At 65.8% G+C, this 56,342-nt stretch overlaps 2 protein-coding genes across 4 annotated transcripts; both read left to right on the top strand.

Moving 5' to 3' along the window:
• Positions 1 to 2,021: 2,021 nt before the first annotated feature.
• On the top strand, positions 2,022 to 9,022 carry NUDT14 (nudix hydrolase 14). Of its 2 annotated transcripts, XM_072762505.1 has the most exons (6): positions 2,022 to 2,192; positions 5,199 to 5,242; positions 5,829 to 5,893; positions 6,133 to 6,370; positions 6,479 to 6,678; positions 8,708 to 8,845. In XM_072762505.1, exons 1-5 carry the CDS (start codon positions 2,112 to 2,114, stop codon positions 6,654 to 6,656), a joined length of 606 nt encoding a protein of 201 aa, XP_072618606.1. In that variant the 5' UTR covers positions 2,022 to 2,111; the 3' UTR covers positions 6,657 to 6,678; positions 8,708 to 8,845. The 2 variants fall into 2 exon arrangements, with proteins under 2 accessions (XP_072618606.1, XP_072618607.1); XM_072762506.1 differs by lacking the exon at positions 6,479 to 6,678 and having other exon boundaries at positions 2,025 to 2,192; positions 8,708 to 9,022.
• A 4,942-nt stretch (positions 9,023 to 13,964) lies between these two features.
• On the top strand, positions 13,965 to 34,801 carry JAG2 (jagged canonical Notch ligand 2). 2 transcript variants are annotated; one of them, XM_072762504.1, is made up of 26 exons: positions 13,965 to 14,106; positions 14,229 to 14,594; positions 21,122 to 21,179; positions 22,195 to 22,446; positions 22,570 to 22,630; positions 25,749 to 25,879; positions 25,979 to 26,098; positions 26,308 to 26,421; positions 26,619 to 26,732; positions 26,875 to 26,988; positions 27,073 to 27,119; positions 27,247 to 27,417; positions 28,312 to 28,462; positions 28,557 to 28,715; positions 28,802 to 28,915; positions 29,107 to 29,220; positions 29,301 to 29,414; positions 29,563 to 29,679; positions 30,086 to 30,113; positions 30,199 to 30,284; positions 30,700 to 30,813; positions 30,922 to 31,037; positions 31,434 to 31,682; positions 32,161 to 32,292; positions 33,848 to 34,004; positions 34,177 to 34,801. In XM_072762504.1, the coding sequence occupies exons 1-26, from the start codon at positions 14,029 to 14,031 to the stop codon at positions 34,668 to 34,670; spliced, it is 3,771 nt and encodes a 1,256-aa protein (XP_072618605.1). In that variant the 5' UTR covers positions 13,965 to 14,028; the 3' UTR covers positions 34,671 to 34,801. The 2 variants fall into 2 exon arrangements, with proteins under 2 accessions (XP_072618605.1, XP_072618604.1); XM_072762503.1 differs by lacking the exon at positions 26,875 to 26,988 and having other exon boundaries at positions 13,966 to 14,106.
• The last annotated feature ends 21,541 nt before the right edge of the window (positions 34,802 to 56,342 follow it).

Here is a 56,342-nt window from a genome sequence, read left to right as displayed (position 1 = left end):
GGCTGGGTGGCCACGGTCAGCACGGAATGTTCTTGTATCTGAATTATCTGAATTCTGCTCCTTTTTATGGCCGGATGATGTTCTATCACATAGCTGGACCCCGGGGAGACCCGGTCCTTCCAGCTGCCATCAGCAGGGCTGCCAGTCCCAGGGTCAGCTGAGCCTGCTCTCGGGTCTCGGGTGTCCACCTAGGAGTGTACTTAGCGGGTCACACCACTCTACAGTTAGCTTTTTTGAGGAACTGGCAGGCGGGTTCCCAGAGGGGCAGCACCTTGCAGGTCTCCCGAGGGCCCTCTGCAGTCTACACGACCACCCCCCCCTGCTTGCGTGGAAAATGTGATATTCCGGGCAGCCTGGGTGGCTCAGCGGTTTAGTGCCGCCTTCGGCCCAGGGTGTGATCCTGGAGACCCGGGATCGAGTCCCGCGTCGGGCTCCCTGCATGGAGCCTGCTTCTCCCTCTGCCTGTGTCTCTGCCTCTCTCTCTGTGCATCTCTAATGAATAAATAAAACCTTTTTTAAAAAATGTGATTTTTCCCTCTGCTGTAAGGAACACAATGCTGGGGACAGAGGCTGCCTCTTCCCAGGTGCTCCTGGCTCTCTGTGGCTCCTCCTCTGCGGAACTGGGGCCACGCAAGCTCTGCCATGTGTCCCACATTCCAGGCAAGGAGGGCCCCTGGGCCCCACGTGTGTGGACGAGAGGCCCACCTGGCTGCCTCTGGGATGGGCCTGGTGTGCGTCCCTCTGGGCCCCAGCACACGAGGACGCAGGCGCAGGCGGGGAAGCACAGACCCTAGGTTTGCTGGGGGCGTGACAGCAGCCCCCGGAACTGTGCTTTCCAGAACTCCATGAAGCCTCCGCCCTCAGGCAGCCCCAGGACCTTCCTTCTGACCCAGGATGCTGCTTGACATCTGAGGGGGTCGTGGGAAGCCTGGCCTAGTGACCCTGTGCTGGGGGAGTGGCTGTCACGGGGGAAGCGCAGGGAAAGGACACACGCAGTGAGATGGCCAGCCAGCCTTGTCAGGTGCCAGACGCAGGGCAAGGAGCCATCCTGGGCACGCGAGGCCCCTGGGCCTCCTGAAGACTTCAGCCCCAGCCGCCCCCTATCACAACTGCAGAGAAACCCCAAGGGAGAGCGGCCCGGCCGAGCCAGGGCCTTGGGGCACTGAGAGTTGGTGACAAATGAGTGCTTCAAGCCACCACATTTGGGGGCACCTTGTCACATTACGCACAATAGCTAGAGGCAACAGCTCGCGAGCCTCGGCCCCAAGGGCACGCGCCAGCCCGCCGGGTATGCGCCCGGGCCCTAGTGCTCAGCTCCCCTGCCCCTCGGGTCCCAGCGGCCTTGGGGGCAGCCCCTGCACTCGGACGGGGCCCTCGGATCCTCACCCAAGGAAGGAGTCGGGCTCTCGGGCCTTTCCTCAGCTAGGGAGGGGGGCCTGCGGCTGGGGCACCCTGGGGCGGGGACAGGTGGAGGGGGGCAGCTCCAGGGGCTGGGAGAGGCCGCTCCTCCCGAGGGGGCCGGGGGCGGGCCCGGGAACCCCCTGCCCGGCCCGGCCCGCCCCGCCCCCAGCTCTAGGCCCCGCCTCCTCCCAGAGCTCGTCTTCCCGCCATCAGGCTCCCCGGAGGTGTCCCCACGGTCCTCCCCCGCCCGCGCGGGGCCGTCACGCAGCCGCCGACCGACCCGCTCCTCCCTCCCCCGGCGGCTCGCGGGCAGCTGGGCCGCCTCCCTGCCCCGGGCCCGCCCCCGCCCCCGCCCCGCCCCGCCCGCCTCATCGCAGGGCGCGCCCGCCAAGCCCCAAGGCCCCGGGCACCGGCGCTCGCGTCTCCGGGGGCTCCCCTCCAGCCACGCCGCGCGCGCCCGCCGCACACTGGGCCCAGCCTAGCCGCCCCCGGGCTCACTGGGCCGCGGACCCGGAGGGCCGCACCTGCGCGCGGCCCCGGCAGGTGAGGCGGGAGGCCCCGCCCCCGGCCCGCAGCCCCGCCCCGGCCCCGCCCCCGGCCCGCCGGCCCCGCCCCGCGCGCACTGGGCATGCCCAGAGCCGGGTCACGTGCCCTGCCGCCCGGGCCGACTCTGCCCGCGTCCGCCCGGCCCGGCTGCCCTGCGCGCTGCCATGGAGCGCATCGAGGGGGCGGCCGTGGGCCGCTGCGCAGCCTCGCCCTACCTGCGGCCGCTCACGCTGCACTACCGCCAGGTGAGCCCGCCCGCGCGCCGTCCGCGGCCCCCCCGCCCTCAGCCCCGGCCCCGCCCCCGCCCGCGGAGCCCCGGCCCCGCCCCCGCCCGCGCGCCGTCCGCGGCCCCCCCGCCCTCAGCCCCGGCCCCGCCCCCGCCCGCGGAGCCCCGCCCTCAGCCCCGGGCCCCGCCCCCGCCCGCGGAGCCCCGCCCTCAGCCCCGGGCCCCGTCCCGCCCGCGGAGCCCCGCCCCCGCCCGCGGGTCCCGCCCCTGTGCCTCGTGCGCGCCCCAGCTCAGCGTGCGGCCCGGTTCGGTCCCGGTGGAGACCCGACGGGCGCCCGGCGCGGGACACCTGGGGACGATCTCCTCCGCGGAGGCTCGGCGGGGCCCCTGCACTTTTAGCAGTGGGGCGTGGGGGGCGCCCCGGGGGTCGGGGGCAGCTCCCTGGAGGTGGCGGTCTGGGGTCTCCGTTGGGCCAGGAGGTAGGGGTGTGGAGTGAGGAGGCCGGAGAGGGGTCTGGCGCAGCTCTCGAGAGCCTCTCCTTCCGAGGCCACCTCCAGGGTCCCCCACCTGCCCCACACGCTGGCAGCGCTCTCCTGGGGCCCTGGCACCTGCCCCCTGTCACCAGCTGGAGCAGGACCGCGCACTCCCTGGGCGCCGTGTGCGTGGCAAGTCCACAGGGCACACTTGGGCGAGGGCGAACCCGCCGGTGGTTTGGGTCCTGCAGCTCCTGTCTGGCTGCTCCCCTGCCCCCAGCCCGTTGCCTGCTCTGAGTGCCCCGCGCCTTCCACACCTGGACAGGTGGGCCAGGTCTTTGGTGCTCCTCTTCCCTACCGGTCCCCCACTTGCAGCTCCCTGTCCCCCTGTCCCCTTCGCAGTCCTTCCTCTTGCGCAGCCTCCAGCCAAGGGAGGCCCCCGCACCCCTCACTTGCCCTGTCAACATCGACCTGTGGGCTCCGGGGGACACGGAAGTCCTGTCCTTGGGATGGGCCCACTTGGCAGTGCTGGGCTAGGACAGGAGCAGGGGGGTCCATTGAGGGTCAGGCCGTGGGGACACGGAGGTCACCGCCCTTCTCCTTGGCCTTGACTTGGGGTGGGGATGCCTAATTGTGGCTGCGCAGCCCCCAAGGGACCGGGGCTCCAGGGGGCAGTGGGAGGCGCAGGCAGTCCGGGCACGCGCCTGCTGCATCCCCTCCCCGAGCTGAAGCACAGGAGCCGGTCAGCGCGGCTCCACGGCGGGGGGCTGGTGGCCAGAGCGGAGCAGGTGCAGGCGGGAGGCAGCGGTGGGCACAGGCTAGGGTGCCAAGGCAGCGACCCTTCGGGGGCCGGGGGCTGTGGGGCTGGGCCATGCCTGCCAGCCAGGGGCATCTGCAGCCACACCTGGCCAGCAGAGACACGGGGGCCAGACGCACAGGCCGGGGGCAGCTGACCCCCTGAAGGTGAACCAGGCCTAGGACCCAACTAGCTGGTCTGTGGGTGCTGTGGGAGGGGCCGGCTGGGGATCACTGGGCCTCTGTGGCCCGTCCCGTGCATGGTGCCTTGGCTGGACCTAAGGGTTTGGCAGACATTTTAATCTGGAGCTGGGAGGGTCCCTGACTGCACAAGGTGACATTTCTCGTGAGGGAGGCAGGGGGCACAGCAGGCCCTTGGCAGACCTGGGGGGGGAGCAGGCCTCTGAGTGCATCCTGGGTGCGTGGCTGGCCCCAGGGCAGCCAGATTGCAGGCAGGCCCGGGCTTGCCTCGTGGGGGTAGTGCCTCCCGAGGCCTCCCAGGCAGCCCGACTGGCGAGCGGCGTAGCGCAGGGCATCCGCCCTCCCATCCCCTTGGCAACAAAGGCCCCTGCCACTCCTCCAGGGCACTTGTGCTCCAGCAGAGCCCGAACTAATTTTCCCAGCTCCCCTTGGACCAGCGTGTGGGCGTCTGCCTGGGAAGTCCCTCTCCTTGGAATGCCCTTCCCTCACTTTTGTGGGGCCTGGAGCAGTGTCACCTCCTCCAGGAAGTCCTCCCTCCTCTGCAGCCCTGGCTGCACTTGCTGTGCCTCTGGTGCTCAGGTCCGTGTCTGTTTCAAGGCCTGGCAGGGCCCGGGGTGGGGCTGCGCTCTCCAGGGTCCTAGAGCTGACCCAGTGGCTGAGGAGGGCAGACGGGCTGAGCACGCGCTGGTGGGGGTGGGCAGCCGCAGGGCAGGGCCCCGGGGTCCTAGGTCCAGCCGCGTGGGCAGAGACCCCTTGGGGACGAGGCAGGACCAGGTGGAATGGCTACCGTCCCCTCTAGCCCCAAGGAGGGGAGCCCGCCTTGCCCAGCGGTGTCCAGCTGGCAGGATCCTGGGCCCCTCAGACACCCTGCGTGTCGGCACCCCGTGAACGCCGATCGGGCTGCCCCCTGGCCCGCACTGCGGCCCTCACCCACTGATGGCTGCCTGGAGCCCTGGGAGCCCCTCGGGGTGTGGCGCGCAGGCTTGGGGAGCAGGATGATGAGGCAAGTGGCAGGACAGCAGGGCGACAGGATGCGCAAGAGACAGCCCGAGACAGAAGCCGGGCTGGGGGAGGGTCAGCCCTGGGCAGTCACCCTCAGCGCATCACATGCCCCCCGCAGCTGCCCCTGGGGCTGGTGTCCTCTCAGGAGGCTGGCCTGCCCTCCTGCCCTCCTGCCCTCCTGCCGCCTCTGCGCAGTGGCCCGAGGGACTTTCAGCACCGAGCACCTGATCTCCCTCCGCCACTGTCCCACCCCTCTCGCATGCCCCACGGTCCTTCCCGCACTTGGTGACAGCGTACATCTCTGCAGCTCCCAGGGGGCAGCCGGTGCCGGGGGGCGGGGGGCAGCTCGTGCTGTGCCTGGGATGCCTCGCACCCGTGCTCTGGTTTTCTGCCCCGGCCGCTGCGGCTCCCCGCTGCTGGAGGGCCCCGGCCTTGAGGGGACCCCGGGTAGGAGCTGGTGCCGAGGGTCTGTCTGGCCCGCTCGGCTTCCCGGAGCACTCACACACCTGCGGGCGGCTCTGTGGCCCCCCTGACCGCTGCCCTGCCCCTTTCAGAACGGCGCTCAGAAGTCCTGGGACTTCATGAAGACACATGACAGGTGAGAGCCCGGCCCGGCTGCAGGAAGCCCCCCACTGATGCCCACGGGACACGGGGCCCAGGCCCGGAAGCACCAGCCCTGCCCCTGCCTTGCTGCACCCCTCGGGGTCTCTGGGCGCCCCCTGGCTTCTGGCTCAGGCCGCCTGGACCTGGGAGAGGCCGTCGGGTGCCTTGCCCTCCGTGAGCACGAGGCGTGGGGGCTGGATGGCAGTGGGGCGCGAGGAGCGTGGCTGGCGGGCAGCTGGCCCGCGAGGAGCACACGTCCCGCCAGTCACCCGGCCTCAGCTGCTGCCACCCCGGCCTGCCCAGCTGCCCAGCATGTCCCCCCCGCCCCGCTCTGCCAGTCGGAATACAGTAGGCCTGAGTCCTAGCCTGACCTCGTGACCTGGCAAGCTCTGGCCCTGCCGGGGCCTCAGTCTGCCCGTCTGAGTAGGGGACCGGAATCCGCAGACTGATGGGGAAAGAAGGGGGAGGGGGCCTGGGCCTGGTGCAGCGGGGTGGGAGCCAGCCCCCCAGGCGAGGCGAGGGCAAGGCGAGGGTGAGGCCAGGGCGTTGCTTCTGTGCTCAGCTCTGTCCACCCCCCGCAGTGTGGCCATTCTCATGTTCAACTCTTCCCAGCAGAGCCTGGTGTTGGTGAAGCAGTTCCGGCCAGGTGAGGACCCCCAGAGTGGGCTGTGGGGGGACGGGGGGCTACCGGGTGGCCCTCAGGTCCCTGTGGTCCTCAGGTCAGGCACAGATGTGGGGAGCGGGCGCCGGGGGGGGGGGATTCTAAACCCAGTGATGGTCCGGCCTAGAGAGGCTCACACGGAGGCACATGCGCCATGGCCGTGACCGTGGCTGTGACCGTGGCCATGACCGTGGCCGTGACCGTGGCCGCCCTCCCCCACCCAGCTGTGTACGTGGGCGAGGTGGAACGGCGCTTCCCAGGGTCCCTGGCAGCTGTGGACCAGGACAGACCCCAGGAGCTGCAAGTGGCGCTGCCTGGCTCGGCGGGGGTGACCTACGAGCTGTGTGCAGGCCTCGTGGACCAGCCCGGGCTCTCGCTGGAGGAAGTGGCCTGCTCGGAGGCTTGGGAGGAGTGTGGCTACCGCCTGGCGCCCTCCGACCTGCGTCGGGTCGCCACCTACAAGTGAGTGTGGTTGGGCCACCGCCCAGGGGTTGGGACAGGCTGGGAGGCAGTGAGTGCCCCGTCTCCAGGGGCATGCAAGCAGGGCAGTTCCTCCTTGCTTTTCAACAGGGGGCCAGGGGGAAGGTGGAACAGACGGTACCTCAGATCGCGATCCGGGCCGGAACCCAGGCTCCTGGGGGCCGTTGTGCAGCGTGCCAGTGCCCCCACCCTTCGGCCCCTAGGCGCGTGGGGCCAGCTCTGGGTGGCAGCTGCTGCTGACAGATGCCTCTACTTCCTGTGGGATTAAGCACCGGGCGCTGGGGGTGGGGGTGAGTCACAGATCTGCTGTCACACGGTGGCTCAGGAATGAAGTGGGGGGCGGGGGCTCCAGCATTGCGGGGGGCGTGGCCTGGAGCCCAGACTTCAGGGCCTGTGCCCACCAACCGAAGGCGCCCCCCGCCGCCCTCCCCAGGGGCTGTCCTTGGGGGGAGTGAAATCTGGGGGCAGGAGGCGGGGCCGGCAGTGACACCCCCACGGCGCCGAGCTGGCCGAGGCAGCCTCTCCAGGGGCAGGGCCTGCTGGGGGGCGGGGAGCGCGGCCTCTCAGCCCGGGTGTTGGGCCCAGGCCTCTGGCTCCGGCGGGCGTCCCCCTGGCCTGGGGGCCAGGGCGCTGCAGCTGACCTCCGCCCGGGAAGGAGGGGACCCGGGTTGGAGTCACCACGTGAAGCAGCGTGGCGTCAGGGGGTCCAGCACCTCGGCCTGAGCGGCAGGCCTGCCACGTGCAGGGGTCCTCAGGTCCTGACCCGGGGCCGGGGTGACGGGCGGGAGGCCCCCTGGACGTGCGGGGCCTGGGTGACCTGAGCCTGGCGGAGGGGCGAGCGGGCGGGCCCCAGGGCTCCGGGCAGCTGGCGGCCGTGAGGACTTGCCTTAGCAAGCGGGGGTGGCCGTGGGGCGCAGGAGCCGAGGGGAGCCAGGCAGCCCCGGGCAGCCCCAGGAGCCCGCGGAGGACGCGGCCGCGCACATTCCTGCTGCGGGTCGGGGCCGCCGTGTTCCCGTCTTCCCCGCGAGCCGGCGGAAACTGGGACTGCAGAGCGCAGCCTGGCGCTCCCATCAAAGGACGGGCCGCGGCCGCCGCCGGAAACCGGCCGTCAGGGGGGCCTGCGGCAGATGAGGGGCTGGGGGTGCAGGAAGCAGCTGGCTGAGGCCCGGCTGGCTGGGGCTCCCGCTCCCGCCGCTGCGTGCTGCGCAGGTGTGCGAGGGCAGCGCCCGCCCTGCGGGTCTCCGGCTGGCCTGGCACCCCGTCCCCTGCACACTCACGCCGGACTCTTCCCCTCGGGTTCCGGGGTGCACACGGGCCCCTCCGCTGGCCCCCATCCCGGCTACGCGCTGTGGCCTCCCCCTGGTGCCAGTCGGGGCCACCCCCTCCTGGGGGGCCACCCGCCCCCTCTGGCCACCACCCACTGAGCTGGGGACTCCCTCACACCCTCAGCATGTGCTGTCCCCAGCCTGGAACGTGTCCCGTAGGTGCTGGTCTTGGGGGTCATCATGGGGTTGCCGGGTGGGTCCTTGCTGCCAGCTGGCCGGGAGCCCCGGGTGCGGGTGGGGTCTGTGCTGGGAAGGGAGGCCCTGGCTGAGGGGCCCACGTGAGCAGAGGGGCAGCAGCCTGCACGCGTGTGCGCACGGACACCGCGGCAGAGACCTAACGGTTTGTCTCCTGCGCGAACGACCTCGTGGCTGCTGTGGCTCCTGGCGACTGGGGCAGCGCTCAGGGTCTCGGGGCGCACACGGGGCGACGGCTGGGCGGCGGGCTCATCTGGGCTCGGCCCCCTTCCAGCCCACGCGGTTGTGGCAGCACCCAGGCCCTTGTGCTGTGTGGCCCACCCTGCTGCCAGGCCGGCTGCTGGCTGGGGGACCGGAGCCAGCCCCGCGAGGCCGCGTGCAGGCCTGGACCACGTGGCCCCCTGCAGGGCAGCTTGCTTTGTCTACAAGGCCCGCAGCACGGTGTCCCCCTGACTTCCTCCGTCTCTGACGTGTAGACCTTCACTGAGGAGCTCACCTAGTTAGGTCAGGCCCACCAGGATGCTCTCTCCGTGAACTAAGGCGACCCATCAAGGCCCTCGGTTACACCTGCAGAGTGCCCCCCACCAGAATCACGGGCGGGATACCCAACGTGTGGCCAGGTTTCTGCCACACTTGAGGGTGGTGGGACCCTGGCAGGGGAAGCAGGGTGCTGTTCCTGGAGTCCGGCCTGCCCGACCGGCCGGCCTGGCCCCGAGCGGATGGAACGAGGGCTGGAAGGGGCAGGGGCGGCCAGGAGGCCTGCGCGGGGGCTTCAGGACGTGCCGTCTCCACCCCGTAGGTCTGGTGTGGGACTGACTGGCTCCAGCCAGACTATGTTCTACGCAGAGGTGACAGACGGCCAGCGAGGCGGCCCCGGTGGGGGCCTGGCTGAGGAGGGCGAGCTCATCGAGGTCGTGCACCTGCCCCTGGATGGCGCCCAGGTCTTTGCGGATGATCCGGATGTCCCCAAGACCCTCGGTGTCATCTTTGGCATCTCATGGTTCTTCAGCTGCGTGGCCCCTGGCCTGGGCCCCCGGTGAGACCCAGCGGGTCCACCCCAAGGCTGGTTCTGGCCACTCGCCCTCCAGACCCAATAAAGGCTTGTGCAGCACTAGCCTGCGTCCGCTGGCTCCGAGCTGTGACCGGGGTGGGCTGCGGGAGGTGGAGGGACGGGGGGGTCTTTCCCAGATGGGCCCCGGGGGAGGGTGCGCTCCGCTGAGAAGCCTCTGGCTGTAGGCAGGCCCAGGACAGCGGTGGGCGGCTGGCAGAGCTAAGGTCAGGCCTTAGGTGGGGGCCCAGGGGGAGACAGGATGGTGCCAGGCCACCCCTTGGGGCAGGAGAGGTGGAGTTGGGGGCCCAGCCAGGCCAAGCACTCAGGGAGGACTGCGTGGTGGGCCACGGGGTGGCCGTGGGAGTGGTGGCTGAGCCAGCCCTCGGGAGGAGGAGGTGGGGACAGACCTGCCGGCTGTGCATTCTTGAGGGCACACGCCCCCAGTTCCGGGGTGGGCTAGAGCCCCTCTCCGGGAGCCCGAAGCCACAGCTGCTCTGGATCTAGGTCTAGTGCCCCAGCGGCCCCAGCACCCCCGGGCCATTGGGAGTGTGGGCTGAGATCTCACTCTGCCTGCCAGCCTGTGTGTGGCCACGGCCTGCAAGCTCGGAAGGACCCTGCCCTGCACGCTGGCCTGTCTTGCGGGTCAGAGACTATGGGAGCTGCCTCTGTGACCTTTAAACACTGGGGGGGGGGGGGGGGGGGTGACAGGTGGCTCGGTGCCCACTCAGCTACACACCCAGTAAGGCCTCCATCCATTATGGGTGGGCTGGAGCCCGTTGTGGAGAGTGTGTGCCAGTCACTGCCATCTGGGGCGTTTGTAGGATGGGGGCCCAGGCTGACCCTTCCCCTGAGCCCTCCCAAGTCCTCTGGCTAGCCCCATGGGCGATGCCGTGGGTGATGGGTCATGGGTGGCTTGGGGAGGGCAAGGCGTCCAGGGGCCGTTGCTGCCACAGGCAGGTGGGGACTGGAGTGACCAGGAGCTTTGCTGCAAACCTGACCATGCTCTGGGCCTCGGGCTGGTGTGGTGGGAAGATGCTCAGGAAGGACGTGCCTTTGCCTCTCACTGAGACCCCATTGTCAGGCGGGGGCACAGCACTTGGGCTGGGGTCCACCTCCCGCCCATAATCCCCCGCGCTGCCCCAGCTGCCCCCATGCAGGCAGGTGTTTTCTGAGCGTGCGTGGAGGTGGAGGGTCCCTCCCTCCCTGCTGGCCTGGGGAGTGCCGGGGCTCAGCTGCCTGGGACCAGCCAGTGTAGACAGCCCCGGGGCCTGCCATGGAGGCCGTGCCCAAGGGCCTACTCACGCAGCACCACCTGTATGCAAATGTGGCGGCGACCCAGGTGGGGCCTCTTGGGAGCCCGGCCAGGTGAGGGACACTGCTGCTGAGGAGGGGCCCGAGTGTGGGGTGTGCCCGTGGGGCGGGCGGGGCTGGGCTGCAGTGGGGTCCTGAGCACCCCGGCCCCACCCCAGCGGGGCTGCGCTGCCTCCGGAGGACAGGTCACGGGGCAGGGCCCCTGCCCAGCCTGGACCCAGCCCCCCGCCTCCCTCCCTTGGGCCTGCCTGGTGCCCACCCCTAGAGCTCCTGCAGGCATTGCCCACGGGCCTAGAGGGGCCTCTGGCAGGTATGGGTGGCGCCTGTGGCTCTCCGTGCGGTGGGGAGCAGGCCGAGGCTCCGAACTGGCAGGGTGGGGGGCGACGGACAGAGCCCCTGGGCGTGGGTGCCGTCCAGGTCCCCCGCGGCTCTGCAGCCTGGCGGGCAGGTCAGCAGGCACTGCGCCGGGCCTAATGGAGCTGGCATCAATTTCCCGGCACTGGGGGCTGGGGGGGCTGTAACCGGAAACTCCCCTCCCGGCCGCTATATTTAGCGCCGCAGAACACGGGCGGAAGCAAGGCTCGCTCCTGAGCCAAGCCGGCTCTGTCCAAACTCTGGGCAGCCTGCACCCCAGCCTGGCCCTGCAGACCCCGCCAGGTTGGGGGCGGCCACCCCATCTCTCAGGACCTGCCCGAGAGCCCCTCCTACTGGGGAGCTCGGGGAGGGAGCCCCCAGGCCGCGGGGCAGGTGGAGCTGGGAGAAGGCCCCAGAGCGGGGATGGGGTCTTCCTGGAAGAGGCAGGGCAGCCTGGCCCAGCGCGGGTGGAAGCCGGGGCCCCGGCCCCCCTCAGATCCCCAGCCCTTTGGCCCGAGGGCTGCAGAAGTCCCTGTGGGGGGACCCTAGAGGGGCGGACTTCCCCTCCCCCAGCAGCCTCCCAGGCCCAGCCCTTGCCTGAAGTGGCCGCCTCCCTGACCTGAAGCTCTCCGGGGCGTTAAGTCTGGGCTGTGCTCTGGGGGAACAGTGAGTGGGAGGAGGCTTGTGTGCCCTGCAGGGCGGCCCCCGAGCAGGGGAGCAAGGGGCTCCCGACAGGCCTCCCCGGTCGGCTGGCCCCTGCCCCTGCCCTGACGCTCACCCAGCTGCCCGGGGCCCGGAGGACCCACGCCCTCCTCCCAAGAGGCCATCGTCTCCCTAGCTTCCCAGGGCAGGTGGGGGCTCTCTGCACCCCCAAGGCAGGGCTGGCGGGCAGGAAGGGCCCCGGGGAGGCTGCATCCTTTGCATCTTGAGGTGGAGTGAGCGTCCATCCCCGGTGCCGCCAGCCCAGACAGCTCTGAGCAGGGAAAGAACCGCTACTGAACAGCGGCCTCTGGAAGTGGCACAGCGAGTCTCGGGGCGCGCGTCCCTCCCACGGTGGCGGCCCTGCAGGAAGCTTCGGCGGTGGCTGAGGGAGGGGCACGCCGGGGGATTGTTCTCTGGATTCCGCCCCTCCCTTACCTAGGAATTCCCCTTGCCGGCTCCCTCGGCCGGGCCTTGGCCTGGTCACCGGCCCCTCTCCGTGCGGCCCCGGGGCTCTGTGGTGCAGCCCAACCTGGCGCGTTCCTGTCTGACTTCCCCTTGGGCTCAGCGTGGAGGCCGTGGAGACACCCCGCGTAGCTGGGCTCTCACCGCACCAGCGGCCTCACCTGACCCCTCGGCCCCTCTGCCTCTGCCACTGTGTCTCCCTCACCGGCCTCCCCTGGGGTCAGGCTCCCTCAGCCCAGGGCCTTTGCACGGACCCTTCCCAGTGTCTCCCCCGGCGGACCCGGCCTGCCTTCGGGTCTTAGCAGGCCCCCTGCGCCCTTTGCCCTGCCTGCCTCACCCTTACAGTCTGTCATTCTAGCTCTGTTCACCCCTGGACCCAGGGCTCCCCAAGGGTTTACCACTTGGCTGAATGCTGGGCAGAGGCCCCCCTGGCCTTCCCTGGACAGGGGGATGGGGACATGGACTGGGCCCCTGGAGCCGTGTGTGTGTGTCGGGGGGTGCCTCCTCATGAGTCTTGGGGCCTGAAGTACGTGGGTGCCTGTGGCTGGGCCAGGGCAGAGGGAAGGGGGCACCCCCACAGTGGCCCTGGTGTAACAGGAGGGCTCCATGCAGCTTGCATGCCCTTATTTGGCGGGGGTCGCTGTGCGTGGTGGGCCTGGCTTGTGTCCTGCCCCCTCATCCCAGCAGACAGAGGGGCTCAGGTAGGGAGCGGGGGTGCTGGCAGCAGCGCTAGGCCCACCCCGTCAGGGGCTTCCAGCTGCTCCGCACGCCTGGATCCTGGAGGGGCTGCTTAGTGGCAGCGGCCCCTACACCCCATGTGGGGGTGTCACTCCCAGGACGGGGCCCCCGGGGCAGCTGGCTGCACACCCAGGTGACAGAGAGGGGGGTGTTTGCACTCTGGAGCCCCTTCAGCCAGGCTTGCCGCCCCAGCGCCTGGCCGCCTGCAAAGCTGCTTCTCCCAGGAAGCCCTCCGTGCCCCCCTCACCCAGTGCACCAGGCCGGGGCTGCTCCCAGCGCTCAGCACCCGGAGCCCTGCCCCCTGCCTGGGGCGCTCACGACAGCCTTGCGGGCAGCCAGGGCGGAGAAGACAGGCGGGTTAGGGTGGCGGCGAGGGGGCCGGACCCCTGCGGACCTGGGAGCAGCAGCCGCCCAGGCGCCCCCCGCCCCAGAGGGGACCCTGCAGGCCGGAGGGGAGCTGTGCTTGCAGACAAGGAGCCCTGGGCCTTGACCCTGGGGGGGGCGGCGAGGTTACCCGGCAGAGGGCAGCACGCGATGCCGGAGGGCGGGCCGCGGGGACCTGGTGACCAGGACAGCAGGAGGAGCCTGTGCGCAGCTCTCACCTCGCCCTGAGCGCGCGCCACCGCCTTTATTCCCGGGCCGTGCCCGCTGCCCGCCCGAGCCCCGTCTGCAGCGGCCCCGGGGCGGTGGGGGGGGCAGGGGCGGGGGGCGCAGGGCGCGGGGCGGGGGGCGGGGGGCCAGGGGCGCGGGGCAGCAGCGCCCCCTGCGGCCGCGCGGGGGGGCGCCCCACGGGGGGTCCCAGGCCGCGCGCGCGGGGCCGGGTCGGGGCCGGCCGCGGCTTCTCCCCCCGGGCGGCGGCGCCCCGTGGGGGGGGAGCGCGGCGGTGACCTCAGGGACCCCCACCCCCACCCCCGGCTCCCGGCGCCCGGCTCCCCGCTCCCCGCGCGGCCCGGCCCGGCCCGGCCCGAGGACCCCGCACGCCCGCGCCGGCGGAGGCGCGACGTTAGCGCCGCCCGGGGCCCCGCGAGGCGCGCGCCGAGAGCGGGCGCGGGCAGCAGCGCCCTCCGCCGCCTTTAAAGCCGAGCGCCCCCGGCCCGGCCCCTCCCCGCGGCGGGCCCCGCCCCCTCATGCATATGCAGGTGCGCGGGTGACGAATGGGCGAGCGAGCTGTCAGTCTCGGCCCGAACTTGTTGGCTGCGGGCGCCGGGAGCGCGGGCGCGCAGAGCCGAGGCCGGGACCCGCCGCCGCCGCCGCCGCCGCCGCCGCCGCCGCCGCCGCCAGCCGGGAGCCGCCGCCCGCCCGAGCTCCGCCGCCCGCGCTCCCGCCGCCGGGCCCGCGTCCAGGCCGCCGCCCGCAGCGCCGCCCCGACCCCGCCCGCCGCCGCCGCCGCCGCCGCCGCCGCCGCCTCTGCCGCCGCCGCCTCTGCCGCCCCTGCCGCCGGCGCTCGGAGGGCAGGCGGGCGGGCGCCGGGGCCGGCGCGGGCCGGGGCGGCGGGCGCGGCGATGCGGGCGCGGGGCGGGGGCCGGGGCCGGGGGCGCCTGCCCCGGCGGCTGCTGCTGCTGCTGGCGCTGTGCGTGCAGGTGAGCGGGGGCGCGGACGGGGCGCACGGGCCGCGGCGACGCCGGCGCCCCGCGCCCGACCCCGGCCCGACCCCGGCCCGCCCGCCCGCGCCTCCACGCGCCCGCGTCTGCCTTATTTTTAGGCGGCGCGGCCCATGGGCTATTTCGAGCTGCAGCTGAGCGCGCTGCGGAACGCGAACGGGGAGCTGCTGAGCGGCGCCTGCTGTGACGGCGACGGCCGGACGCCGCGCGCGGGGGGCTGCGGCCACGACGAGTGCGACACGTACGTGCGCGTGTGCCTCAAGGAGTACCAGGCCAAGGTGACGCCCACGGGGCCCTGCAGCTACGGCCACGGCGCCACGCCCGTGCTGGGCGGCAACTCCTTCCACCTGCCGCGCGCCGCCGCGGGGGACCGGGACCGGGACCGGGACCGGGCGCGGGCGCGGGCGCGGGCCGGCGGCGCCCAGGAGCCCGGCCGCGTCGTCATCCCCTTCCAGTTCGCCTGGCCGGTACGTGCCCCTCCCGCCGCCCTCCCGCCGCCCTCCCCGCCGCCCCGCCGGCACCTGCACGCGGCGCGCACCCGGACGGGGCGGGGCGGGGCGGGGCGGGGCCGGCAGGGGGCGCCGCGCGGCGGGCGGCGGGAGGGCGGCGGGGCGCGTGCTCCGGGGGGCTCGGTCCGCGCCGGCCACGTGGGCGCGCGGGGGTCGCGGCGGGGCGGGGGCGAGGCGCGGCGTGTGCCTGCGCCTCCCCGCGCGTGTCTGCCGGGGGGCGGGGGCGAGGCGCGGCGCGGCGCCCCGGCCCGGGCAGGCCGCGGAGGCATGTGCGCCGCGCGTGCTGGGGCTGGTCCGGGGCAGGCCCTGGCGGAGCCGCCCCGGGCCCGCGGCCAGCCCCCGCCCGCCCCGCCGCTTCCTGGATGCCCGCGGGAGGAGGCGGGGGCCGCGTCGGCGCACCCCGGCCGCTGCCCCCGCGCCCCGCGCCCCGCGCCCCCGCTGCTGCGACCTTCCATGCGCCGGGGGCGCCCGATTTTGTTTGTTCCGTCTTTGCGGGGGGCTGGGGGCTGCGGGCGGGCGGGCACCCGGGCCTGTGCGGCCCAGCCCTGTGCGCAGCCCGGGAGGGGGCCGAGCAGCCGAGGAGCGGGCAGGGCCTCCGCCTGATGCCCCAGGGGATGCACTTTCAGAAGCAGAGCGTGGTCCTCCCCGCCCCCACACCCAGGGGTGCAGGGCAGGCCTGGCTGGGCAGCAGCCAGGGCGGACCCCAGAGAGGTACCCCAGTGTGCAGGAACCGGCCGGGCCGGCTGCCGGGGGCTTGGGTGTGCAGGAAGGGGCTGGAAGAGCCTGCCAGGCTGATTGACGGCCCGACCTTCCGACCGGGGACTCCTGGCTGGACCGCGCGGTGGGGAGCCCCGGGAACGTGTCCACCTGGCACCGGGTCCTGGGAGCCCGGGAGCTGAAGCCCCCCCCCCCGCCGCCGGTGCCCTGAGCCTCACGCCCGCTGCCGCCCCTCCTAGGTTACCCTGCGCGGCCTTGCCCCCCGCCCCGTGTTGCTCCTCTCTGAGCTCCGGCCTGCTGGGAGGAGCCCCGGCGCTGCCCCTGCCTGCCTGGCCTCTGGGGTCTCCCTTGACCCCGGGGCCTGGGGGGGGCTGTGCCCCTGACGGGGAAGGCAGGGGCAGGCCTGGGAGGCCGCAGGCGCTTACGATAAGCTCGGCCCGCGCCCCCGCAGCGGCGCAGCAGGCAGGTCTGAGCAGAGCCCGCAGCCTGTCATCTGCGCTTGGGCCTGCGCCAGCGCGGTTCCAAATCGCTACCTGAGGATGTGTTTTCTGCTCGAGTTGGCAGCATCGGGGTGGGGGCGGGGAGGCCTGGCAGGAATGTGGCGGGGCCGACGCGCGTCCCTCACGGCTCCGGGCCCCACGGGCCGGCCCGGGGAGGAGCGGGCCAGGGCAGGCCCTCACCTTGCGGGGAGCCCCGACTCGGGGCGCCCTCTCTCGGGGCAGCTGACTCGGCTGCCGGGAGCTGCTCGGCGGCCTCAGGAGGGCCCGGTCTCGGGCAGCCCGGGCGCGGGGTAGCTGCGTGTCTGGGGGGCGGCGCTGGGTCCGCTCCCCGCCAGCAGCGCATCCCGGCTGGTGTGTGATGCCAGCGCCCTGGTATTTCCGCTCCCCGCGGCCACGCTGCCTCGGTTTGCTGCAAGTCCGGCTCCGTCCCGTGAGCTGGGCTCGTTGGAAGCCGCATTTGGGCTTCACTGGGGAGGGTGGGGGTGGGGGGCCAGCCTGCGCCCTCGGACACCCGGAGCAGGGGGTGCAAGGAGGGCCTCCGAAGTGGCTGGCGGCAGGAGGGTGGGCACCTGTGGGCGGTGTGGGAAGCGGCCCCTCCTGCGCCCTGCCCACGGCCCCCACACGTCCTCGTGTGGCCGCACGGGCCGTGCTGTGTGGCGTGGGGCTCCAGGTTGGGCGGGCCCAGGGGGGACACGGGGAGGTCAGGGTCGAGCTGCCAGGGGGCAGCCGGGTGTCTGCTGCTCCTCTCCTGACCCACCTCGCGGATGCCCCGTGCCTCCCCCGGCCCCCCCAGGAATTCAGTGATGCTTTGTTGGCCCAGGTGCCAGCCAGTAGCTGACAGGATGGAGACCGCGTCTGGTCCCGCGTGAAGGCGTGCATGCGTGTGTGTGCACGCTTGTGCTTCCCCCAGGTGTGGTAGGCAGCCACTGGAGGGTTTGGAGGGGCCGGCTGATGGGGTGGTGGGCAGCCGGGGCCCCGTCCTGAGAGGGGCCAGCAGGGGGCACACCCCTTCCTACACCCGGGACCCCAGGACACCACGCACAGGTGTCCTTTGTCGTGTGCATGCTGGGTTCTCGGAGGCGGCTGTGTGGGGCATGTGTGCACGCATTGGAGGGGTCCTGGCGCTGACGTGCGGCCCCCGGAGACCTTGGGCTGCAGCAGGTTCTGGGGCCCGGCTTCCCCGCCCGTGGAATGGGGCAACGACGTGATCCCGTGAAGGGGGCCGGGCTGCAGGCTCAGGCTGGCTCCCTGGCCCACCTGGCCTCCTCTCCCCACTGATGCCCCGCCGGGGCCGTGGGTATGTGCTCAGGGGTGTGCGGGGGGCCTTTGGCCAGTCAGGGAGGACCCGGTGGGATGTGCACGCGGGGCCTGACTGCTGTGGCCAGCTGCCGCGGGAGCTTCCGTCCCGCCTGTGCTCTCGCCCCTCCCAAGGAGCCCAGGGCTGCTCTGTGCCCCCCCAACCCTCCCCTGGAGCCCCCTGGCGCCCAGTGCATGCATCCTGCCCACACCATCCCAGAGGGGCCGGGGCCCGCCCCAAGATGCGCAAAGGCCAGCCCCCAGGGCCCCGGGCACCCGAGGGCCCAGAAGCGGGCTCCGGCCCCTCTGGGATGGCACCGCCGCTCCGCACCTAGTCAGTCACTTGCTCCGCGTCCGGGGTCGTGTTTGAGGCTCGGGTGTGGGGACAGCAGGGCAGAGCTCTGCTCCCCAAGCGTAGACCCAGAGGCTTTGTCCTTGGGCTTTGAGAGTGCGGGTTGGGGAGCAGGTTGCGGTACGGGGGTGCTGGAGGGCGGGTGGCAGGGGCTTTGCGGGAGGGTCTCCCTCAGCTGTTCCGTGGGAATTTAGATGGGGGAGGGGGCACACTGGCCGGGCGAGGGGTTCTCAGGGGAGCCACGCTGGGTGGCCGACCTCTCCAGTCTCCAGGCCTGAGCTAGAGTCCTCATCCCAGCCCCTGGCTGAGCCACATCCCCATGCCCAGGACGGCGGCTGAGCTGGGGTCCCCGTCCCCAGGACCCCAGGTGAGGAAGTCTGACTCGTCTCAGCAGCCTGTGGGCTTTGCTGCAGGGACGCACAAGAGCCCTGTGACCACGCACGAGGAGACCCTGGGCGGAGGGTGGGCGGGGTGGGCGCACCAGGCAGGGCCCTGGCTGCTCTCCGGTGTGGAGTGCGGGTGTCTGGGTCCCTGTGGGGGGTGGACGAGGGATCCGTGCGTCCTGCCGAGCCGTGGGGGGAGGCGGCCCCCTCCCCCTCTCCTGGGGACAATGGCGGAGAGGCCTGGCTTCTCCGAGGCTCAGGTTTCAGGAAATGTATCTGTGCTCAGAGCTCCTGGCGCCGAGCGCCCTGCTCCTCGGGGGGCTGGGTGCTGATGCGGGGCGCTGCGGGAAGAAAGCGGGGTGGGGCCGTGGACTTGGGCAGGGCGCCCGGGGGCTGCGCTGGGCCTTCTGGGCCCTCGGGTGCCCGGGGCCCTGGGGGCTGGCCTTTGCGCATCTTGGGGCTGCTGCCCGTCATGAGGGTCGGATGCAGGCTGAGGACCTGGTCTTGGGGGCTGGGCTGGGGAGACGGTAGTCAGATGGTCAGGCTGGGGGTCCTCCTACAGGGTGCGGGTGGTCAGGGCAGTCTTCCCAGAAGAGGGGTGGCTGGGCCCCTCCGGGCCGGGCAGGCAGGTGGGGTTCTGACCTGGGCTCCTCTGACCCCTGCGGCCGCCCCAGCCACCGCCCCTCAGCTCTCATGGCCCCTGCCCCTGCCCCACGGGCCCTGCGGCCCAGGCCTCTTGCCTCTCCTGTTCTCTGGGGATTTGGGCTTGACAAAACCCCGTCCTGACCCCAGGCACGCGAGTCAGGAAGCCCCCGGTTGAGAGGTCGCCATTTGCGCAGGGGAAACTGAGTCTCAGAGCCGGCGCTGTGGGAGAAGAGGAGGCCGGGGCCCGGGCACTGGGGGAGGTGCCCCTGCCGGCTCAGGTTCTCTCTGGATGACTTCTGCTGTCTGCGTGCGGGGAGCCCAGCTGGCGGGCGCTGGGGCCCTTTTGGGTGGGCGGGCGGGTGCCCCTCCTGTGGGAGCAGGTAACTGGAGCCCCAGGCTCCGACGAAGGTGGCGGTAATCCTACCTGAGTGGCTGGCGTGGGGTTTCCCTGGAGCCCGGAGGAGCGTCCTGCTCACCTGGAGCCCAGGTGCTCGTGCCGCCGGCGGTGGTCGCAGGCCTAGCCTGTGCTCTCGTGCCCGGCCCCTGGGTCCCTGCTCCTGCCTGTGCCCACCCTCATGGCCTGCTCCGCACAGTGGCCGGAGCAGCTCCTGCAGCCCCGCCGGTCGGCCCCAGGCCTCAGTGGCTCCTCCAGCAGCCACTCCTGCTCAGTGTCGGTGCCAACGTCAGGAGAGGGGCCTGGGGCCGGGCGCAGTCTGACCCAGGTCCGTCCATCCTCACGGCCTCGCTCTCCCAGCCCCGTGGGCCTGCCGTGCGGTTCTTTCTGGGTTCTTTCTCAGTCTCCAGGTCTCCCTCCGTTCCAAGGCCTGCCCTGACCCCTCGATCCCCGCTGACTCATCCACTAGTAGCAGAGCCACGCCTGGTGCATGCTGGGCGAATGAGTGGATGAAGTGGGGCCTAGGAAGGAGCTGGGCACTCCAGCTGTCACCAGGAGTGGGAGTGGCCGGGGAAGCCTGGCCTGAGGGTGGCATTCTAGGCCGAGGGAGGGAACTGTGTGTGCAAAGGCCCTGGGGCAGGGTGGGCAGGCTGAGGTGGAGGCGGAGCGGGGGCTGGGTCTCTGGCAAGAGATGGGAACCCCAAGAGGGCTCCGAGCCCTGGGAAAGACACAGTCATAGCCCTGAGGGTCGTCGGGGCTCCTGCGGATGGGCGTGTGGAGGCCCCAGGGGCTGCGGGAAGCCGCCCGGTAGTGGGCGTGGGGAGTGTGTTTGAGGGAGCCTTGAGTAGGACTGGAGCCTGGTAACAGCCGACATGGACAGGGAGTGTTCTAGAAGGGAGGAGCATGGCCCCTGGATTCCAGTCTGTGCTCCTGAGGGCGTGTGAGGTCCTGTGGGTTATCCTGGGGCGTCTGGGGGGCTGTGCTCAGGGCCAGGTCAGCAGCAGGGAAGGCCACACGCAGCCGCGGGAGGGTCAGTGCATCCCGGGGCTGTCTCCCTGGAGGGATGGTTGCAGGCCTGGGGTGGGGACAGGGAGCGGGTCCCCAAGGGAGAGCTGCCAGAGGGTGGGAGTGGGGCCGGGGCCTGTCTGCGGCTGGCGCGTACCCGGGGCAGGACCCAGAGGCCTGGTTTGGGCATCAGCAGGCGGGCGGCTATGGGGCAGGGGGCGACCCTGGGCTGTGGAGCGCAGGCCCCACTGTGGGCGGGAGGTGGGGGCGGGGGAGTCGGGGGGTGCGGTGCCCCCGCAGGTGGAAGCCAGCCTGCCTGTGGGCCCCCGACTCGGGGCAGCCGGGGCTGGACGGACGGGCAGTCGGCACGTTCGTGGCTGGTCCGAAGGGGCCGAGCAGCGCGCGTGGGAGCCACGGAAGGGCCTGGCCAGGGCAGAGCCGGGCCTGCGCCTCCTGCCCGAGCTCGTGTCCGTGAATGACAAGGGCAGGGCCGCTCCGTGGCTCCGGTTACTCTCGTGGGGAGGGTGCGTCCTGAGGTTGCCTGGTGACATTACCCCATCACGTTGTCCCGGGAGGGAGGGGGGAGTGGCAAGCAGGGCTGTCCCTGGGCCTCGGTTTCCCCCTCTGTGCAGCCGGGGCCCTCCCTGCCCTTGTGCTCCTAGGAGGAGGCAGGTCTGTGGGGCAAGTGCCGTGCAACTGGAGCTCGGCCCGTGTGGGGCCTCAGGGTGGCCGTGCGCCCTGCCCTCCCCTCCGTGTGCCCCGGGTGGGGGTGCAGTGGGGGGTGCTGACAGGCCCTCGATCCCTGGGGTCTCTGCTTGCAGCAGGAGCTCACATTTTCCAGGTCCAGGGAGGTGGCCAGGGCTGCTCCCATAGGACGTCTTGCGGGGGGGGCCCTGGTCTGGGGGCGCGGCCCTGGGCTGTGCGGGCCCCAGTCCGCTGCTGTGCGGGGCCGTCCTGCCTCTGTCCGCCGCCTGCGCTAGCCGTGGCCACTGGGCTGCTGCGCCACGGGTGCCCGGAGCCTCTGACCCGGAGGCACGGCCTCCCTCCTCTGGGTCACCTTGGGGTCTGTGGGGACATGTGCGAGGCTGCCTGCAGAGCCCTCCCCACCCAGGGCAGGGCTGGGGGCCGGGGTGTGGGGGTGCGCCCCCCGTATGGAGGCGTCTGGTGCCTGACGGCTGCTCCCGTGTCTGCAGCGCTCCTTCACCCTCATCGTGGAGGCCTGGGACTGGGACAACGACACCACCCCAGATGGTGAGTTTGCCGGGGGCTGGGCGGCGGGGCGGTCGGCCGCCTGCAGGGCCCCCCAGGACCCCGGGAGGCTGACCCCCTGAGCCACAGCGATGCGCGGCCACATTCCTGGTCCTCTGCCTGCTGGGGACGAGGGCTCCCATCCCGGGGCTGCCCCTGGCCCAAGGATCTCGCGTGCTGTGGTCACGGGGCGGAGGGGCGTCTCCGTGGAAAGACCAGGAGGGGCAGGTGGGCATGCGTGGCGGGGGGCTGGCGGGTCGGCGAGGCCGAGGTCAGGTGGCGGGGGTTGCCCTGAGGATGCTGCCACGCCTGGTGGATGGGAGGCCACGGAGGCAGCCTGTGGGGCGGGTGGGGGCACATGGCTGCTGGCTACACGTCGGGGGTCAGAGAGGGCCCAAGGGGCAGGCGGGGCACGGAGGGGCTGCCGTGGGGATGGCTTAGGCCCAAGTCCCATGGGTCCGAGTCACGTGGAGACCCAGGCCCCACCGCCGCCAGGCCAGGAGGGGCCAGGCTGGGGGCACGGGTCGGCGGGAACCGGGGGGATGGCACCTCGGCCAGATGGGCTGGGGGGTGCGGGGTGAGAGGCGCCGGGGAGGGCCGGAGCGGCGTGGTCCCCAGGCTTGTGCTTGCTGCTGCAGGAGGGTGAGGTGCCCCGGATTCCTCAGCCTTTTCTCTGGGAAAATCCCGAATCCTTACGAAAGTGACGGGAAAGGTTTCACGACCCGGTGTGCCCACGGTGGTCAGTCCCCTCGCCCCCGGTGGCTTCATGGGAAGTGCGGCCCAGCCGTTAGATCGCGGGTCCTCCCCCGAGTCGGGGGCAAGAGGAGGCTGGTCAGAGGTGGCGGTAGCCATGCACTTGCTGCGGGGCGCGCCCCCGGCCCGACCCGTGTCCCCGCCGCCCTCCCTGGCCACGGCGGCCCTTCTCTGCAGGCCGGGCGCCCCGTCACCCCCGGGGCCCGGGCTGCCGCCCCCGTGGGAAGGGTGGCCTCGGCCGGGCTGACTGTGCCGCCCCCCCAAGAGGAGCTGCTGATCGAGCGGGTGTCGCACACGGGCATGATCAACCCCGAGGACCGCTGGAAGAGCCTGCACTTCAGCGGCCACGTGGCGCACATGGAGCTGCAGATCCGCGTGCGCTGCGACGACAACTACTACAGCGCCACCTGCAACAAGTTCTGCCGGCCGCGCAACGACTTCTTCGGCCACTACACCTGCGACCAGTACGGCAACAAGGCCTGCATGGACGGCTGGATGGGCAAGGAGTGCAAAGAGGGTGAGTGGCCGGCGGGCGGGGGGCGGGGGGCGTGTGCAGGCCGGGCCCGGGCACACCTCCTCCCCGGGGCTGCGGGGGAGCCGGGCGCAGCCTCACACGGAGCCCTGTGCCCTCTGTCCGCAGCCGTGTGCAAACAAGGATGTAGCCTGCTGCACGGGAGATGCACGGTGCCTGGGGAGTGCAAGTGAGTGCGCCCCTGCCCGTCCCGTGCGCCCGGGGCCTCGTGGCCAAGCAGGGTGGCAGGGACTCGGGCCCTGCTCGCGTGCCACTGGGGGTTACATGGGGCGGACGCTGGTCCTCGAGCCTGGGCTGTGCCAGACGCACATAGCTCCCTCGGGGTAGCATGGCGAGGGGCCGCCCCACCTGACCTCAGGCCGGGAGCCACCCGGAGTCGGGTGCCCGGAGCACAGGAGGCACGGAGGGCCCCAGGCTCATGCTCCTGGCGCGTGTGGGAGTGGGGCCTAGGAAAGAGAGGGGGTGCTGCAGGGGGTGTGGTGGGACGAAGCACCAGGGCAGCTGCTATGTGGGAGGAGCCACGTGGGGCTGGGAGGTGGTGGGCGATGACCAGCAGGAGATGGGGAGGTGGGCGAGTCCCGCAGGCATCCTGGCGTGGGTCTGAACGAGCGCTGGGAAGGAGAGCTGGGGGGCAGGGAGGACCCCGAGGCTTGCGGCCTGTGCCGCCAAACGGCAGAGCTGCCAGCGACTGAGGCCATGGCGTGACTGAGATTGGGGGGTCATGTCTCCTGTGTCCTGGGGGACGCCGCCAACGCAGAGGGATCGGTGTGGGGAGACCTGACCTGAGACACCCGTGGGGAGCCGGGGGCAGACAGGGAGGGGGTTTAAAGCTCCAGGGGGAGAGGAGAGGTCAGGGAGCCAACACACCGGCCAGGCTGGGGGTCGGGGCCCCAGGAGGGAGAGACCCTGGCTGTCTCCCGAGGCCGGGGAAGCGTTTGGAGACCTGGAGCAGGGCCTGGCAGGGCCAGGGTGGGAGGGAGCCCGGGTGAGCTGTGCTGGAGCAGGGGGTGGTGGGAGGGGCCGGGTGTGGAGCGGGTGAGGCTTAGAGCAGGGCCGCCGCGGCGTGGAGGCACCCGGGGCTCCGGGGGCGCACAGGGTGGCCCGGGAGCTGGGGGCCCAGGGGTGCTCTCCGGGAGCCCTCGGGGGCGGGGCGCAGGCTGTGGGAAGGCCGGTAGGGGCGAGGGCTGCCCTGCACCTGCCACAGGGCTCACTGACCCCAGGGCCTCACTCCCGGGGGTGGCTTGTGCACAGAGGAGAGGCCACTTGCCCAGAGTCCCCCAGGGCCGAGTTTGGGCAGGAGGGCAAGGTTGGGGAGCTGGCTGGCACGGGAGACAGGAAGGGGGGTGGTGGCCCCTCTGCTTGTCCTCTGGTGGCTTTGGCCTGGGAGGTGGCATGAAGAGCGGTGCCCCGGTCCCAGGGAGTGAGGTTGGAAAGGGGGTCCCCGGCCCCGTCACTGTGCTGCCGGATTTCTGAGCTTCAGACAAGTCAAGGGGGCCTTTGGGCAAGTGGAGGAGCACAGCAGGGGAGAGGGTAGCCGGGGGGGGGGGGGGGGGGGGGGTGCGGCCCAGGGTGGGTTCACATCTTGGGGTCAGGCAGCGCCAGGAGCCACATCCCAGGAGGCAGAGGTGGCCACCCTCCGGGCCCTGCCCTCTGATCCGTGTGATGGGGGGGCCTGAGGACCCTGGCAGACCAGTCCGTGGGCATGAGCGCCGTGGGGCAGGGTCTCAGCCCCCTGCGTCCTGGCCGGCCCCCTAGGGCCATGCACGACCTTGGCGCTGTGCCCATGGCCAGGGCGGGAGGAAGGTGGGAGAGGAGTGGACGCCCCCGCCCCCCAGCCCTCCCCTGCTGGCGTGGGCCATGGGAGCCATAGGTGCGCCCCCACCCACCACTGTGGGTGAGGCCCAGCTGCCCGTGGTGGCTCGTGGTGGCTCAGGGCTCAGGTTTCACTGCAGGACACCCCCACCACCCCCACCGGATGCTGCGGAGATGGCCGTGCCTTCCTGCCGCCTCCTCCCTGGGCTTCTGGAGCTGCAGGCCGGGGCGCTGGGGAGGTGGGGCCTGCGGAGGCGGCCCCACCCAGGGCTGGGAGCACATCCCGGGAAGCCGGGGTCCGGGCGCTGTGCTTGGCCTCGTGGCTTCCTGGTGGGTGACCCAAGGCGTGTCACGGTCTCCTCGCGTCACCTGGAGGGAGGATTCCCGGTGGGGATGCGCAGCTCGTGTGTGCGTGGGCCCTGCTGGCACGCGTGGGGCTGGGCGGAGGAGCGCCGTGCTGCAGCCTGGGTTTCTCTGTGGCCCGCCTCGGAGCCTGTCACCTTGGCTGCGGGGCTCGGGGGCAGCCCAGGAAGGGCCACGGCTCCTCCCTTTACAAAAATAAACTTGCGTGGCAGGTGCCAGCCTGGAAGGGACAGTGCCTAGATGACAGTCCTAGATGACAGGCCCGTTCCTCGGGACTTTCCAGTTCTAGAAAGGGGCCCCCGGGGGCCTGCCCAGGGCCTGGAGGGCAGCCTGCTGGTCCCGGGACGTCCACTGCGGGACGACGGGCCCTTTGTCCTGGGCCCTGGGGCCGCTGGCTGCCCCGGGAATGGGGCCGCCCTCCGTGGCCCGGGTGCCCTTTCTGCCCCAGCCGCCTGCTTCTCCTGAAGGACTCCAGAGAGACTCCTGGCCCACAGCTGGAGGCAGGGCCAGGCCTCGGGGTCGTGGCCTTGGTGCCAAGAGGCCTCTCTAGGCCGTTTGCCAGGGAGCAGGTGACTCTTCCTGGGTCAGGAGCCGCCCTGCGTCTGGCCTGTCGCAGCCCGTGGGCCTTGGTGTCTCGGTCTGCGGGGCGGGCCCCGGTAGGGCTCCCGCCGGGAGAGAGGGTGTCGTCCTGGGGTTCCAGGTGAGGTCGCCGGGGCTGGGCCCGGAGCCCTGTGCGGGTGCCCCGTCAGCCCGCGCAGCCCTGGGCGCTGCCCAACCCAGGAGGCACCGGCGAGCTGGGGCTGGCACCCTCGTTCCTGGGGTCCCGGCAGGGCCTTCCTTTCTCGGCGCTTGCTCTTGGGGCCCTGCTCAGGGGTGAGTCCCAAAATAGCTCAGGGAGGAGTGGCTGGGCAGCTGCAGCCGGCCATCCGAGGCCAGCGGCCGGGAAGTGCCCGTGAGGCTGCGGGCTGGCCGCAGGGCCCTAACCCCCGCCCGGCCCTGCTTCAAAGGGCGGAGGCCGCCAGCCCCGGGGGGGCCCACGTGACTCTGCGCCGCGGCCCGGCCACCCGAGTGCACCCTCCCCCAGCGGGCCTCCTGCCCCTCGGCCCCTGCAGGTGCAGCTACGGCTGGCAGGGACGCTTCTGCGACGAGTGCGTCCCGTACCCTGGCTGCGTGCACGGCACCTGCGTGGACCCCTGGCAGTGTAACTGTGAGACCAACTGGGGCGGCCTGCTTTGCAACAAAGGTAGCCGGGGGCGGCGGGCGGCCCGAGGGACGCCCTCTGGGGACAGCGGGGGGCTGGGGGGCGCTGGGGGCGGGCATCTGAGCACCCTCTTGTCCTCAGACCTGAACTACTGTGGCACCCACCACCCTTGCACCAACGGGGGCACGTGCATCAACGCCGAGCCTGACCAGTACCACTGCGTCTGCCCCGACGGCTACTCGGGCAAGAACTGTGAGCGGGGTACGTCGGCGGCCGGCGGCCGTGGGCTGGTGCCCCCGGGAGCCTGGCGGGGCCCCGTCCCTCCGGCCTCTGTGTGCAGCAAGCCGTGTACTCTGCCCTGACCCCTGCCCTGGGGCCCTGGGGGCTGAGGGAGGAGTGCCGCTGCAAAGGTGGGGAGCCCCCGCTCCACGCCCCCCAACCCCCGCCCCCGCGTCTGGTTCCCAATGCAGCTGAGCACGCCTGTGCCTCCAACCCATGCGCCAACGGGGGCTCTTGTTACGAGGTGCCCTCCGGCTTCGAGTGCCACTGCCCGTCAGGCTGGAGCGGGTCCACCTGTGCGCTTGGTGAGTGCTCACCCACACCTGGGGGGCCTGGTGTCTGACGGGGTCTAGGAGTGGGGATGGGGCAGCGGGGTCCCCCAAATGTAGCTGTGGGCCTAGTCGCCGGGGGGAGTGACGGGCACATGGCCCTGCCTCCCCCACGGACCCCGCCTCCCCATATGGCGCCCGCCCGCCACGCCTCTCCCTCTGTGCCTCTGCAGACATCGATGAGTGCGCCTCCAACCCGTGCGCGGCCGGGGGCACCTGTGTGGACCAGGTGGATGGCTTCGAGTGCATCTGTCCCAAGCAGTGGGTGGGGACCACCTGCCAGCTGGGTAAGGGTCCCGAGGGGCACTCGTGTGCATGGACTGTGCTCTGTGCATGTGGCGGCTGCTGCTGGTGCTGCTGGTGCTGCGGGTGCCAGGCGTGGGGGCAGGTGGGGCTGAGCCCCGTCGCCCCCCCTTGTCTACTTCACAGACGCCAATGAATGTGAAGGGAAGCCGTGCGTTAATGCTTTTTCTTGCAAAAACCTGATTGGTGGCTATTACTGTCACTGCATCCCGGGCTGGAAGGGCGTCAACTGCCATATCAGTCAGTACGGGGGGGTGGGGGGGTGGCAGGTGGGTGGGGCTGGGAGCTTAAGGACCCGGCCGTGACCCTGCCCCTTGTCCCCAGACGTAAACGACTGTCATGGGCAGTGTCAGCATGGTGGCACCTGCAAGGTAAGAGCAGCCACCCTGCCCCTGCACACACGTGGGAGGGCCCTGGGGGCAGGAGCTGCCCCGGGGGGGAGGGCAACGGTGGCCCCTCCAGGCTCACACCACCCCTCCTTTCCTCCCCCTGCCCCAGGAGCTGACGACCGGCTACCAGTGTGTGTGCCCGTGGGGCTTCGGTGGCCGACACTGTGAGCTGCAGCTGCGGTCGTGTGCCAGCAACCCCTGCCATGGTGGCCTCTGCGAGGACCTGGTGGATGGCTTCCACTGCCACTGCCCCGAGGGCACCTCCGGGCCACTGTGTGAGGTGAGGCTCGGGCACTGCCCCGGAAGCCGCAGGGGCACACCATTGTCCCCAGGCCGCCCAAGTGAGCGGGACAGGCTGCGGTCAGGGTTGGCCCTACTCCCCCGGGCTCAGTTCTGGAGGGAGACCTGGCCTCAGAGCCCTGGGTGGGAGGGGCAGGGGGAGGGTCATAAGGTCGCTACTTGTCACGACAGGTGCCTCCTAATGGGCCAGGAGCCTGGGCAGGTCAGCTGGCTGCCCAGGTGCCCTGTCTGCCTCCCCCTGGGATCGGTATGGTCCTAATGGGGTAGAGCACGTGAGCGGCATGAAAGGGGCCCGGGGTGGGATGGGGTGCCCGAGGGTGTGGGGAGCCACACTGTCACGTGGTGTCTGAGTAGGGGTAGGTGATGTTCCCTGGCGCCTCATGACCCCACCCCCACCTTCCTCTGGCCTGCCCCGGCCTTTTGGGGTACAGAGGCACCAGGCACAGGGCTCCTGACCAGCAGGCTTCCGGGGCCCTTGGTAGTCGTCCTGCCTGGGGCTGTGAGCTGAGTGCTGACACTTTCGGGAAAGCCCCAGAGACTGGGCTCAGGGTGGCCGTGGGCGGCTGGGAAGGGGGTCAGGAGCTGGCCTTCCTGCCAGCAGGAGGGGCAAAGGCCGGATGCTGCCTGGTGAGGCAGAGGAAGCGGCCGCCAGGGAGCCGAGAGCGGCGGGAGGGGCCTGGTGGCCTGCAGGTGTTTCCGTCCAGCTGATGGGCCTGGCCCGTCTCCGACGGGCGTTCCTGCAGGCGGCCGCCGCGGCCCGGGCGTGCGGGCCCAGCGGGACCTGGGCCTCTGGGACCCCTTGTGGGGACACAGGGTGTGGCTGTCCCCAGTCCCGCCGGGGGCTCGGCGCTCACAGATGCTCCCCGCCCCGCAGGTAGACATGGACTTATGCGACCCCAGCCCCTGCCAGAACGGCGCCCGCTGCTACAACCTGCAGGGCGATTACTACTGCGCGTGCCCCGACGACATGGGCGGCAAGAACTGCTCTGTGCCCAGGGACCCGTGCCCGGGCGGGGCCTGCCGAGGTGGGCGGGGCTCGCCGAGGGGCGGGGCCTGCCGGGTGGGCGGGGCCTGCCGCTTCGGGGGCGGGGCATGCTGACCGCGCCCCGTCTGCTGCAGTGATTGACGGCTGCGGGTTCGAGGCGGGGACCAGGACCCCGGGCTCGGGCACGCCCCCCCCGGGCGTGTGTGGCCCCCACGGACACTGCGTCAGTCTGCCCGGGGGGAACTTCTCCTGCGTGTGCGATAGCGGCTTCACGGGCATCTACTGCCATGAGAGTGAGCAGCTGCAGGGCGTGCGGAGGGTGGGGGGCTGCCCGGGACCGCGCGCCCCCCGCGCCCCCTCTCACTGCCGCCTCCCGCAGACATCAACGACTGTCTGGGGCAGCCCTGCCGCAACGGGGGCACGTGCATCGACGAGGTGGACGCCTTCCGCTGCTACTGCCCCAGCGGCTGGGAGGGCGAGCTCTGCGACACCAGTGAGTGGGCCTGTGCTGCCCCTTCCGTCCCAGCGCCCACCGGGTCCCCAGCTCCGGGGGTTGGTGCTCAGAGGGATCTGGGCGGGGGTGGGGGATGCTCCACAGGTGTCTCTGCCCCGGCCCCCTGTCCCCCACCCCCAGCTCCCCCCTGAGCGCCGGCGACCCCCGCTGACCGGCGTCCTCGCCCCCAGATCTCAACGACTGCCTTCCCGATCCCTGCCACAGCCGCGGCCGCTGCCACGACCTGGTCAACGACTTCTACTGTGTGTGTGACGACGGCTGGAAGGGCAAGACCTGCCACTCGCGTGAGTGCTCCCCGGGCCCCTGCCGTGCCGGGGCCACCCGCCGCCGTGGGCGTGCGCACTGAGCGGCCGTGTGCCCACAGGCGAGTTCCAGTGTGACGCCTACACCTGCAGCAACGGCGGTACGTGCTATGACAGTGGGGACACCTTCCGCTGTGCCTGCCCCCCGGGCTGGAAGGGCAGTACCTGCAACATCGGTGAGTGACTCCGGGGGGGTGGGGCAGACACACCCCGCGCCCTCGCCGGCCCACCGCCTGCCCCCACCCCTGCCCCCTCTGCCCTGGTACCCTGCGCAGCCCGCCCAGGGCAGATGACAAGGACCTCTTCTCCCCTGCCCCTCCACAGCTAAGAACAGCAGCTGCCTGCCCAACCCCTGCGTGAACGGGGGTACGTGTGTGGGCAGCGGGGACTCGTTCTCCTGCATCTGCCGTGATGGTTGGGAAGGCCGCACCTGCACGCACAGTGAGCTTGTGGGTGGGGGGCGCAGGGGTGCTGTGGGCTGGAGAGGGGGCTGTAGGGAGTGGGCGGAGGCCTTGCACCTGTCCACCAAAGCGCAGTTGTACCCCAGTGACTTGCCATGTCACTTCCGCACCCCCCGGCCGGCTCCAGTCCCCAGCCCCGTAGCCTCCCCTCCACTCCCGGAGCGTCCTGGCCCGTATTGGTGTGCCAGGCGCTCACTCTGCAGCCAGGCACTATCCACGGCTTCTCCGAGATGGGCCTCCTGGAGCTAAGTCCCCCCAGCCCCACCATCCTCAGCCTCCCAGCCTGGTCTCCGTGGGCTGGCATAGCCGCTACCCCCCAGGCCCGGCACACGGGGTGCTGGGCGGGTGGATGCGGTGCCGATCTTCCTCTCTTTCCTCAAACACAGATACCAACGACTGCAACCCCCTGCCTTGGTGAGTGGCAGCCCTGGAGGCTGGCTGACCCAGGGGAGCTCGGCCTGCGGGGGGGCCTCCCTGAGACCTGCTCTCTGCCCTGCAGCTACAACGGTGGCGTCTGCATCGACGGCATCAACTGGTTCCGCTGCGAGTGTGCTCCTGGCTTCGCGGGTCCCGACTGCCGCATCAGTGAGGGGCCGGGGGTACCTGGGCGGGGAGGGGGTGTGCAGTGGGGCCCAGCCCTAGGGGCTCCTCCCAGCCCGGCCCGGGTGTGCAGCCTCGCCGGCAGTTCTCTGTGCTCAGCCCGCACCCCAGCAGCTGGGGGCTGCCCTGTGAGGGCGGGGGTCCCTGGAGGCTCTTGCCCATCTGGTGCAGAGGCTCATGGGGGAGGACGGGGCAGGTGCTCATCGATGCCCTCCACCGCTGGCAGAGCGGGTACCGGTCCAGCTCAGAGGACCACAGGGCACACCGAGGCCCTGGCTAGGGGGCTCCAGCAGTTCGCTCAGGATCCCCTCTCCTGGCCCAAGCTTGGGCGTCCCCCTGGGTGCTGTGTGTGGGCATCGGCACCCTTGCTGCCTCCTGAGCCGGGCCGCTTTGTCTGCAGACATCGACGAGTGCCAGTCCTCGCCGTGCGCCTATGGGGCCACGTGTGTGGATGAGATCAACGGTTATCACTGCAGCTGCCCGCCGGGCCGGGCTGGCCCCCGGTGCCAGGAAGGTAGGTGGGGGCGTCGTGCCCAGCCGGGGCCGAGCCGGTGTGGGGGTGTGGGGAGGACCTGGCCTCCAGAGCTGGCCTGCTGATGACCCCCACTCTTTCTCCCCACAGTGATTTTTTATGGGAGGCCCTGCTGGTCGCAGGGGTTGCCCTTCGCACACGGGAGCTCCTGGGTGGAGGATTGTAACAGCTGCCACTGCATGGACGGCCACCGGGACTGCAGCAAGGTACGGGGCCGCCTGAGAGCCTTCACGCTCAGCCCCGTGTCCTGGTGCCCCTGGTCGGGGGTGCCGAGACTTCATCACCCTGATGTTTGGCCTGTGAGGCCAGGAGGCTCCAGCTGCCACGTCCACTGCCTCTGCTGGGCCTCCTAGGGCTGAAGCAGGCCCTTCCTCTGCCCTAGGCAGGGAAATAGCCTGCTGAGGCTCCCCAGGCCGCCCCCAGGGGCCCTGCCCGGCCTTGTTCTTCAGCTACCCCTGCTCTGGCAGGGGTCCTTTAGGGGTCTGAGTCTGTCCCGGGAGGCCACAGTGGGCCTGGGCACCTGCGTCTTGCTGACCGTGACCGTGTCTTTCTCTCCTGCATGATGTCTGTGTCCCTTTGTCCTGAACGCGTGCCTGACCCAGGTGTGGTGTGGCCACAAGCCTTGCCTGCTGGCCGGCCGGCCCGACTCCCTGAGTACCCCGTGCCCACCGGGGCAGTGGTGCCAAGAGAAGGCCCCAGACCAGTGCCTGCAGCCGCCCTGTGCGGCCTGGGGGGAGTGCGGCGCCGAGGAGCCCTTGCTGCCGGAAACCCTGTGCTTGCCGCGCTCCAGCTACCTGGACAACAACTGTGCCCGCTTCACGTTGCACCTTGACCGTGACCAGGTGCCACAGGTACGTAGTCCCCATGGCCCCGAGACATGGGCACGCTGAGCGTCTGCGGAGCCCTGACGCCTCCGTCCTTCCTGGGCGCGGTCATTCAGATGGTCCGCGGCACCGCTCAGGGAGCCTGGCCTCGTGGGGTCAGCCGAGCGGAGGGAGGGTGGAGCTCAGTGAGCACTCGGTGGGGGTGCTCAGGGCTGGGGGGCTTCCCTCTGGGCTGCAGGTGGGGCCACTTGTGGCAGGAATGCGAGGCCAGGGCAGTGAGGGCTGGCACCTGCAGGCCCCGCCCACCCTGACGGGGGTCTGCCTCTTGGGGGGTGCAGGAGTGGGCGGGAAGTCCGCTCCCTCCTGGACCCCCTGCATCCTTGCCCTGATCCTCGCGCGGCTGTGAGGCGTCTCCTGCCACACGCCCCTGGGGCCAGCTGGAGGACGGGCAGCCTCGGGGCATGGCCTCCGGGGTCCCACTCATGTGCTGCTGGTCCCTGCCCAGGGCACCACTGTGGGCGCCATCTGCTCCGGGATCCGCGTCCTGCCGGTCACAAGGGCGGTGGCCCGGGACCGCCTGCTTTTGCTGCTCTGCGAGCGGCCGTCGTCAGGGGCCAGTGCAGTAGAGGTGGCCGTGGTGAGTCACTCTTGCCCACTTCCCCTTGTCCTACTCTGTCCCAGTTTGCCGGAGGTGCCGAGGACAGAGGCGCCCGGCCAGGCTTGTCCCCAGGTGCCTGGGGGGACAGGGTGACCCACAGACCCAGGACCTGGTCTTACACAGTTGTACGTTGGGGGACAGGGGCCGGTGGGGCCAGGCTGGACACGCGTGCAGCTCAGCAGGCCCAGCGTGTACGGAGGCCGGCAGGGGGAGGAGGGCAGAGGTGGAGGGCCGAGGGGGCGAGGACATCTGAGGCTGGGCAGGAGGGCCAGGAGGCTGCTCCGGGGGGCGGACGTGGTGATCGGCAGTTGGTGGGGTCTGCTTCTCGAGGCTCGGGAGCAAGGGTGTAGGGTCGGGTCACCTCTCTCACGAGCTGAAATGAAGGAAGGGTCTGGAGCAACCCGGTGGAGGCCAGAGGAAGCTTATGTGCGGGTGAGAGGTGGTGCCCACGGGCGTGCAGGGGGAGCGTGGGTGCAGGTGCCAGCAGGGGGAGGTCCCAGGAGGCCAGGCTCGCTCCAGAAACAGGTCACGTGAGCGGCCGGGGTGGGTATCGGGCACAGGGATTTCAGAGGCAGTGTTGCTGGAGTGGCGGCTGGGACATCGGGCTGGCTCCCATCCCTTCTCAGCCTGGTGTCTGAGGCCCTGAAGGCCAGGGCTCTGGGCAGGGGTCCCTGGAGCTGTGGGAGGCCCCCCGGTAGCAGCAGTGGAGGCCCAGAGGCACATGGGGAGGGAAGGCCGGTGTCCAGGGCCCAGGGTGGACCGCGATAGGGTGCAGCAGCGGGGCTCCTCCCAGACAGGGACGAGGGAGGCTGTGCGGCCCAGGGTTGGGGCCGTCTGGAACCCTGGCTCCGAGCCGTGGGGCTGAGTCAGAGTGGCGGGTCGGTGCCTGGCCAGGTGGGGTTATAGGTAGAGATGCCCATTCCTCACCTGGTCCCCCTGCTCCGCTGGTGCTGTGTCCCCCGACGTCTGGGCAGGAAGGCTGCCCCCAGCTCAGGCCACCCTGGGTCGTGTGGTCCAGGCCTGGCCTGTAGCCGAGCAGGTGTCCTCAGGGCCTTGCTCTGGGCCCCGGGCGGGCATCAGGTGTAAATGGAACCACGAGTGTCGCGAGGCTGTGCCCCAGGGAAGTGCGGGCAGAGAGAAGGGAGGAAAGGCGGGGTGCCGGCCGCTGGCCGCTGGCCGCGTCGGGGTGGCAGGGGCCACTGAGGCGGAGGAGGCCCTGGGGCGGTGATGCATTTGCAGGGCCCGAGGCCTGGGGCACGGCCAGCCGGGGCCACGTCTACCTGGGAAGGACGCGTGCTCGTTCCGGGTGCAGGGGGCGGGGGGCAGGGTGGGCCAGACCGGACCGGGCGCCCCGGAGCCGCAGCCGTGCGGTGGGACGTGCCTCCGCAGGCCTCTCCTCCACCGAGTCTCCCCGCAGAGGCCGTGGGGGGCCCAGCGTCCCCCTGGGCAGCTGGCCCGGAGCCCCGGTGTCCCCTGGGTCTGGGCGCAGGGCGGGCGGGCCGTGGCGGCCTCCCAGCGCCGTCCTCTGCCTCAGTCCTTCAGCCCCGCCAGGGACGTGCCCGACAGCAGCCTGATCCAGAGCACGGCCCACGCCATCGTGTCCGCCATCACCCAGCGGGTCAACAGCTCGGTGCTGCTGGCTGTCACTGAGGTCAAACTGGAGACGGTCGTCATGGGCAGCTCTTCCGTGGGTGAGCAGGGGCCCGGGGCCTCGGGGGAGTCATCCAGGCTCACGTGGGCGGATGGGGGTGGGGGGCACGTCCCCGGGCCGCCCCCGCGGGCTCCCTCCGCAGGGCCGGGGCATCCCAGGCCTGGGCCTGCGCCCGGCCCCCGCGCCCGGCCAGCCCCGTCGTGCCCCCCCAGGTCTGCTGGTGCCGGTGCTGTGCGGCGTGTTCAGCATGCTGTGTCTGGTGTGTGTGGCCATCTGCGTGTGGTGGACCCGCAAACGCAGGAAAGAGCGGGAGAGGAGCCGGCTGCCGCGGGAGGAGAGTGCCAACAACCAGTGGGCCCCTCTCAACCCCATCCGCAACCCCATCGAGCGGCTGGGGGGCGGCGGCCTGGGGGGCGGCCACAAGGACGTGCTGTACCCGTGCAAGAACTTCACGCCGCCGCCGCGCAGGGTGGGCGAGGTGCTGCCCGGGCCCGCGGGCCGCGGCGAAGGCGGGGAGGAGGAGGAGGAGGAGGAGCCTGGCCGTGGGGAGGGCGGCTGCCTGGAGGCCGAGAAGTTCCTCTCGCACAAATTCACCAAAGACCCCAGCGGCTCACCCGGGAGGCCGGCCTGCTGGGCCTCAGGCCCCAAGGTGGACAACCGCGCCGTCAGGAGCGTCAATGACTCGCGCCACGCCGGCAAGGAGTAGGGCAGGGGCCAGCAGTTGGGCCGGGACCCAGGACCCTTCACCGGGCACCGCACCACCCGCCAGACCGTAGGAGGCCGAGGCCGTGTGCATAGTTTCTTTATTTTGTGTAAAAAAAAAAAAAAAAAAAACCCACCGAAAACCAAAAACAAAGGTTTATTTTCTACGTTTCTTTAACCTTGTATAAATTATTCGACGACCGTCAGGCAGAAAACAATGGAGTATTCTCGGATAGTTGCTATTTTTGTAATGTTTCTGTGTGTCGCACTGGCTGTGTGGCAGGAGGGAGCGAAGGATGTCCGTGTCCTCACCAGGTTGTTTGTCTGTCCCCAGAGGTGGTGCACTGTTTACAGAATCTTCCTTATTATTCCTCATTTGGTGTTCAGTGGCTCCAGGCCAAAGAGCCAGCGGGACCGGGGCTGCCGGCGTGGCCCACGGCGTCGGCAGGCCCCGGCCGTCGGCGCGGCCCGAGGCTGTGGGTGGCACCTGTGGTGGTCAGTGGGGCTCGAGGTCCTCGCAGGGGCCGTGGGCGGACCCCCGGGCCGGCTCCCGCCGGAGCCCCCGCCGCAGAGATCTCTCAACTGTGTTTCCGGAAGTGCCCTTCCCGACTGCTCTGTTCCCCCCGACGGCCGGGGGCAGGATCGGAGCTCGCGACAAGTGCCTTCACGCAGACCCTCCCCTCGCGGCTGTCAGCGTTTGCCGTGGGCTCCGGGCCGCTGCCCACCTGCCGGCCCCGGCCCCTCCTCGTGAAAGTGCGTTTTTGTAAATATGTACATATTAAATGAATCACTCTGTATATTTGATTTAATAACTTAAACCTTCTGGCCTGCCTTGTTCTTTCCGGTGCTGGTCCTTGCTTCCCGCAGGCGGGCGGGCCGTGTGGCCGTCCTGGCCACGGGTAGGGAGGTGGCCAGTGTGCCCCAGGGCCCCCGGGGGTCAGGCCGCCAACGCGTTGCTGTCCTGTGGGGTTGACCCAGGCTCGGCCACCTTTCCGGGACGTGGCGGGGGGGAGGAGGTGCTCTGCGTTCCCTACGAAAAATTGCTAAAACAAAAAACCCAACTTCATGAAACAGCTTAAAGTTGCTCATTAGTTAAGAGCCATCAAGGGTTTAAGAAATGACCCAGTTGGGGCCCCCGGGTGGCTCCGTCGGCGAAGCGTCTGCCTGCAGCTCAGGCCATGATCCTGGGTCCTGGGATCGACCCCACGTTGGGCTCCCTGTGCAGCGGGGAGTCTGTTTCTCCCTCTCCCTGTGCCCCTGCTCTCTCTCTCTCTCTTTCTATCTCAAATAAATAAATAAAACGTTAAAAAAAAAAAAAAAAAGAAGAAGTGACCAAGTCAAACCTTCGGAGAATGACAACAGGAGGCTAAAAGCCACTGTGCACCTTGCTGGCGGGATGAACCGGGCCTGGCCCCGGTGGCCTCGGGGCTGCCTGTCCAAGGCTGACCCAGGAACCTGTGCACGAGCTGTTTGCTGTCCCTCGAGGGGGCAGCTGGTCACGGAGTCAGGGAGCAAAGCCGAGAATAATGCTCGTCAGAAACATGGAAAAAACCGCAGACGGCCTGGAAGTGGCTGTGAGCACCTGCGCCGTGGGTGTCCCGGGGGCTGCGGGTGGTTCCGGCGCCCGTCCTGCAGCCACCTCTGGTCGCCGGCCCTCCGGCCATGTGAGGAGCTGTCTCCTGAAGCCCGTGGGTCTGCGGGCGACCCTGCCCTCCAGACGGGGCAAGGCCCTCATCCCGCTTATCTCCAAGGGCTTGTCCCCGGCACATCCGGTGGGACGTCTGCCACTGAGAAGTCACGGTTTCGGCCAGACTTGTGCAAACACGCAAGTCAGGCCCCTGGGTGCCTGGTCAGAATAAATCTAGGCTTTGGTCCTAGGTCTCTAAATGCCTCGTAGGTGGGTTTTCCAGGTCAGGGACCAGAGCACGGCCGGAACCCAAGCACACGGGGCGCCGGGCACCGCGGGCAGAGCCTGGGGAACAGCCCGCCGGACGGCAGGTGCAGTGCAGCGCTCGCACCGGGGCACCGGGCCGTGACCCACGGGGGCTCCCTCGCTCCAACAGGACAGGCTGGCGATGCCGGCGGCTCAGCAGGAGCTTGAAAAGAACAGGATTTGGGAAGAGTCCAGAAGGAACAGCGGGCGGCCTGGGCCCGCGGGCCGGGCGTCGAAGGGAAGGAGATGTTGCCGTCTGGGGGGGCCGGGCCGGGAATGGGCCGCCCTGGGCCGAGGCGCTGGGCTCCCTCCCTGTTCCCTGTGACTCAGGTGGCTCCTGGGGGGAGCTGGGCACGTGTACAGCCCACGCACCGTGTGCACGACGCGCCGCGGCCTCTGCACCCCATGGGCCCCGCTGCGCTGCGGGCACCGGGGATGCAGGATGGCCTCTGGTCCCCCCAGCCCGCGTCTCCCGTCCACCTCGCCTCGGCGCCGGGCCAGGCCATGGAGGGTTGCAGCCCCTGCACGTGCCCCTGCCCCACCAGCCGGGGAGCCTGTACGGGTCAACCCAAGCCCTGAGCCCAGGCCGGGACATGTCGTCCTCCCTGCCCTCACAGCTCCCACCGCCTGATGCTGGCCTGACCGCGACGAGCCTCCTACTGCCAGCCCCCCCCCCCCCTGGGCTGCCACCCAGCCCTCACACTGCCCCTGCCGCACGACGCTCTGACGAGCGGCTGCAGGACACCTTCTGCATCAGTCTCTGAGGGCCTGGGGGTGGGGGAGACAAGCACCCACGCAAAACACTCAGAAACTCAGCCACGAATAAGTACTCAGACTTGCAGCGCCTGCTTCCCCCCTACTGCCTCACCTCGCAAGAAGGCGAGGCCTGGGCCCCTCTCTCCCGACTCTGGTTGGCTGGCACTGGGGTGGGCTCCTGGCTCCAGCCTTTGCCCATGGCACTGGGCCTCCCTATGTCCCACAGGGGTGCACGCCACCTCGGCCACCCTTCAGTCTGCTGGAGGGGCCCAGAGCATCTGGCCCTGGCCTTGGCGCCTCTGGGATCGGGGTGAGTGCCTGCGCCCACCTCCTTGTTGCTGTTTGTTGCTCTTGGCAGCTGCTGGCCAGGGGTGTCCCAACTCTGATCCAGGGTTCCTCGGATCTAGCAGCACTGGCCGGGAGGGCCAAGGCCTCGTGCTGATATTTAGCTCAGGGGCCAGCCTCCTGGGCACACAGGTCAATAAATACACTCTCAGTGTTAAAGAAAAGAAAAAGCCACCTAGGAGGGACGCCTGGGGGCTCAGCGCTCGAGCATCCACCTTCGGCTCAGGGCGTGACCCCAGGGTCCCAGGACCGAGTCCCACATCGGCCTCCCCGCGTGGAGCCTGCTTCTCCCTCTGCCTGTGTCTCTGCCTCTCTCTGTGTCTCTCATGAATAAATCAATAAAATCTTAAAAAAAAAAAGAAAAAGAAAAAGCCACCTAGGAGATCTGATACAGAACCAGGCGGAGCTTCTAGAAATGACAAGCAGCATCGTCAGGGAGCCAGGAGCTCCACAGCTGCCCTGAGCCCCTGCGGTAGACAGAACTCGTGAGCTAGAAGACAGGTCATAAGACTATGACCCAGGATGTGGTCCAGAGAGACCAAAGGAGGGAAGGGTGTCAGCGGCGGCGCAGGGCTGGCAGAAGGCCAGGAGGGCCGTCCTGAGGCTGCTCAGAGCCCAGTCGCAGGAGCTGGGGGCAGGTGGGTGATTCCAGCGGGAAGCCCTGGGGTCATGACCTGAGCTGAAGGCAGACGCTTCGCCGACGGAGCCACCCAGGCGCCCTGACTTGGTCATTTCTTAAACCCTTGATGACTTTTAATTAATAAGCGATTTTAAGCTGTTTTATAAAGTTAAGGGTCTTTGTTTTTACAGTTTTTAGTAGGGGTAGGCGTGGCCTGGGGTCTCCGGGGCTCACGGGACGCTGCGTGCACAGGAGTGAGTGGTGGTGCAGATGCCTCTGTGCCGCGGTGCCCGCATGTACGCACGACCCCCACAGCCAGGCCCTCCCCCGAGCCTGCCGCCCGAGTCCCGAGCCCACCTCAGGTCCTCGCCTTCGCTCCCCACTGGGCCCGGCCCGGGTGACCCGGAGCCTGGCGGGGCAGGGGACAGGGCCGTCCGCAGCGGGCGTTCCTCACGGCTCCCGGACAGTGAGTCCGTCCTCACCAGCAGCGTGGCCACCGCCCTTGGGAGTGCAGCCCAGCACGCCGTGGCCTGCCCAGCACCCCTGCCCCCAGCTGCCAGGGCCACCTCCGCAGCCCGGAGCACCGCCACCTGCCGCCCGCGCCCGGGCTTAGCCCCGAGCCGAGGCCAGGGCCCCGCATCCCGCGCCGGCCAGTGCCCTGTGCTCTCCGGGGCAGGCGGCGGGTAACGAGCCCCCAGAGGGGCAGCTGCTGCGTTGGAAGTTCAGAGAGAGGAAAACACACGCACAGATGCCCCCGCCGCCAGCAGATGCCACAGTCACCCCGAGGCTGGTGCCGACTCGGGGGCTCCGCTGGCTGAGCCCGAGAGGCTGCAGCTGAGGCTCGGCCTTTTGGGAGGATGCCAAGTCCGGGACCGGCGTGGGGCCCCCTCACGGCCACCTCCCCGTGAGCCGGCTGCGCTCTGCACCACGCGCCGCCTCCTCCCGGGCGGGCCTCTCCCACTGGCCCCATCTCTCCCTGCGGGCTGACGGGTCTGGGAGGGCTGGGCACGAGAGGGGTGAGGCTCCAGCTTGTCAGGAAGCTCTCCACCATCTCCAGGGCGCATGTCACCAAACACAGGCCTCCCGGACCTGGTGGACAGTGGGCTTTGGGGGCCCAAGCCTCAGAGGTGTGGGCGTCGGGGCCCAGGACCCCCAGAGCAGACAGCCCAGCCAGGACCTTCAGACCTGCACCCGGGGAGGGCCTGGGGAGGCTGCGTGGGCCCAGCAGGGTGTGTGTCCCCCTATTTGCGTCTAGGATCCAAATGCAGCGCGGTCCAGGGAAAGCGGTGATGGGATTTGGAGGGGAAGGGCTCCAGACGTGCGCTGGGGGCGGGGGTAGGTCTGAGGCCCAGGTGGGTGCCCCGCCAGGCCGTGCTGGGAGCTGCGGAGGCTGGGGCAGCCCCAGGCAGCTGGCACTCTTTGAGCCGCGCCGCGCCCACTGGGTGATGAGTGGCCCATCCATAGTGATCACTGATGCAGGTTCACGGCACGGACAAGCTGGCATCCACGCACACCTCCCCTGTCCCCTGGAGGTGCTCGCTTCCCCTGGGGTCATGGTGGTGTCCCTCCTCCTCCCGTCCCCACGTGCGCGAGCAGGGAGCGGTGCCTGGACCGAGCGGCACGGCCCACCCCAGCAGGCTGACCCGGTGCCCTGGCACACGGCCTACCGCAGGTGCTGAGCGGCTTGGAGACCGGGACCAGCGCCTCCTGCACCCGCCGCCCTGGTGCCGCCTGCTGCGTCCTTGGCGCTCGGCCCCGGGGACCGCACCAGCTGGCTCTGCCTGGCGACAGCTCTGACAGCCGAGTCTCCAAGAAACCAGCCCTGGGGAGTGGGGGGGAGGGGGATTCCGCACGTGTCCCTGGGCCACCTGGGCCCATTAACCCCTGCGGGCCAGGCTACAGGTGCGTGGTGGGGCCTCATGGTGGCCCGACTCCGGCTGTCCCCAGGCCCCAGCTGGCTCGCCCTCTGCCATCCACAGAGGACATTCAGAGGGGCTTGAGGCAGCAACGAGGCCAGCGTGGCCGCCGTGCACCTGGCCCAGGTGTGAACAGGAGCAGGGTGTGGGAGTGTGTCCCCTCAGGTGGGACAGTCCTGCCTCACATCCTTGGCCTTCCTGCCTCCTTCCGGATTCCCTCCAGGCCCGGGGCCTGTTGTGCCCCCCACCAGCACTGGGTGCCGGCTGCTGGGCCGTCCACGTCCACAGGTCTCCGGACCCTCGGGCCCCAGAGCCAGCTGACACAGCTCCCTGTCTCCGTGGCCAGCGGGCAGCAGGGTCAGGACCCCAGCCCCTGCCCCACGGGACAGAGCTGCAGGGCAGCAGGGCAACCGGGCTGATTTATGGAGGAGCGAGCCTCAGAGGAGGTCAACGGGGGCCCAGAATGACTTTCTGGAGTTAAAACTCGATAGCCCAGCGATTCGAGGGTGGATGGAAGGAACAGGTGGTCGGCGACGAAACCCAACTTACAAGCCTGGAAGGTCACAAGGGAAGAGATAAAATTCTTGGGGTGGAGATGGAGAGAAGGCAAGGTGGATAACAGGAGCTCCCGAAGGAGAGTGAGGAGCAGATGGGGAGAAGCAGTCGTTTAAAATGAAAGAACACGTTTCTCTGAGCTAAATAAAGCCCCCGCCTGCCGCGGGAAGGGCCCGATCCCCGGCTGCCCACTAGAGCAGCTCGCCCGCCGGCAAGCCCTACAGAAGCTCTCGAGCTCTTGGGAAAAGGGAAGCTTTGCAGGGATCCAGGGAGCCGAGCCAAACTGATAAGGGGATGAAGTAAAACGGGCCGCGTGGTGGGCGTCGCTGGCGCTCCCTGGCATTTCCTTACAAGGCAGTGGCCCCGGCAGGTGGGACGTGCTGGCGGGGAGCCCGTCACCCGGGGCGGAAGCCTTGCAGAGCCGGGGTCTCCACCTCCGTCGCCCCGCCCAGGCTGGCGCGGGGGCACCCGGTGAGTGGGACCGGCCCCCAGCTGAGGCCTGGGGCATGCAGCCACCCCACGGACAGCCGCCCGGAGCCGCGGGGGACCTCAGCGAGAGCAACAAGTCAGCCTTGCGCGTGTCGGGGTGTGTGCTACCGCCACGTCCTTCCACACCCACGCCGGGGCCTCAGGCTTGTCCTTAGCGCCAGTACCGGCTACCGGCCGCCGTGTGACAAGTTGCCCCAAACGCAAGGGCTCGAATGGTGGACCTTTCTCATCTCCTGCCATTTCTCAGGGCCGGGATCCGGGACAGCCTAGCGGGGCGGTGGTGGCTCGGGGTCTCCCGTGGGGTTGCAGTCACTCCGACGCGGCCACGCGGGGCGCTCGGGGCGGTAGATGGGACTCCATTGAAACAAGTGAAAGGAAGAACCACAGAATGGGACAAAACACTTGCAAATCATATGTTTGGTAAGGGACCTAGACTACAATATATAAAGAACTCTTAGAATTCAACAATAAAAAGATGAACAACAGAATTGGAAAGTGGGCCGAGCGTCGGAGATGTTTCCCCAGAGAAGAAGCATAGGTGGCCGTCGGGCACACCTACAGGTGCTCGGCATCGCTCAGCATCGCGGAAACGCACAACCGCCCTGAGACACACTCCCACTCTGGCGTTCTCTCAAAGGGCGAAACGCGGGGTTACCGTGGGACCCGGCAGTTCCATCCTGGGCTGTTTCCTCAAGAGAAATAAAAACATACGCGGGAACCCCGGGGGGGGGCGGGGGGTAGCGGTTTAGCATCGCCTCCGGCCCAGGGCTTGATCTGGAGACCCGGGATCGAGTCCCACGTCGGGCTCCCTGCATGGAGCCTGCTCCTCCCTCTGCCTGTGTCTCTGCCTCTCTCTCTCTCTCTGTGTCTCTCATGAATAAATTAAAAAAAAATAAAAAGAAGCCAAGTGGAGAAGGAGAGAAGGAGAGTGTGCTGACTGATTGCACGTCTATGAAAGTCTTGCGACCCGATCTCTGGCGAAAGCAGGCGCCTGAGGAGGCCTCCGGGTCCGGGGCCTTACAGAACAGGGGCCAGCAGGACCCTCCGGGGACGACGGCCACGTCCACTGCCTCCCTGGCCGTGACGGGCGGCAGGTGCACACACGCCAGCGCGCGGGGTTAGTGCACCCAGAACCCGCGCCACCTGTGGGATCACACCCTGAGCCACAGGCAGGCGCTGAACCGCCGAGCCTCCCGGGGGCCCCTACTGTTGAGTTCTGAGAGTGCTTCCTCTATCCTGAGGGCACGTTCTCTGTCGCACGCACACCGCACACCGAGCAAGTTATCTCCCAGGCTGTGGAAGGCCTTTCCATTCTTCTAACAGAGTCTTCTGAAGATGCCGTGTTCTTTTTTTTTTCTTTTTTGAAAAGATTAATTTTTTTAGTTTCATGTTTTTGTGTTTAAATTCAATTAATTAGCATTTAGTGCATTCTTAGGTTCAGAGGTAGAGGTCAGTGACTCGTGGGCTGCACAGGACACCCAGGGCTCATCACATCACATCATGTCACCTCCTTCATGCCCATCACCCAGTGACCCATCCCTCCACCCCCCTCCCCTCCAGCAACCCTCAGTTTGTTTCCTATGATTAAGAGTCTCTTACGGTTTATCTCCGTCTCTGATTTAATCGTATTTTATCTTCCCCTCCCTTCCCCGATGCTCCTCTGTTTTGTTTCTTCAATTCCACATACGAGTGAGCTCACAGAATTGTCTTTTTCCGATGGACTAACTGCACTCAGCACGATGCCCTCCAGTTCCATCCACGTCATTGCAAAGGGTAAGATTTTCTTTCTTTCTTTCTTTCTTTCTTTCTTTCTTTCTTTCTTTCTTTCTTCTTTCTTTCTTTTTTTCTTTTTCTTTCTTTCTTTCCTTTCTTTTAACTCTTATGAGAGCTGATGCTCTTAATTTTGATGAAGTCTGATTACAACCTTTTTCTTTTGGAGATAATCATACTCCTGATGTTATAACTGAGATATCCTCATCTGACCCCGGATCAGAAAGGTTTCTGACTAGGACCTTTATAGCTCCCGGTTTTGCTCCGAGGCTCACGATCCGCTTTGGGTGAAGGTTTTGTATGTGATAAGACCCACGTAGCTGGCGGCTCGCTTTCCTGCTCCACTTCCTTAGAAAGAGGATCCTTTGTCCACTGAGTCACCTGTACACTTTTGTTACAAATCAGGCGATCGTCTTGTCTGCTTTATGTCCAAACCACATTTTTTGGATTACTGTAGCTTTATGATAATAAGTCTTCAAATCTAGGAACACTGTTCCCCTTTCCCAAAGCTGTTTTCCAAAGCTGTGGCCGTTCTGTGTCCTTTTGTATTTCTATATAAATTTTAGCGTCAGTTTGTCAATTTCTACCAAAAAAAAAAGAGAAAAAGAACCTTCAGGGATTTGGTTTTGTTTTTTAACGATTTTGAAATAATTATAATGTCACGAGAAGCCACAAGGAGCGGAAGAGAGGTCTTGCGTCCACGGCGCCCTGTCTCGGCCCACGGCGCCCTGGGGGAGGGCGACGTGTCACCGGCCAGGAGCCGGCGGGCATGCTGCAATCTCCTGCGCGGCCGTCCGGGGACACGCCGGTCTCACAGGGGCCTTCTGTGGCGCGTGGTCCCGAGGTACCTTATCACGGGTTAGAGCCTCCCTCCCCGCCCCACTGCCATATAGATCCAGCCACAGCCACCGCCAAGGACTCCACCGCCGTCCCACTCGTGCCTGCCTTCCCCCGCCCAATCTGCTCTCCATCTCCAAGCTTTTGTCATCCCAGGAATGTCCTCGGCGCTCGCATTCCGCGATACCTTCGGAGATTGGCCTTTTTTTCACGTAGCATAATGTCCATCCAGGCGTCCGCGTCCGCGGGGGCCGTTCCATCACGTGGCGGCGGGGTCTGTGGCACCGGCAGCCGCCTGAGGCCCCTGGGGCCGTGTGCAGTCGGGGGCTGCTGTGCCCGAGGCTCCTGCACACGGGAGCGTGCAGGGATTTGCACGAAGGTAAGCTTTCGTTTCTCCGGGATAACTGTCCCGGGGCTGCGGGTGCCCGGCTGTGCGGTTAGTGTGGTTTCAATTCTTAAAGAGAGTCCGACTGATTCACAGGCGGCTGTGCCACTCCCGCTGGGGTTTTGACTGGGACTCTGTCGACTTTGCAGGGACACGGCGTTTTACGAATTCCGACCTGAGAGCGCGGCCAAGCTCACCGCCGGTTGAGGTCTTTGTGGATTTCTGTCACTATTTGTAGTTGCTTTTAATTTAAAAACTAAGTTCGTTCTGCTCTAGGCCTAACGTAGTACTTGCCGATGAGAGACGACGGGGACGATGCAGTGAAATATGGAAGGGAAGGGGAGAAAGTCATAATCTCACTACCCAGAAACAAACACTGCTAATCTGTGGGGACGGTTAAATTTTCTGTTCTTTTGTGGGTATAGTAAATACATGTGCAATTATATACATATCGTTGTGATAAAATACACAAGGAATTTTTTTTTTAAGACTGTATTTATTTATTAGAGAAACAGAGACAGAGGGAAAGAGAACAGTGGGGAGGAGACTCCCTGCTGGGTGCAGAGGCTGACCTGGGGGGTCAATCCCACAACCCCGAGGACATGACTTGGGCCAAAATCAAGAGTCTGAGGCTCAAGCGACTGAGCCCCCCGGGTGCCCCCACAGTTGACATTTGTTTAAAGGCCTCGCGTCCTGCAGCCTTGCTGAGTTGGTGGGTGTGTTGCTGCTTTGTTTACGGGTGTGGGAGCAGCACAGGCCCCGGGGCTGGAGGCGCCCACCCCTCACCCAGCAGCCCTGCTATTTCAGCCCCAGCTCACAGGGCAGGTGGGGCCTGCAGCACGTGCGGCCAGATGCTTCCCCCCGACGCCCCCCAGTCCTGAGCCACACGGGCGGCAGGGTCCCCTGGCCTGGGCACAGCTCTGCTTGCAGCAAGACCACCGCCCTGGCGTCTTCTCCCGGGATCGAGTCCCACATCAGGCTCCCTGCATGGAGCCTGCTTCTCCCTCTGCCTGGGTCTCTGCCTCTCTCTCTCTGGGTCTCTCGTGAATAAATAAAATAAAATCTTTAAAACAAAACAAAACACAGGCGCTCACGGGAGCTCTGGCACTGGCTCCTGTGTTTGCAGAGAGAAGTGTAAAACCCCAGGCTCACTTGTGCTTCGGCCCTGCAGCCGGTGTGGGCAATGGGGAGGGCAAGGAGAGGGAGTCCTCGCTGTGATCGAGAAGGGGCCTCCCGCCACCCTGGGGCTGCTGTGGTCGTGCCCTCACGCCAGTGGATGGTGGGACAAGAGCCCCTACCTGCAGCACAGTTACCAAAATGACCCCCAGCCGCACACCGGCAGGTGGTGTGTCCCAGCTACGCTCTGTAACGAGGCCCTCCCTCCCCCAAGGCCTGAGCCGTCCTGCAGGTGGTATTGCTCGTGAGGTCGGGGCCCACCAGGCAGGTCACCCGAGGGCTGGCTGGCTGGGACGGCCCCACACACGGCTGCAAGGTGCTTGACCATCGGCTGGGCCCCAGGCACCGTCACCCAGAGGGCCCCCGGGCCCGTTCCCACCTGGGCTGAGCGGGCGCGAGAGAGCAGAGATGCTCCCACTTCCTTTCTGGGTCTTCCTTTTTAACAGCTTTTTTGAGGCATATTTTCTATTGTCTTAAGCGTACAGTCCAATCATTTTTCATAAATTCAGGATCACCCCAGCGTCATTTTAGAATATCTCCATAACCCTAAAAAGAAAGCTTGTGCCCACTGGCGGTCACGCCTGCCCCGACCCGGCCCCGGCCGCCGCTTCTCCGCGCCTCCCTCAGGTCGCGTGTTGTCAGCGTGTGCGGCTCATCGGACCTGCCGGGCCTGTCCCACGGCACGGACACATCGCACTTGGCGCATCCGCTCACCAGTTTCCAGTCTTTAGCTATGGGGAGTCGAGCTGCCGTGAACATTCATGCACGACTGCTTGAGTGGACATGTTTCTGTTTCACTCGGGTGGATTCCTGGAGTGGGGCTGGGGGGCCAGATGGCAAATTTGCGTTTAATATTTTAAGAAACAGCCAAGCTGGGCAGCCCGGGTGGCTCAGCGGTTTAGCGTCGCCTTCAGCCCAGGGCGTGATCCTGGAGACCCGGGATCGAGTCCCGCGTCAGGCTCCCTGCATGGAGCCTGCTTCTCCCTCTGCCTCTCTCTCTCTCTCTCTTTCTCTGTCTCTCATGAATAAATAAATAACATCTTTAAAAAAATAAAAAAGAAGAAAAAACAGCCGAGCTGCTGCACTTACATTCCCACGTGCAACGCACGAGGGTCCCGGTGGCTCCACGTCCTGGCCGCCGCTCTCTGTTTACACCACGGCCGCCTTCCAGGTGGCGTAAGTACCAGGAGGTGGATGCAGAGGCTCAGCTGCTTATGTATGTGCGCGGTAGCGTGGGGGCCTGGGGCTTGGGTGGGAGCGGCAGGGGGGCTTGAATCCACCTGCGACCCTGAGCCCAGAGCGCCCGCCAGGCTCCTGCCTGCGTAGACCCGCCTTCCTTTGCTTGACCTATGGTGCCCAGGGGAGGTCCTGCCTTGCCCTCGGCCCCTGCTTGGGCTCTAGGCGCTGGGAGCATCCGGCCTGATAAGATGATCTTTTTTTAATCCAAGGGTCTGGGTCAACAGTGGGACTCGGGGTGGGGGCCTTGGGTCAGTTTGACCTCCGGAGGGTCATCCACCCTTGGAGCATCAGCAAAGACCCTGGACACCAAGGCTGGGGGCAGCTCCCCGGGTCGGCAGTACCGCAGGCCCGCACAGGTCGGCGTCGGGAAGGCAGCGCGGGGCCTGAGCAAGGGGCCTGGCCGGGGCCCGTCTGCACCCTGCCCTGCACCTCCTCCCCGGCCGCCTTGAGCTGCCGTCCGTGCGCGTGATGAAGCGCAACCCTGAGCCATGAGCTCCGGCCCGTGAGTTCCGCTAGCCCCCCGGGTGGGTGGGTCGCTCTGCCTTCACCACTGCCCTGTGATGGCCTCTCCCGGGGCCCCCAGCGCCCCCTTGCTTGTCCAGACTCAGCACGAAGGCCCCAGCACTCCCGGGGGGCACCGTCTGAAAGCGATACTGGCACAAGGCCCTGGAACTCCCAGGAAGGTCTTCCGCGGGAGGGACGTCGGCCGGGTCAGGTCACTGTCATCGACGTCCAATTCCTCATCAGACACTCCGGGCGGGGTGGCGCCGCCGGGCCTCGGGGCCTCCGTCTGTCCTCTGTCCGTCCTCCCGGATGTGGCGGCCCCGGAGCCCAGGCCTCGGGGCCGAGTTTGTTTAGTCACTTTGCACACAGGGCCTGGCGGCTGCCGGTTGTCACCAGGGCCCCTCGGTGCTCTCGGCTCCTCCGCCAGCCGACGCTTGGCCCCGCGGAGCCCGCGCCCCGGACCGTGAGGGCAGAAGTGGCGCGTCTCGTCGACGTGTCCGAAGCTCGCGTCAAGGCTGGTCTCCAGTGGCGGGGGCCCCGTGCCCGCAGGTCCCAGCTTCCGCCGGCGGCCACGCGGGGTTCTGGCCGCAGAGCCGGGGAGCCTGGTCAGCCACCGCTGACCCCCGACGCCCACAGCTGCTCTCGGCCCTGCACGCAGACCGCAGGCCCTCCAGGGGAGATTCTGGGGTGGGCCCCCGACTGGGCGTGGGGGCCCCGAAATCCAGGCACACGGGGTGATGGGTCATTTGGGGCCCAGGGTCCTGGTGACCGGAATGAAGGGCCCGCTTGGGCCACGCGAGCAGCATGGGACGGGGGACGGGGGGATGGGCCGCGCTGCAGCCCAAGGAAAATAACGTGGTGCAGTCAGGGCTTTTGACTTCGGGGCTCGAGGCTCGGTCAGAGTAGCATGTCCCACGAGCGCCCCGAGACTCTCCGGTCTCTCAAGGCCGCCGTGTGGATGAGACCAGCATTCCCCGGGGCCCCCGACCCCCGTCCAGGCAGAAGTGACGTCCCCTCCCAGGTCTCTCTGCAAAGGCTGGGGCCCTGGCGGGATGGACTTGGAGCCCAGAACCGGGAGGCAGACCCGGGGCGGAAGGCCGAGAGCCCAGAGCAGAACCGGCCTCTCCCCTCCGACGGCGGCCTGCCTCCCTCCCAGCCCCCCAGCCCGCTCAGCTGAACAGGTTACTCTGCGAGCAGGAGGATTTTCCACCTCTACCACCCCCTCTGCTTCCAAACCTACAATTAGCATCAGATCCCAGTGCGTCCCGGGGCGCGGGTGGGGCGAGCAGGAGCCTAATTTGGGAAAAGGAGGCTTACACGTCTAAAGATCTGCAAATTTGTCACTTATGTTGTCAGGTGAGTAGGGCTGCGTGAGGGGCTTTCTGCAAGTCCTAGACCCGCGAGGCGAGAACAGGCGTGCGGATTGGATCAATCTTTCGAGACGTGTGCAGTTACGGGGGATCCGGAATCCCGTGTTTTCAGCTCAGAAGCTGGGGGCGTGCTCCCCTCCGTCTAGGGGGTTGAGCAAAGCCTGAACCCAAGGAGCACCCGCTTGCTGAGGCTGAGAGCCTGGAGGGCCCGGGCACGATGCAGAGGCAGGAGTCCCGAGCAGGGGGGGAAGAGGTCACTGGCCTCCTGCGGGGGGTCCCACGGAGACCCCGGGCTCACTGCCGTGGGCGACGCCCCGAGGGGCACAGGCGAGGAAGGCGCTGGTGTCCTGGGAGCTGGGGGGCTGTCCTCTCCAGCGCGGGGAGGAGGGTGCCCACGCGGGGATGGGCACGCCGGTTGAGATGCCGATGATGGGCAGACGTTTTTAAAAGGGTCCGAAGTAAAGACAAAAGCAAAAATGAATGGATTTGAAAAGAGAAGTTGGTTAGAACTAATAAATAATCGTAGGAGCTAATTCTTTGTGGACAAAAATCACAATGAAGTAGAGAAATGATGACAAGTCTTCATGAAAAAGAAAAAGTTGGGGAGTCTGGGGGGCTCAGTTAAGCGTGTCCCTTGGACTCGGGTCATGATCCCGGAGTCCTGGGATGGAGCCCCAGGTTGGGGATGAGCCCTGCTGAGCCCTGCTCAGTGTGGAGCCTGCTTCTCTCTCTGCCTCTGTGCTCTCTCTTTCTCTCTCTCTGTCTGTCTCTCTCTCTCTCTCAAATGATTAAATAAATAAAATCGTTAAAGAAATTTTTAAAAATCAAGTGAGGTTTATTTATTTATTCATGAGAGACACAGAGAGAGGCAGAGACACAGGCAGAGGAAGGAGCAGGCTCCAGGCAGGGAGCCCAATGTGGGACTTGACCTGGGGACCCCGGGGTCATGACCTGAGCTAAAGGCAGACGCTTAACCGACTGAGGCATCCACCCACCCTGTATTTTTTTATTGAAGTAAAATTTACATATAGTCAAATGGGCAGGTCTTTCAAATTTTTAAACAATTTCATTTTTATTTAGTTAGTTATCCTAGTATTTTTTATTTTTTAAGTAATCTGTACACCAAAGACGGGGCTCGAACTCCTGACCCCAAGATCAAGAGTCATGCACTCCACCGACTGAGCCAACTGGGAGTCCTGGAAAAGTTTTAAACCTACAGAAGAATTTTGAGCTTTTTTCCTGCACCATTTGAAAGTGAGTTGCTGACCTGACCCGCATCACCCCCAAATATTTAATTAGGTAGTACCCACGAGGAAGGATATTGTCCTATCCACTCAGACACAACCATCCCAATCAGGACATCCACACCGGCAGGTTGCTGACCCCATTCCCCTTCATTCTTCGAGCACTTACTCTCTGACAAATAAGGTGCTTTGGGCGCACCTTATACTTCCCCTGCCCAACCCCACGTCAGACATTTCTCCAGGACCCCCAGCTTCCCTTGAGCGGAGAACAGTATTCCAGCAGACAGATGTCAAGTACACAATTCAACGACATGGGGACGCCTGGGTGGCTCAGCGGTTGAGCATCTGCCTTCGGCCCAGGTTGTGGTCCCAGAGTCCCAGAGTGCCAGGATCGAGTCCCCCATTGGGCTCCCTGCAGGGAACCTGCTTCTCCCTCTGCCTGTGTCTCTGCCTCTCTCTGTGTCTCTCTGTCTTTTTTTTTTTTAAGATTTATTTATTTATTTATTCATGATAGAGAGAAATATATAAATAAAATAAATAAAAAAAATCTTTAAACAAAAACACAAAACAATTCAACGACATGTGACAACGGTCGTAGCTCCTCACATGCTCGTTTGCTCCTCTCAATCCTCGGACACACTTCCGTTGGCTGTTGTGAGGTTCTGGTCTGCAGAATCTGGTCACCTGAGCATCTGTTCCTACGGCCCCCCCCCCCCCCCCCCCCCGATTATGGATCACCTTTTCATGCTTCTTCTCTATCTGGTCATTGTTTGTTATGTGCTAGACATTGTGATTGTCATGTTGAGAGGGGTCTCAGTGATGTCGCCTTCCTTTAAAAGGTATTGTTTTGGTCTGGGTGGCTGCTCCCGTCCTGGAGGACTGTCTGTCCATGTCAGTCTTGGGGGGATGCTTTGAGGGGTGGGCCTGTTTCAGATTTGTTCTTAGTCATAGGTTCTGGCCCTAGTTTGGAGCGTGGTTCTCATTCCTAAACCCTGGCCTGCCTGGCGTCTCTTCTGATTACCCGAGGTGCCCGGTGAGGACACTCCGGCCCAGCTGGGCCATGCTCTCAGCCCACAACACTGCTTCTGTGGGGCTTCCTGGAGGCCTTCCCTGCACTCGGGAGCCTGGGCCCCAGGCAGGGAGAACCCCCAGCACACATGCTGTGGTTGTGAGCTACAAGGAGAAATCTCCACTTGGCTTCCTCTGTATTCCTGGCACTGAGCTCCTAAAGCCCTTGGGATGCCCCGGGAGGAGGACAACAACGATGCCTTCTGTTATGTTAATGAGGTGACTTCGGAAACCACTTGAGGATGGGCACTGGTTGCCAGGGAACAACCACATGATTAGGGGGCTGTCACCTTCCTCCCACCGCTGACCTCTGGGGAGGGGAGAGGGTCTGAATCTGTCACCCATGGCCAACGATTTAATCAAGCCGACCTACTTAATGAAACCTACACCAAACCCAAAACGATGTGGTCCGAGAGCTTCTAGGTTGGTGAACCATGACACATCCACCTGCCACCTGTGCCGTGCCCCTGACTTCGTGGGGACAGATGCTCCTCACAGGACCTCTGTGTGTCTCCTCATCTGGCTGTTGATTCACGTCCTTTTCTAAGAAACTGGTTTCCTGAGTTCTTGGAGCCACTTAGCAAAGTAACTGAACCCAAGTCAGAGGGTGGGGGTCATGAGAGCCTCTGATTTACAGCCAGTCGGTCAGAGGACAGGTGACAATCTAGAGTTGCAACTGGTGTCTGAAGAAGAGAGCATGGGACAGTCCTGTGGGATCTGGGGCTGCCTCCAGATGGCCCAAACTGAGCTGAATTTCAGGATGCCCCGCTGGTGGGGGAGAATTGGGGGGTGTGGGGGACAGCCCCTCCCAAGGGAGCTGGCATCAGACTCGAACCACGTGTCCTTATGGCACGTAGCTCCCGCCCGTCCAGCCTGTCCTCTGCCACTGCCCCCTCCAGCAGCACCGAGCTCTGGTCTTGCTTCCTCAGCCCGTGAAGCTGCCAAACCGTTTTAGCTCCATCTCTCTGCAGCTTGGAAGAAACTCAAGATTAAAAAAAAAAAAAAAAAAAAAACCAGGGCAAACATGGGGCTCACCTAACATATTTCCTTTCTCTCAAGGGTCACAAACTTACTCTGCCTGTTGTTCAATTCCTGTAAATAATTGCCTCACACGGTGGCTCAATTTTATAGTTGTTTATGGCAGGAGGGTAAGTATTACTCCAGTTAGAACATGAAGGCCAGAACCAACGTGCATTCTTTTTTTTTTAAGATTTTTATTATATTTTTTATTTATTCATGAGAGACACACACACACACAGAGAGAGAGAGAGACAGAGAGACAGAGAGAGACAGAGAGAGAGAGAGAGAGGCAGAGACACAGGCAGAGGGAGAAGCAGGCTCCATGCAGGGAGCCCGACGTGGGACTCGATCCTGGGTCTCCAGGATCAGGTCCTGGGCGGAAGGCGGTGCTGAGCCACCCAGGCTGCCCACAATGTGCATTCTTGATCAAACTTTCTCAATATGAAACCATACATTTGTACAAGCCTCAAGCCATCCCCATATTTGGTGGGGGAGGAGGGCAGGAGAAGCCCTGCCCTTTTTTTTTTTTTTTTTTTTTTTAGATTTTATTTATTTATTTGAGAGAGAGAGAGAGAGAGCATGAGTTGGGAGAAGGGCAGGTGGAGAAGCAGACTCCCCACTGAGCAGGGAGCTGATGTGGGGCTCCATCCCAAGACCTTGAGATCATGACCTGAGCTGAAGGCAGCCGCTCAACCAGCTGAGCCACCCAGGTGCCCCAGAAGCCCTGGCTACTCAAGTCAAGTCTCAGGAGGCTTGCCTTCTGTTATCGCTGGTCCTTAATATTTTTGCAATAGGAGAAGAGAAAAAAATGAGGTATAAAAATTATAGGGGCACCTGGCTGGTTCAGTCGGTGGAGCATGCAACTCTTGATCTCTAGGTTTTGAGTTTGAGCCCCACACTGGATGTAAAGATGACTTAAAAGTAAAATTTAAAAATAAATAAATAATAAACTCTTCCTGAAAATCCCAAAGAGGGAAGGAAGTACAATACTACTTTTTGCAGATGATATGATTAAATCTCTGGAAAATCCAAGAAGATCAATTTAGATTCTACTCCAAACAGTATCTCAGTCCTGTGGTTGGGACAAAGGCAACATAATTATTAGCCCTTGGTCTATACAAAAAAGCAGCTTGTTTGCACGAAGGGTAATGAAAGATCCCATTGACCATAGCACCTGGACGGTGAAAGTGTCCAGGAATAAAGTTAACAAGAAACTCATAAGACCCAGAGCACGTGAGCTCAAGCCCACGGAGGGCCACCCGTGGAGACTTGAATGAATGAGAGATGTAGCACGTTGTAGGATCAGGAGCTTTAACCTCATAGAGACAACGATCTCCACGCCCAGGAGTGTGTCCTACAGATGTGATTTCACGTGTGTGGAATGAAGCATGTGCAGGGCTATTCATCGCAGCTTCATCTGTAACAGCAGAAGATTGGAGACATGTCCACGGCCGGTGGGCTGGCAACGTGAACCACGGCCCAGGTGTGGCGGGTGGTGTGGCACCACGAGCAAGAGCAAGGCCACTGCAGGAACTGAGAAAGGACCGTCTCCCAGATTGATGGCTCTGTGAAGATCGAGATGCGGGGGAATGGTGCTCCATCGCCGCGAGAGGGGTGTGTGTGTGTGTGTGTTAGAGATGGTTCCAAGCAAAAGAAAACCTAACTGAGCATGATGTCAACAAATAGGGAGTTTTTTTCCTCCCAAGGGACCCAAAGGAAGTGGCCTGGTCCTGGTTCAACCTCGAAGCAGTGCCACCTTGGGCTCTCTCTTTGCCTGGCATCTCCCCTCGGCCTTGTAGCCTCATCATCCAAGACGGTGCCCTTGTCTCCCCAGGTCAGAGAAGGGGTCTGACAGGAGGAGAGGAAGAGGCACACCTGTCCCGTGTCTTAGGGGAAGCAAATGTTTTCTCTGTTCCTCTCAGTGTGCGCTGGTTTTATCGCCCGCTCCTGGCTGCAGGGAGGCCGGGCACAGCCGTCCAGCAACCGCGGGGACTGTACGGGGTAAGGGCAAGGACAGAGGCTGAGTGTGCTGCGATGTGGCCGCACCTAGATGGCTTCAAAAGAACACATACAGCATTGGTGCTGCTCGTCGGCTCTGGAAAGGAAACAGGGTGTCTGGAGCACCGAGGGGGCATTCTACTCCATCCCCTGAGTCTAACGCCGGGTGCATTCATTACCTACACAAGGAATAAATAAAAGTGCAGTTTTCAAGGGGCTCCTGGTGGCTCAGTTGGTTAAGCATCTGACTCTTCGTTTTAGCTCAGGTCATGATCTCAGAGTCTTGAAATCAAGCCCCACATCAGGCTCTGTGCTGGACGTGGGGTCTGCTTAGGATTCTCTTTCCCTCTCCTTCTTTTCCCCCCTCTGTCTCTCTATATATATTTTCAAAAAAGAAACCAGTAACTAAATATGGCTTTAAAAATTCCACATTCAGAAACTTTTTCTTTTTTAAGTACTAAACAGCGTTCGGGTTGAAGAGGAATTCATAAAGTAAATCACAAGATGCTTAGAATTTAACAGCAACGGAGCCTCTGCAAGTTAAAATTTGTGGGACATGTTTAAAACAGGATTAGAGACAATCGCATAGCTTTGTTAGAAATAAAGGAGGAAGGAAATAACAAAGGCACAGATCAAGATGGAACAGAAACAAAAAAAGAAATGATGGCAAAATCAAAGCCACTCTCTAGAAACCTTATTTCAAAACTGATTAACTGCCCAAAAGAAATAACAAAGTGTAAGACAAAGAGGGGAATAACTATAGCTGTATCAGAGTTATTTTAAGTGCAGAAGAATTTTTTAAAAGTACACACCAATAAATCTGAAAGCCCAGGCAAATGCATAGATTTATAGAAAATTAAAAATACTAAAAAATTTTTTTTAAATGAAAAAAAGAAAATTAAAAATACTGAAATCCGGAGAAGAAGAAACAGAAAGATAAAAAGGTTAATAATCATTAAAAAAATTATAATAATAAGCAGACTTCTCTCTCAGCACACCCAGGCCTCCCAAAGCCCCTCGTCCCCTGGGCACCACAAGTGAGATCCTCCAAACCCTTGGGAGCAGGTAACCCCTATGATGCCTAAGTGTTCCAGAAAAGGAGAAATAGAGGGAAAGTTGTCCAACCCATCTTATGAAGCCAGTATAGAGATAGAATAGGAAGCACCAGATCAGTGAATTCTAAGCCAGTTTCACATAGGAGCGTGAGTTTTCAAAATCTTAGAGTATTAGCTAACTAAAATCCAACAGTGTGTTAAGGTCACACAAAGTTTTTCTCAGGAACAGAAGCATAGTTTAAATGAGAAGACTTAACAGCAACTCAGCAGGTTGAAGAAGAAAATTAAGATCATTCTTATACAGATGCAGATTAAAGCATTTGACAAAATTTAATACATACTCATGATTTTTTTAAAAGCTTAAAAAATAAGAACCAGAGGGAATTTCCTTAACGTGGGGAGGGCCGCCTCCTTCAAACCTGGCAGGTGTAACAGAAACACGTTACATGTAACATAAGGTTGTTCATTCTCATAGTTTCTTTCTTTCTTTCTTTAAGATTTCATTATTTGAGAGAGCGAGCGAGAGCATGAGCTGGGGGAGAGGCAGAGGGAGAGGGACAGACAGACTTCCTGCTCAGCAAGAAGCCCAACGCGAATCTCGATCCCAGCACCCTGGGATCATGACCTGAGCTGAAGGCAGATGCTCAACCAACTGAGCCCCCCGGTGCCCCTCACTCTCACGGTTCCTGTTCAGTGTTATTCTGGATGTCCAATGCAATAAGACAAGAAAAAGAAATCAGTGGTTTAGGAACCAGATGAAGGGGGACCAAACTGTAATATCATGTATTTTCAGATAACATGATAGCTTACACTGAAATGCCAAAATAATCAACAGATTAACTACTGGTACTAATCTGAGTTCAATAGGACTGCTTGATACAAAAATTAATGGGTTTCCCTTAAGTCACTAGAAAAAAACCCAGAAAGATGATGTTACTTAAACCATATATGTCCAGGGGTGTGTGGCTGGCTCAGCCAGTGAAGCATCAACTCTTGGTCTTGGGATCGTGAGTCCAATCCCTGAGTTGGGTGTGGAGATTATTTACGAATAAAATCTTGAAAAAAAATTAATTTGGGACCCACAAGTCCTTTATGAGGGGAACCCCCCACCACCCAAAATCCGAAAACCTAGAACTTTCCAGGCCTTCATAGAAGACTGCAATAGATGATCTCTTTCTGCCACGCTAGTGGGTGGGGCCAGGCAGTGAGGGCAATGCCAGGGTGCTCTGGTCCATTGTTGCTTCAATCATACTTGCCAGGTCTGGTGCCCAAATTCCTGTGGGTTTGGAGGCGTGCAGGAGGCTCTGAGCAGTAGAGCAGCTCTCCGCTCTGCTGGCATCGTGGCCCGTCTGGGTGTGCCTTTGATCCCAGCTGGCCCACGGCTGGATTGAGTTGCC

The sequence above is a fragment of the Vulpes vulpes genome, chromosome 6, assembly GCF_048418805.1.
Source record: "Vulpes vulpes isolate BD-2025 chromosome 6, VulVul3, whole genome shotgun sequence".
Lineage (NCBI taxonomy): Eukaryota > Metazoa > Chordata > Mammalia > Carnivora > Canidae > Vulpes > Vulpes vulpes.
Note: the sequence above shows the minus strand (reverse complement) of the source record. Positions and strands in the feature narration are given on the sequence as shown.

What these genes read in the sequence shown, in the direction of transcription:
- NUDT14 (XM_072762506.1), top strand. Translation starts at nt 2,112, where the DNA reads ATGGAGCGCATCGAGGGGGCGGCCGTGGGCCGCTGCGCAGCCTCGCCC. An exon ending in TCACGCTGCACTACCGCCAG is followed by an intron (nt 2,193 to 5,198) that starts GTGAGCCCGCCC and finishes TGCCCCTTTCAG; the next exon opens with AACGGCGCTCAGAAGTCCTG. An exon ending in CGTCGGGTCGCCACCTACAA is followed by an intron (nt 6,371 to 8,707) that starts GTGAGTGTGGTT and finishes TCCACCCCGTAG; the next exon opens with GTCTGGTGTGGGACTGACTG.
- JAG2 (XM_072762504.1), top strand. Translation starts at nt 14,029, where the DNA reads ATGCGGGCGCGGGGCGGGGGCCGGGGCCGGGGGCGCCTGCCCCGGCGG. An exon ending in GGGCATCTACTGCCATGAGA is followed by an intron (nt 28,716 to 28,801) that starts GTGAGCAGCTGC and finishes CGCCTCCCGCAG; the next exon opens with ACATCAACGACTGTCTGGGG. An exon ending in GGGCAAGACCTGCCACTCGC is followed by an intron (nt 29,221 to 29,300) that starts GTGAGTGCTCCC and finishes GTGTGCCCACAG; the next exon opens with GCGAGTTCCAGTGTGACGCC.